The 72,089-nt window shown below is 43.5% G+C and overlaps 1 protein-coding gene across 3 annotated transcripts; it reads left to right on the forward strand.

The window, feature by feature from the left end:
- The first annotated feature begins 16,375 nt into the window (after nt 1–16,375).
- Nucleotides 16,376–59,730, forward strand: LOC147883069 (alkaline ceramidase-like). 3 transcript variants are annotated; one of them, XM_087399749.1, is made up of 3 exons: nt 16,376–16,761; nt 38,392–38,738; nt 58,924–59,730. In XM_087399749.1, the coding sequence occupies exons 2-3, from the start codon at nt 38,446–38,448 to the stop codon at nt 59,432–59,434; spliced, it is 804 nt and encodes a 267-aa protein (XP_087255875.1). In that variant the 5' UTR covers nt 16,376–16,761; nt 38,392–38,445; the 3' UTR covers nt 59,435–59,730. The 3 variants fall into 3 exon arrangements, with proteins under 3 accessions (XP_087255875.1, XP_087255877.1, XP_087255876.1); XM_087399751.1 differs by having other exon boundaries at nt 38,461–38,738; XM_087399750.1 differs by having other exon boundaries at nt 16,376–16,501.
- Nucleotides 59,731–72,089: the final 12,359 nt, after the last annotated feature.

Here is a 72,089-nt window from a genome sequence, read left to right on the forward strand (position 1 = left end):
GCAATGGCAGACCTCAACTCCTTCCCCCTCGACTGATTCCTACCTACCACATTCTCTCTACTCTTGTCGTGGTGGCTTCTCCTCTACTGCTACCTGAAGCATCACCACAAAGGCCCCAAATTGTGGCCACTCGTCTACTACATTCTGAAACAGGCTCGCAACTTTGACACTCTCCATAACTAGCTCCTCGACTGCCTTAGACGCATCTTCACCTTCTTCCCATGATGTGCATCAACAACACCTTTGCAACGGATCCAACCAACATGGAGCACATCCTCAAGATCAACTTCCACAATTATCCGAAGGTATTTAGTTGCAATCCTTTTCCTCTATTACGTGCATTTGAATTTGGAGTTGCTTCTATGCAGAGTTGCTATCGCTAAGCAACTTGCCTTTTGTTGTCTTGCTAATTTCAATAATCAAACAAATGAATGCCACTAATTGGTCATAGGAAATCAGGACCCTCTATGCCATTGCTTTCAAGTGATTTTGCCAATTGTCTCCCAGTCTTTCATCTATCACAAATGAATGCCCGGAATCGGTCATAGGAAATTGGGACCCTCGATGTCGTTGCTTTCAAGTGATCTTCCCAATTGTCTCCTAGCCTTTCATTTATCACAAAACATTTCTCCATATCCTAACCTCATGTGTTGTGCCTAATAAAAACTTCGATTCATCGAGCATCAACTCCTCCTATTTGCTTTTGTGGTTTCTATTGAAACTAAGACTTGATTAAGGTCTAAATAACACACACACACTTACCATGATGCGAAGAGACACACACCTCTTCGCATCTATCTCTTACAACTATGTAAACTATTCACCAATCAATTAATACAACAATCAATTCTACCTATGTGCACGACTCCCTGACTTCTATATGGTATCAGGACAACGATGGGCCCAAACCACCCACGCTTCCTACAAGAAAGGACTACATATCCTCCTTGGCAAAGGAGTGATCGCAGTTAACAAAGTTCTACATAAGACTGCCATTCAATGGCAAAAACAAAGTGCAGTTAACATAGACCTGTGTATGTCATCTAATGAAAGGCGACAAGAAGCAAGAGAAGGCCACCTACATCCCAAAAATGTAGAAGAACAAGGTGAATGATATTCAATCATTCATAAGGCCTACCCAAGATCAAAAAAGTAAACAAAAAGGAATCCACTAAAATGGTGTGAAGGAGGAGGAGATGAAGGAGAGAGAGAGAGAGAGAAGGGGGTTGTGGGAGAAAAGGTGGAGATCGTGTGTAAGAAGACTTGAGGAGATAAAGAAGGAAAGAGAGAGAGAGAGGTGAGAGAGAGAGAGAGAGAGAGAGAGAGAGAGAGAAAGTCAACCACTTTAAAGTCTACATTCAAGTCCAATGAAGAAGAGGCTAATAGGAAAAATGCACTTCCAAAAATTCAAGAAATGTGCATTCAAGTCCAATGAAGAAGAGGCCAATAGGAAAAATGCACTTCTAAAAATTCAAGAAATGCCTAATTTTTGCTTTGCCAAAATCTCATCGTTGCTAAGGCTACCCTGAGGGCAGACCAAAAAGGCGAAGACCCACTCCTGCCTAGTCAAGGAGAAGCAGATGACAATATGCAACCCCATGAAGGGATCAACAATAGAGGCGGACTCCCAGCCAATAGAGGAGCATAAATAAAAGGCTCCCACAACAAGAGAAGATGAATCAGACCAAAGTCTGAAACCCGACATACTCTTGCACAGACGAGGAGATGACCAAAGCAACAAACCAGGGCAAAATCATGAAGAAAAGACGAGAGAAAATCTTGAAACCCTGACCGCAGGAAAAGACCTGGCAAAAGGCATGCAAAAAGAAACAAATGGGCACCTCCGCCCCAAAGAGGAGAGAAATTATCAGGGCAATCCCGTGCCCACGCATGGAGACAAGGAATATGGGAACGATGGCACACTCCAGCCAGCAAAGGGACAAATGATCAACAACAACACTGCACCTCAGGTCAATCGATGGGTGAAGAAGAAGAATTCGCTTCTTCTTTGCATGACTATCTATACTCCCTTTCATCCTGGGGAGAACGTAGAATACGATGACCAAGCTCATGATGTTGCATTTGGAGAAGATTATGCAGATGAATTCGAGGCTGCCCAGAAACACGAATCTGCCAGCTATGATCCGGAACAAGGAAAAGATGTTCCATAGGTGATGATAGAGTGGAAGAAGAAGCCACATGCAGTGTTGAAGTAACTAGAAATGGAAACCTGCGACCATCGGAGGAATTTGCTGCATGCAAAGATGAAGATCCCATCAAACCAGATCGATCAATGGGTTGCGACAAGCACAATGGCAATGGATTTGATGAAAGAATCCACGCAAGATTTTCTTCAATTAGCACTGCAAACCCTAACCACAACCAAGAATACGAAGCAACGGCCAATTTTGAAGATGATCAAGATTTCCAAGATGAAGAAAAAGATCGAAACGAGTCAGATAAAGACCAAACTGACGCCCACGATGCAGATTCAAGCACTCAGTCTGATGATCCTCAAGATAACAATGATGAAAATTTTGAGGACAAGCAGGATGAAGCAGATCCAACGGACTACCAAGAACAGGATAGGGATGATAGCACTGAAGATCACGAGGATGACATTCAAGATGAAACTGATGACCAAGGCACAGTTGAAGACTAAGATAGCGATCATGATGACAATTCAGACCAAGCTAAAGATGATGATTCTGAGTGAACATGTAGAAGATCAAACTTTCCCCTCTCTCCAGTTCTCTCGCTCGAGGGGGAGAATTAATGCACAAGCTCCAGAACAGGAGATGAAGATTGAATATCAAGCAAGATGAAGAAAGATGAAAACCAAAGTCTTTATGATGCTAATCATTCAAGCTGTATTAGATCCTAGATAGAATAGTATGCATTGCATACTTTTACAAATTATAGCATTTAATTGGCGACTCACCTCCAACTGAAAATTGGTGATATATATATACACACACTCACTTTCTTACTCTATTACTCTTCAAGACCTTATCAGTCTCAAGGGGGAGTATTGAAACTAAGACCTGATTAAGGTCTGAATAACACACACGCACTTACCGTGATGCGAAGAGACACATACCTCTTCGTATCTATCTCTCACAACTATGTAAACCGTTCACCAATCGATCAATACAATGATCAATTCTACCTATGCACACGACTCCCTGATTTCTATGTTTCCATTTGCAGTTTCACCCCTTCTGCACCCTTCAAGGTTGCCACTAGAAACATTGGGTTGACTAACTATGTTTTGGCATTGTAGATGTGTGTTTCAGTCTTTTGACATGACCTTCTCTTAGGCAAGGTGAACGTACCCATAAGAGATTTGTGGATGTTCTAGGCACTGGCATCTTCAACATGGATGGTGATTAGAGGTGGCTTTAACAACAGAAAGTTACAATCCTCAAATTCCCATCCTCCAAGAAGCTGAGAGATTACAGCATTCATGCATTCAAGGTGGAGGCATTGAAAGTGGTTGAAGTGCTTTCAGTTACTACAAATAAAAATGAAGTGGTTGAAGATGAAAAATGAAGTCTTTGATCTTCACCTCTAAAATATTTTTTGATAGCAAAGATCTCATACAACTGAACTAACTAGTTTTCTTAGTCTAATTGATTACAGGATGTTTATGTGTCTAACTTTGGACTCGATTTGAAAATTTTGATTTGGAGTTCATCTTCGCAACCTGTCACCCTAGCTACCAGCAATGCCATTCACTGCTACATTTGATGAATCCCACAGCCTGATCATTAGACGATATGTCGGCATGCTCTAGAAAGTGAAGTGTGCTCTAAACCTAGGCATAGAAGTGAGGCTATGGAAGTGCGTGAAGGTCATGGACTCGTTCATGTACAACGTGATAGATACCCGAAGGGTTGAAATGAGAGCTTCGCAAGTTCTTGGACAAGAGGTATGTAACTAGCTTTTCTAGCTCAGGATGGCATATGATCGCTAAGATCTACATCGCAAAAATTGCTCTAGTTTGCTCAGAAGCAGGAGGCATTCTTCAATCAGAATTGGTTCTAGCAATCAAAGCTGCCTCATATTTTGAAGAGAAAGGTGCGGTCTGTGTTGGTGGCCATTCAAGGTTTATCTACATGCATTTATCCTCCTCACAAGGGCAACTTGTGTGTGTATTTGTAGAGACTCAATCTCCTCTCACAACTCATGGTTTTGGAGAACGATGATGGTCTTCCTTACATGGACAAGCAACTAAGAGATGTTGTCATCAACTTCATCATTGAAGGTAGGGACACCACTCCATTAACATTGTCCTGGTTGTTCTTAATGCTCTCCAAAAACCCTCGCACTATGGACAAAATCCTTGAGGTGGCAGCTCATGTTGTGAACCAATCTGATGATGTTGTTACCAAATTACCACCACTCGACTATTTGGAGAAAGGGTTCGGTATTCATGCTCACGGGAGACCTATGGGTCAGTAAGGTGTAGAAGGGTTCTTTTTACTGTAGTTCTATTGGTGTTGTGATTGATCCATTATGAATTTCATGTGAGTTCTTGCATGGATTGCAGCGTGGCTTTATTGTGTGTGTTTGGCTACATAGTAGGAGATGGAGGCGAGTCGTCACCTCCATTCTAGCATGCTCCAGAGGTGCTTTTGAGAGTCGACTCCCACAAAATTAGTGAGGGACATTAGCTCTTTGTGTGTGCAGAGAGTCGAGGTCACGAGCATGTGAGGTGGCTATCCTCTGGTGGGGTTGTCTTGAGCAAGTCGTTTGAGTAAGTTAGTTGTAGTTGTGTGGTATGAGCCTATGTGGCGAGCCTTTGTGGAAAGTGTATTATGGTAAGAAACCTATTATTTCACATTTAAAGAGCAACAAATCCCATAGGGATGAGCTTGGTTTTGGACAAAAGTTTGAACTTTTTTCAATGAGAGTTATTGAGTCATTTGATTTTATGGTTTCTCTTTAGTTCATGATCTTGTGATTTTAATTTTGAAATAAATTGTTTGATTAAGTTTATTGCATCCATCAATTAATTTGACGCACTAAGCCATCATTCCTTACAGTAGAGAAATGGCAACATCAAGGAGATTGATCAATTTTTGAACTACCAAGTGCTTAATCAAATGCATTACCTCCATGTGGCCATTACCAAGTTCCCTTTTGTACTCTTGCAAGTAAAAGAAATTTAAACATAATCTCTCCATTGAATGAGATCTTGCTTGAGTGTGATCTTTCTAACATGTTGGCACAATCTTTGTTTGAAGGACCTTGCATTATATGGTTGGAGAAATACATTCATGTTTAGGGCTTGTAGGTTGCATGGCATGTAGTTGTGGGGGACAGAGTGCTTTATAGACATGTCATGGAGAATGGAGAGGATTTGATGGTTAGTTTTCTTTCTTCCATTGTTTGCTTTTATCACAATAGGTAAGAAAAGTTTAACAGTATTCAAACTTTCATTGTTTGTGTGTGCAGATGCTTTCCTTCATGGTAGTATTTGCTAGACGTGTGGGCCGTCATCCACTTATGTTCTACCAAGAGAGCTAGATATTATTTGACAGACTTCACATCAAGCAAAGGAGTGACTCATGGAATCGCTATCTTCCAAATGCTGAGAAGATGGCAGGATCTTCATTGAGTAGGCATGCTAGATGATTAGTGGGGAGGTCCACTAGTTTTTTGGGTTGTATTTTGAGCTTGGTGGGTCCTACAAGTGGCCTTTGCATAGAGATGGGATGTGGAACAACACCACTTATGTGAGCATTCTAGGCTACTAGTCATTCTTGCTTTTCTTTTGATAGTGATAGTAGTATTGTGCATTCAGTGTGGAGCCCCTTATGCAAGCATTATGTGCAAAGAAGTTAGATTGGATGTAGGCTACTAGTACATAGGGAGATGAGTTTGAGTATGCCTTGATGCCTACTATCAATCCATATGATGAATCTTAGTGAGACACTAGTTACTTGGATATTTGTTATGCTTCATTTTTTGCTATTTTGAGAGCTTTAAAAAGTAAAATTTGATTTTAAGAGTGGCATATCCATACAGCCTATATGTGATATGATATATTGATTGTGATTAAGAGTGGAAAATCCATAGGGCTTGTATGTGATATGATATCTTGATTGTGCTTAAGAATTTGTAATGAGTTGTTTTGTGAGCAAGGAGATTATATTGGTATTTAAATAATCCATAACTTGAAGAAAGTTTCTACTTATTGTAATGTCAAGTTAACTTGCGCTCATATGTTGATGTCTATAGCTTCCTACAATGCTATGTGAAAAACATGTCAAAGCAAATGGAGGCACGTGGGAAGTATGATGTCAATGATGAATGCTCTAAGGTGTAGCACATGCCTCACCTTCCACTCTTGAGGAATGATATCATTTTGGCTTCTTCAAAAGAACTTCATAGCTTTGATTTCCAAAGGACATTGTACAAAGTTTTGATTTGGTGTGAATATTTAAAATAGTCCTATTGGATGATGTTTTTTGGCTCACATTATTCTCCTTTGTTGAGTATTATGGTTGCATATTTCATGTTATGGCGTAGAAGTTAGTCATGAAATTTTGAAATTTCTTATGTCACTAAAGTAATCGGTTAAGTCACTGAAGTTCATGATATGACAATGAAGTCAATATTGCAATTTACTAAGTCACTCGTGCTACTAATTCAATCAATGAAGTTAATGAATTGGAAGGAAGTACAATCAGTAGCAGCAATTTAAGAATAATGAAAAGACTTCAAGACTTACATTTATGTGCATGATCATACATAGCTTGGCTCACTTTTGGTGGCTCAACTTTCTCCTAGTATCACTTCTAGTGGCTTGCCTTTCTGACTACCTCCCGTGTTCTTGCACGTACTATGTTTTTTGTTATTTTTCTTTGCATGCCTAAAATGAAGAGGCATTGAAGAGTGTACTACATGCACTATATCATAGTTCCACCATGTATTTTATGCATACCCATGGAGTATACTTGTGAATATCATATATACTTTTAGTATGTTGAATAGTATATGCATTATGCTATATGCATACTTGTGATTACTATGTTTACTAATTCTAGAACCTTTAGTAATAAGTTTTGCTATACTTTAATAATTGTTCTTTGCATGTCTGAAATTTATTCCCACATGTTGGGTGAGCAGATGGACTTGTATCTCAAGTTTATGGGATAGAACCCTAATCTTATGCAAAGTAGCTTTAAGCATTATAAGCCCTCGCACATTATCAAACTTAAAGACATGAATATGCGTTGTTGCAAAACACACATAGACTTTGACCTAGCCCAGCAAGCCTTGAACTTGAGATCTAGTCATGTTGGAGCATTCCTCCATAGATGAATGCACAGCCTATAAGCCACCTAGATTCTCATCATCTGTTGCAAGGGAGGCCAAGTTTAGTAACCTAAGGTCTCTATGGGAGCCACTGGTCTGTCTAAAGGGAGACTTTGAGTGGTCCCGATTGAATGCATTTGTGGCACATGCACAAATTGTAGTCTAACTAATAGGTAATTTGATGTCTTTCCAAATGAAATGAGGGAAGACATCAAATTACCTATTAGTTAGACTACAATTTGTGCATGTGCCAACCCTATTTCTCTAAGGTGGAGGTTATCTGAACATGTGAGTGATAAAGGATTGGAGAAAAAGAGATGGCTACTATCGTATAAGAGCACTCAGCCAAGTGAGCTTATCGATCACTTGGTTCAATCCAACCCAAATTATGTGCTTCACAATTTCAGGGCCAAATCTAGCAAGATAAGTAGTTGAGGATGTTCATGGCTACTATCGTATAAGAGCACTCACCCAAAGGAGCTTATGGATCACTTGGTTTAATCCAACCCAAATTATGTGCTTCACAATTTCACGGCTAGATCTAGCAAGATAAGTAGTTGAGGATGTTCCTTGGCTAATTTTTCACAGATGCTATTATCTCTATCATAGATTTTGTAGAAAATTACTCATTTCAAGAAGAAGATGAGATACAAAGTGCTCACTGGTTCAACAAGCAGATAACAATTCTACTACATATCACATACAGTCATATGCTTGATTCTTCTATGACTGATGCCAATCTACTTGCTAACTCATCGGAGTCTAGGTAAAACAAGTAGATAACAATTCTAGTGCATATCACATACAGTCATTTGCTTGATTCTTCTATGACTGATGCCAATCTACTTGCTAACTCATAGGAGTCTAGGTTGATGCATCACACATATGAACACTATGTTTTTCTATTGGATTGGGAATGGATTAACAAATGATTCCCATGTATAAGAAAATATAAAAGAACATTGGGTGTGGCCAGACCACCGGTGCTTCCTCTAATTTAAATCAGCCCATGGATTCTACTTTGTCTCAAGATTTAAATCCTTGACTGGTCTAAACAAGATGTGGAATTTCTTTAGATCTAGCCATGGCAAGGGGGAACATGATGGATTTGGTGTTGTTATTAAGAAAGCTGTGTTTAGACACCAATTAATATGCCCTCAACAAAAGCTCAATGATGCCCATGATGCTATAACATAGCTTATGGACAACCCCTCCATAAGGCTACAATCAACATACAGTAAATGAAGTCTAAAAAATAGTGTAATGTGCAAAGTGGTCCATGACTTGAAAGTGAATTACAAACAGTTGCTCAAAATAAGAAAACTTTTTTGTTTCTTAGTGCATGAATTGATAAGAGAAATTGAGGGACTGTAAGCAACACTTAGTACTGTGAACAACTCTTCAACTCACAAACATAATAATGCATCATAGATGAAACCTATCCTATATATGTCATCAACCTCTTAGCTGCTTGCAACATCCCACACTCTCTAGACTCCACTATGCTGTAAAAAATATTCACAAACATGATATAGGCCATCCTTCAAGGTGATTTCTCACGAAGATGAGAATACATAATATTTGAGAAGAGGATGAGCGCTGCAACTAGGGAGCACTCCCACAAGTCCAATCTTTGCTGGCAGCAAGATAGGAGGAGCCTATCAATACAAAATAGTTACCTATTGTATTCTCTATTTTGGAGCCTCTTCTCTACGTATTTTGGCTCCAACCTCTTTTAGATAGTTGTAGATATTTGCAATAAAAAAGTATTTCTCAAATATGAGTTAGAAATCAAAGTCATTGTAAAAATATTGTGACTACTGCTGCTTTTTTTGGAAAGTGCAATTGCTTTTTTAGCTACATGCTCTTTACCCACACCCCCACTCGCCTATCTACCATTATTTCCACCATCAACAATCACATTTTACCTTTATACAAATAAACGTCCAATCCTAGCATGAAAATATGACCTAAGATGCACAATAGTATCAATTATGCCTAGTTCCTACCCCTTTCCTACCACTAGAGGTTCAAAATTGGGGTCCTCGACATCTGCCTATCATTTCTGCCGACCCCTTAGTTGTAGACATTCATGTCTAGTAGTCTTCAAAAAGCTAATATAGTGAGTTGGAGTAGTCCTTCTCCTCCTTCGTAGTAATATAGACCATGCCTCATCCTCTTTTCTATCCACTTGTCATGTAGTGATCATGTATTTCTTAAGTTGGTATCCATTAACTCTGTTTTTGTGTAGGGTGCCATCTAAGTTCTCCAACTGGTATGAGCCATTAGAGAATCATTTTTGCACTCAAAAAGGGCCTTTCACACTTTGTTTGAAACTTAGTTTTGAAACTGTTATCCAGATTACTATCATAATGGAGCACAAGGTCACTCTTACCAATTTGGTTGTCCTTAATCTTCTCATCAGCTCTCTGCTGGTTTTGCTCTTGGGTCTTTTGCTAGTGTTCCAATGCTTGCATCTGATCCAAATCTGTTGTTTGTAATTTTAGAAAGCGATTCTTGAAGTAACGCTGAGGCTCCTAATTTATCTTCATTAAGAATATCAATGCTTGCACCTAGACCTCAATAGTAGGTAGCAAAGGTTCAACTCCATAGATAAGGTGGAAAGGAGATAACTAGGTGCTTCCTTTCACTACAATCTTGTAAGAAAATAACACACAAGGAAGCTCTAAATCCCATGTTTTCTCATGAGTCCAAGTCATCTTGCTTGTTAGTTCACCATTGAAAGTTTCATTCATCCCCTTACATTGTGGATAGTAAGGACTGGCATACCTAGATTTGATTTTCAACTTTTCACATAAAAGATCTATCAAATCACTCTAAAATTTGGTTCCTTTTTTTGACAAGAGCTTTGGCCAATGCTACTCCAAACCAGCAAAAAAATTCCTCATACAGAAATTTGCATTCACTACTTTCACTACCTTAGCTTTTGCCCATCTGGAGAAGTAGTCAATGGATGTAATCATGTAGGATTTTTCACGAGCAATCATAGGCAACAATCCAATGGCATCTATCCCCCACCGTTCAAAAAGTTTATAACAAGTATGATATTCCTTGGTTCAAGATTTAACACCCTTTTTCCCATTCTCTGATATTGGAAACAAGATCTACACCAATGTTGTATATTCTCTTTAATAGAAGGCCACACATAACCCTCCAAAAATATTACTTGCAATGTTCTTTTGAAAGCAAAATGTCCTCCACATACCCCCTCATGATTGGTTCACAATATATGATATATCTCCTCTTTCCAAGGCACCCTTCTCAATACCAAATCTGGTCCTTTCCTAAAAAGAGTATCATCAACAATGAAAAAATTTAGCATTTTTTCACAAATTGATTCTTCGGTCCTTTCCTAAAAATATTATCATCAACAATGAAAAAATTTAGCATTTTTTCACAAATTGATTCTTCCCTTGTTTTATCATACGTGATGGTACCTTCCTGTCTTCAAAAATGCTTCCTTCTTGGCAAGATACTCCCTCCCACAATATAAAATTTCATCTGCCTTAGTTGCAAATAACATCCCCAAAATGGCTTGTTGAGCTACTTCATGTGCAGTATGGTTATGCTTTCTATCCATATGTTTGATGATCTAACATTCAAAGCATCCTAATAGCCTCTTCACCTCTTAAACCCAATCTTTGAGATGCATATGCTTTGTTCAGCATACTCCCAATACCTGCTTCACTATTAATAAAAGCATCCCTTTAATGAAAAGTCTTTGGATTCCAAGTTTGAGGCATACCTTGAGACTTTGACACAAAGCTGAATTGACACAAAACTAAATACTCTGCTTCATTGTTATTTTTGGCATCGAGTGGAAATCCCTACTTGTGTATCTCCTCTCCACAAGGATCATAAACTACCATCCCTCCAATGTCCTAGTTTAGACTCCTCTTCAAAGAACCAACAAACCAAAGCACATGAGAATTTGCAATCTCAATTACCTCCTCGCTTCCACTTGGTTGTTCCACCCTGTCACCAAGATTCATCCTTTCTTATATGTGAGAAGATCAGCTAAGGAAGCTCGAGTAAACTCCTCAATCAATTATCCACTTTATCTTCTTTTGGAAAGATTAGTACTATTGAGTGTAGCAAGCATAAAGTGCATAACTGGTCAATACAACTAATACCTAGATTCATTTACTTGCTGCAAGAGAATTGCCCCAATGGCATCTGGCCCTATGGAAGAATTAACATAGAATGTTTTGTCAAATTCAAGAGCTTTCACTCTCAAAATCTCTCCAAGTGTCTCTTTAACTTTTCCAAACACCTCCTCACACTCTTTATCCCATTGAAGAGGATCCTTCTTAACTTCTATTGAAGTGGATAAAGCAACAGTGACAATAGAGGCATAAACTTGGACATATATTTCACCTTTTGAATGTATGTATGGAGCTCCTTAGTGGAAGTAGTAGAGGATACAAAAATCAGCACTTTCACCTTATCGGGATCAGGCTCCATCCCATTCTCTGACACAACATGTCCAAGAAGTTGAATTCTAGACTAAGGAATAAAACATTTCTTTGGATTTAGTTGCCCACCCCTCGAGTCTAGCCTTTGAAATACCTGCTCTAGCTTTTCACAATGCTCCTTCGTTGAATTGAAAATGCAAATATCATCCGAGAAAACGTTAACAAGCTTATCAATAAAAGGAGCAAGTACCTCATCAAAGCTTAGCTGATAAGTGGATTGACAAATTTTGTCACACTAAATGGCATGACTTTAAGTAAAAACAACCCCAAGGTGCAATAGCTATCTAAAAATATCCTAATTTCCATCATATAGGTTGTATCATTGATGGCCTGCAACTTTATTCAAGGTTTCATCAAGGAAGAGTAATGGATACCAATGGATAGTGATTCCCCTTAGTTGTTGCATTGGATAGTGATTCCTCTTAGTTGTTGCATTTAATGGCTTATAATCCATGTATACTCGCCATCTACCATCCTTCTTTGTCCTTATTATCAATGGATTCCCCAAATTAGTATTCTCTACCTAATAAATGAAACCTGCCTTCAAAAGCTTCTCTAATTCTACCTTGAGCACTTGCATTTCTTCAGGTCATAGTCTCCTCAAATTTTGAAACACTAGTTTTGCACATTTCTTTAACTCTATGCTAAAAGTTTCCTTTGAAAATCTCCTTATTTTCTCATATCAAGTGATGAAAAGGTCAAGGACTTTTGCAAACTTCCTTTCTTGTGAAGTGAGGTTGGTACTTAGCATCATCGCCACTAATTCCTACTTTTCGTTTGTGAAACTCCTCAGTTGCATCAAATTTTCCATGGTTTCTATTATTTCCTCCTCTTCAACATCAAATATAGACATTAACTGTACTTCTCAAGGGTCTTCCTCACCAAGAATGAAAGACACTTAGCCTTCCTCCTCACTTGAGTTTTAGCTTGCCTTTTCACTCTTAGTTTCTATCTCTTCCTCTTCATCATCCCCTTCTCCATCTAGGTTCAACTCCACATGGCTGGTACTCAGCATCGACTCTACTAATTCTACTTTTGGTTTGTGAAACTCCTCGATTGCATCAGATTTTCCATGGTTTCTAGTCTTCCCTCCTCTTCAACATCAAATATAGCCATTAGCTGCACTTCTCGGGGGTCTTCCTTGCCAAGAATGAAAGACACTTAGCCTTCCTCCTTATTTTAATCTTTGCTCGCCTTTTCACTCTTAGTTTTGTTCTCTTCCTCTTCATCATTCCCTTCTTCATCCACATGAAAAACGTTTTCTTTCCTGTACAGGTATGGATAGTTATCACTCCCTTTTCCCAATTGTGATGAATAGCACATACCTTTCATAGCCAAATCCTCCCTAGAATTAGTGGATAAGTTCCTAGTCCTACTAGCATAACATGTAATTAATTTTGCAATGTACATTGAAAACTTCCACATCCAAATCCGTTATAATACCCCAACATTTAACTTTAGCATGATTGGCCAATCTGATTTTGTACCTGGACTAAGCTGAAATCTTTAATACTAGCTTGTTCATACATGACTGTGTGATTACACAAATATGAGCACCACCATCTATATATTCTTCTCCTAAACCCACAACTTGGTGCTAGGCCTCAATCATTGGTCTTATTGCAGGTAAGTCTTCAATGGACATCACTCCCCTAGGTAGCTCCGAAGCAACTTTCTTACTAGGATTGACTCCTTGTTTCCATTCCCTCTTCAAACTTTGGACACATACCCATCATCTGGCCAATGATAATATCTACTTTTAGCTAAGCCAAATCCTTCACCAAGCTATATTCTTCCCGCTCTTATCCCAAAGGTAAATCCATCACTTTGTATCATCTTCTAGGCCTTTTGAGCTTTTTCTTTACTTGTTGTTTTGGAGGCTCGGCTTTCCATCTGCTTGCCCTTCTTTGGACTAGGGCTTGTTTCTCCATTCCTTTGAGCTCTAGTTCTCTTTGCAAAACTAGTATTACTTTTGGAACTTCTACCAACCCAATTAGATTTACTACCTTACCTCTCCCTTTATCATTTTCATTCATGGGTATACCAGTAATACCACTAGTGCTAGGCTAAGAATGATCTTGAAACTCGACCCCAAAATCATTAGCCCTATAATTCATGTGTTGTGCTAAAGGAAACATGTCACCTCCCATATGAGGAGGATTGTCACAATAGGTGTTGTAGTGGCCCCACTCACCATAGTTAAAACACTGCACATTCATAGCATACATACCTTGACCTCTTCCTCCTTACCATGGCGGTTGCCCATTCTGGTTTTTTGGACCTCCAATACCTCTACCTCCATAAGACCCTCTTCCCCTACCTCAACCTATACCACCCAATGTTGATATTCAAGCTCATATGCTTTATTAATTCAACCATCTATTGGAGGTTCTCTTTCGAAGAGTCATCTAATCCTTTGGCGAGAGGAATTACTGATTTGTCTTAAAGTTTGGCAATTTGAGCAATTTCAATGCTAAATGATGGAATCTTTTGACTTTTCTAGAACACACTTGTCTCAATCTCTTCATCTTCAATTCCTTCTCTCGTGCATACCATACTGCCTCATCAAAGCAAAGAGGGTTCTTTAGTTCCTTGTTCAATCTAAGATTTAGCTTAAGGCCTGCAACAAATATCTCCTTTTTAATTCTTTTGGGTGGGAGCTCTGGATGTAAAGCTGCTCTCTAATGGTTCCACAATTCAAAGAAATGAATCAAGTATTTGTTGACATCTTGGTTCATCATTCTTTTTTATAATTACATAGCTCTTTTTAGATTCCATTGGGGTCTCTTTCCCAAGCATATTAATCTAAGAATGCATCTCTCATGACCCTATATGTAGGATCCCTTGGAGGGTCTTGGGCCTCTCGAAACATTACTACATGGTTCTGCATCCATGTCCTCGCTTTACCTTTCAACCAGTAAGTCAAGATTTGTAACAATACCTCTGGAGTATTTGTGTCCTTCATTAAAGCATCTCTTCCACAAACTTGGTAGCATTTTCATGGGGTAGTCCCATGAATCTAGAAAAGTCTTGTTCCATCTCAGACTTGTAGTTTTACCCTCACCTAGTTGTTCTCTTGTCACCACAATGCCAAGGATATCTCCTCACCGAGGGCTCCAAAACAGTTGTGATAAGAGAAATTGAGGGACAATAAGTGATCATGATAACATCTCTTAATTCACAAACATAATATCAAATTTGTTACAAATCAAAAGTTATCACAAAATTAGTGACTACTACGTTTTTTTGGGAAGGTGTGATTGCTTTTTTTAGCTGCATGCTCTTTGCCCACACCCCCACTGGCTATCTACCATTAGTTCCACCATCAACAATCATGTTTTACCTTCATGCAAACAAACTTATAGTTTTAGCATGCACATATGACCTAAGATGCATATAATAATATCAGTTCTGCCTAGTACCTACCATTAGCAGCTCAAAATCGGGATCTTCAAAATATTCCTATCAGTGTCACAAGGGATCATGACAATTGTGAGCATTGTAACTATGAAAAAAATGCGAGCTAATTCAGGTTTTTCCTCTACATGAAGATGGAGTGACAAACAATGCAGAGATAAATAATGACTCACCAACAGTTTGAGAGTGTTTCAATGACTATCTAGAAAAGTGGGATAACTTTATAGTTATGGCTAACTCTAGGAAGAACGAGGAACATGACCCATACTTTGTGTTGCAATGTACAAAACCCAAGCATAAGGTTGAGAAAGCATTTAAGGATCATTGGGAAATTACCTATGCGAAGTGGAATGTAGTAGTTGGAGCTTTGTTAGAGCAAAAACACATCCAACAGAGGCCACAATTACATTCTCATACATAAGAGCTTGCAAATATTTTTTCGCTCTCATCAAGTAAAAGCTATTAAATTTCAGTTTTGCAAGCTATGCCTAGATAAGAGAAGGGCAAGAATTTCTTCCAAATGGAATTTAGACATACATCAGCACATCATGGGGTGTCTTGGAGTACTGAACAACTAAGATAATAAAAAATGTATTTATAGACAACTTATACGACCACTATACATGTTTTAGTAAATCCAAAACAGCCATCACACTTGTTTAAGTAACTCCCAAACAACCACTTATCCTATAAAATGAAAAATGAATTTATAGTCAGCTTGTACATCCATTGCGCTTGTGTTAGTAAATCCCATACAACCGTGTGCTAGTTTTAGTAATCCCAAATAAGAAAAAGTATGTGCCACTTATCTTGTACTACCGCTAGGCTCGTGATCATAAATCCTAAACATATTAATTATATGCCATTCATCTTATAATAATCAAAAGATACCAGTGCGATGGTGGTAGGTAGTTAATCCTAGATGACTTATTGTGTGAAATTGTGTTAACCCTGTGGCAACAAGGGCTAGGACAAGGATGAGACATATTGGAGTGACCACTCCATCTCTTAGATATACACGTAAGTATCAATTAGCATTTCCACCTTGTTTCAACCCTTAAATTTTCTTTTCCATAGAGCCTTAATTGATAGAGCCTCAAGCAGAAGCCATTGCTTTTGTGCACACTTGTTTTGTTTTTGTGCACACATGCACTCGTGTTTTGTTGAACGACTCCTCTCTCTCTCTCTCTCTTTCTTTGGAGGTCCATATGCAGCAAATGGCCACGAGGAGCCCTTACTGCAGCTGACGATATATAGCACTAGTTCGCCTCTTCGTAGGCGTTGCACTAGTTGAGCTTTTGCTGCGTTGCTTTAGAACGTCGATTAGATCTCTCGGATGCGGATTGCCCACAGCATAGACCAGAAGCTTTAGATTGAATTGCACGCAGACAACGAGACACCAGTTCGATCCGGGCTTGCGCAATCGCGGGGCGGATTGGTCTGTTACTCCTCCTGTGCAGCCTACGAATATCATAATATTTGCCTTTCAGGCTACGAATCCGAAACAATCACGATGAGCACGGTATCACCATTTTTTTCCCCTGGTTCTCTCGATCGTCTTCTTCTCTCATCGTTCTCTCGTCTTGCTTCCGCTCTTCTGTTCTTTGTTTCCCAACTGTAGCTTTTAGATCCCAACAGGGAACATACGCATAATGCTTGTGACAATAAGCTCTACGTCGGTCTTTCTTTGCCCTCGTGGGACAAAAAGCGTGCATTTGATTCCATAAGGTTTACATGGTGGATTGCCTTCGGGTTCCTATTCGCCGATTTCCATGCCGCTGCGATTGAACTTTATCTGATTCACATCTTGCTTACTAGATTATTTTGAATCTGCAAGAGTACCCCGTCTCACAAATCCAAACAGCCAACTGGGTCTACCGAAGTGCTACATTAGAGTGCAAACGCTTTTCTTTTAACGAATGTTGGAAAATGGCTATGGTTTGCGCGTTTCTTGTGCTAATCTGTCAAGAGCATCCCAGCCTGCGGCCATCTGCCTAACCCTAGGGCAGCCACAAGGGGCCAGAGCAGCAGACAGCAGCAGAACTGAAAATTCTGCATATACTTCTTGAATGCCATGTGTCCAAATATTGGAAGATCGTGGAGACAACAAACGATGTGCAAGCCCACATTCTTGAGAAGGCATCCACAACCTAGTTTTCTTTACCCTTACTGAATTCAATGTGCACTGAAGCCAAGCATCTCTTTTGCTTGGCTGACAAGTTGGGCTGTGCAAGAAAGTATTCAAGTGTCCTTGCAAACAGTCTTGACTTTGATCTTGTTGCCATATAGGTAGTGTTACCGTTTTTGAACGCATGTAGCATTGCAAACATCTCTTGGTCATAAACGTGGTAAATGAGCTCTTTGTCATCGAACTTTTTGCTTTCAAAAGCTATCACACCATGCTCTTGCCTTTAAGCAGCTCCCAATCCTTTGCCTTTGGCATTTCCCTCCCTAATTAATTTCCCTCCACAATTAATTAAAAAAAAATTAAGGGATACCAACACAAGACATGAGTCAATGCAAATTTCAGATCTTTAAAATTGGCTTGCGCTTTTGTTGTCCACAAGAAAACATCTTTCTTTAGGAGATCCATGAGAGGGGTTAGTCTTTTGGCAAAGTGACGTATGAAACGCTTGTAGAAGGATGGCAAGGTCCTAAAATCCTCTCAATTTAGTGGGAATCAGGGGGATTGCGATTGCTACTCCCTTCAACATTTTACCTTTTAAGGGTCCAACTCGAATACCATTCTTGCTCCCCAATGTGCCCAAGGTATTCACCCTCTGCTGCCATAAAAGTACACTTGTTGGCCTGTAGCATAGAGCTGATGCAACCTCAAGATTTCCAGCACCAGTTCAATGTTGCTTTAGCTGTAAAGGAGGATGTCATAAAAAAAACTAGCACGTAAAACAATAGAAGTGGCTACAATATCTTGTTCATCAATGCCTGAAAGGTGGCTGGTGCATCACTGCATTGGTCGATCTGAATGGCGTTAGTTTGAACTCATACAGGTCTCTTTTTGTGCTGAATGTTGTCTTGTCGTCATCACCCTCTTTCACCTTGATCCATTGGTATCTTGACCTCAGACCTTCGTGAAGAACTGAGCACCCTTGAGTTAATCCAAGAAGTCATTAAATACACAAAAGTGAGCTGTGGATGTGAGTGAGAGAATCAGAGGGAGAGAATGTAGTGGACCTCCGAAGAGGAAATAGATACAACTGAATAATGAATGCCCAAAGGGCTGAATACAAATGTATGGAGGGGCTGAAACCCTCACTGCAAAACTGGAAGACTAGACTACCTAGAGGAGGCGAATCCTCACTAGATCCCTGAAGAGGATGAGGCTACCTTACTGGTTTGCTACGGGGAGGCGTGACTCTGCTGCTCTGAAGGCTTGAAGGCCTGAGGAGTGGATGAAGAATGAGGGCCAAAGGCTGCCCTTTTATAGGCTGATAGGTTAGCCTTGCCGACTTGGTCAATGCCGGTCGTTGACCAGGTTGGTAAAAAAAGCCAACGTTGACCAAAAAGTCAACGCGTTGTTTTTTGGCCAAAAAGTCAACTCTGCATTTTTTGACCTCCGATGACATGGCATTGACTGCCTGTTGACTGTGTGCTGATTGCTGATTGCGCAGGGCTGCCTGAATGGTTGTACGGACATCTACGTGGCCGTTGACTTGGTTGCCTGCGCTGGGACTAGCTAGCATGGCCACAGGCGTGTGGATGTTCGTGACATCCCCTTCTGCTGAAACTTCTAGTATGGATATTTGTTGTGGGTTAATATTCTAGGATGATGCTCCCTGTGGTTTTCCTCGGTGCATATAGGTGATAGGGACAGAGGAAGACTGGGTTTGAGAGAGGCATCCCGGTCTTGGTGTAACTCTGTTGCTTGCTGCAACACTGTATCCTACTGTAATACAGTGTCTTGTTGGCGCCAGCCTTGAACCCCTTGAATGACTGATATCAAAGGTCAAGGTGGAACACCCTTGCTCCAATAGATGAACTTGGACCCATGGCCTGGGATTTTGACATCCAAGCCTTGGTGCTGATAATTTGGTCGGACTTTGAAGTGGTGCCACCATCGTGCTCCCAAGATGACGTCCGCTACCTGAGTAGGTGCGAACCTGAGTGGCCGGCTGTGTACCCACCCTGAGATCTTCAGAGTGGCTGAAGCTACCTGCATGTTGCTCGCTATCTGCTGCCCTGGAAATGCACCATTCAAGGTCATTGGTTCCTTTGACGTAAGAGGAAACTGAGTCTTTTGAGGTGCTTTGGTGGAGATGATGTCATCAGAACTGCCTGAGTCCGCCAGGATAAGGACCTTTTGATCACCGACTTGTCCATAAAACTGGAACATATTGGGAAACTGGCGAGGCTCCCCCTTTTGTTGAGCTTCAAGCTCCTGGATGACTACTGAGGTTGTCCTCGTAGTCTGTAGTTCATCAAGCCTCAATGACTACTGAGGTTGTTGAAGCAATTGTTGAACCACTTGACGCGGCAGCTCCTGCTGTTAGAAGCTTGTGGTAATGCGGGCAATCTTTCTTATTATTGCCCGGCACATGACAATGGAAGCATCGGTTCTTCTTGGCATAGAGTGTTCGTGTCGTATCCAAGTACCTGCCATAGCCATTGCTATCCTTCGCCATCCAGCTCTTCTTTTGCTGCTCATATGCACACTTTTGACATACCACTGGATGTCTGTACGCAGCCCATGGAGAAATTTGCTCAGCTTCTGATTGTCCTCCAACTGCAACTGTATAAACACCTGAGTGAACTCATTGGCATAATGATTCACCGTTTCGGTGTCTCCTTGGCGTAGCTCGTAGAGCTGACTCTGGAGCCTGTCCAGGTACTACGGTGGCAGGAACCGTGATCGAAGATCTTTCACGAATTCCATCCAGCTGTAGAGAGGTGTTTCCTTGTTTGCATCATAGTGGTTCTTTTGTCACTTGAGCCACCAGGTGACCGCCTCGCCTGTGAGGTGCATGGAAGCTAGGATGCACCGCTCGTTGTCCTTCGTAGGCATCACTGAAAAATAACTTTTGAACTGATTGAGCCACGAAGTCAACACTAAAGGTTTTTGCTTACCATCGTACCGTGTGAAGTTGAGCTTCCCCGAAAAAGAAGGCTTGGCTAGTCAGAGTAGAGAAATGAGAAGTTGCCGATCCCGTTCTTCCTTCTCTTCTCAAGCAGTATGTTCTTGGAGCTCCTTGGCCTCTTGAGCCTCGTGGTCCCGGAGTTCCTTGGCTTCTCGAGCCTCTTGATCGCGTTCTTCTTTTGCTTCCTGAGCTTCCCGATCGTGTTCTTCTTTTGCCTCCGGAGCTAGCCTTTCACGCTCTCTGGCGGCCTGCTCACGATCTTCCCGCATCTCCTGAAGCTGGGTCATGTGGGTGAAGAGAGCCTCGGACTGTTGTTGCTGCATCTGCATCATAGCCTGCAACATGGCTGTCATGGTAGACATGGAAGTGTCTGCAGGGTTCTGCAGTGGTGGAGGCACTGAACCCCCCCCGTGTTGGACTGCTCACTGGTGCTCATGGTGTCCTTACCAGATCTTGTCTGGACCATAAACAGTGGGGCTGTCCTTGACTGAACTGATCCCCCTGACTTCTGGAAACGAACTGTCCCCTCACGCCGCAAGGTGTAAAGACCAGCGGGTGAAGACGGGAGCTGGTCCGATGCGTGATGAAGTAAGGGAGGGAGCGGCTAATGGAGTATGGTACTACCACTAGTCCGAGGTAACGACAAAATACTAATTTTTTTTTTGCAGAATAACCCTCTGTCTCAGGAATGAATCTGAAGCTCTGATACCAATGTAGCGGGAGATAGACTATCCTCACTCTCTCTCCTGTCAATACTAACTGCAGCTGCAAGATGATGAACTCAATACACAAAGTGAGCTGTGGATGCGAGTGAGAATCAGAGGGAGAGAATGTAGTGGACCTCCGAAGAGGAAATAGATACAACTGAATAATGAATGCCCAAAGGGCTGAATACAATTGTATGGAGGGGCTGAAACCCTCACTGCAAAACTGGAAGACTAGACTACCTAGAGGAGGTGAATCCTAATTAGATCCCTGAAGAGGTTGAGGCTACCCTGTTGGTCTGCTGCGGGGATGAAGAATGAGGGCCAAAGGCTGCCCTTTTGTAGGCTGATAGGTCAGCCTGGCCGACTTGGTCAACGCCGGCTGTTGACCAGGTCAGTCAAAAAAGCCAACGTCAGCCAAAAAGTCAACGCGTCATTTTTTGGCCAAAAAGTCAACTCTGTGTTTTTCGACCTGCAATGACATGGCGTTGACTCCTGTTGACTGTGTGCTGATTGCTGATTGCGCAGGGCTGCCTGAATGGTTGTACGGACGTCTACGTGGCCGTTGACTTGGTTGCCTGCGTTGGCACTAGCTAGCATGGCCACGGGCGTGTGGATGCTCTTGACATCCCCTTTTGCTGAAACTTCTGGTATGGATATTTGCTGTGGGTTAATATTCCAGGATGATGCTCCCTGTGGTTTTCCTCAGTGCATATAGGTGATAGGGACGGAGGAAGACTAGGTTTGAGAGAGGCATCCCGGTCTTGGTGTAACTCTGTTGCCTGCTGTAATACTGTATCCTGCTGTAACACTGTATTCTGCTGTAACACTGTATCCTGCTGTAATACAGTGTCTTGTTGGCGCCAGCCTTGAACCCCTTGAATGATTGATATCAAAGGTCAAAGTGGAACACCCTTGCTCCAATAGATGAACTTGGACCCATGGTGTTGACTGCCTGTTAACTGTGTGCTGATTGCTGATTGTGCAGGGCTGCCTGAATGGCTGTACGGACGTCTATGTGGCCGTTGACTTGGCTTCCTGCGCTGGCACTAGCTAGCATGGCCACGGGCGTGTGGATGCTAGTGACAATGCCGCTGTGTTGTATTTATGCATTACCTATTGTATTACTTTTTGCTTTCCATTGTTTTTGAAACCGGCCTCTAGATAACTAAAGGGCAGTAATCCAGAACTAATTTTTCATCCACATTAATTACAACCATAATGCACCAATTTCGGCTCACGCTCTATGTCTAGGTTTCTATTCACAGCCCGAATTTGCCAAGAAAGGAATTCGAACCACAAGAAAGAAACAAAGAGCTTCAAAAACAATCAAAAGAATCCAAAGGAAGGTCGGAGCTGCTGTACCCGTCCATGGAAGAGGGGCGACCTTTGACTTCGCTCCTATTCTTTGTCCAGGCCTCCAGCAAAAGTACAGATGACTGTCAGCGAATAGCAGCAAATGAATTCGAACCAGATTTCAAATGGCGTTGAACCAGCTCCCTGAAATTCAATTCCTGGCTGGAGCACCTTAAGAAGGCGGTAGATCAACACAGCAAGAGGGCAGCAGCGAAAATGGCAGCTTGGAAGGGGGAGGAGCAAAATTTGGGCATGTAAATGATCACATGGCAGGAGAGAAGAGCCGCTCAGCCAGAAGAGAGCCTCAAAATTTGCGATAGAGAGAAAAGGAATGCTTTTAAGCACATGCAAACGCCTGGACTGCCACGTGGCAAATTACCTTGTTAATGCCTCTAACCCACTTTTTTTGGTCACACTTATTCCTTGCCTTGGGCCTAGTAAATGTACCTAGAACTAGACCCCACTTTTACATTGATTCCTAGGGACTTTTAGGAGTTTTCACTTCCTCTAGGCAAGTCCCCTAAAGTCAAAGTAGTCACCGTTTGTTTGCATACAAAAATCACGTCCCCGTGATAGTTTGCCATGGCAGAGACTTTCCTCTCCAAATAGGCAAGTTTGAGCTTAACCTCTCTATCACTAAACATGGTTGTTAAGACACCTTTAGACACTCCCTCTCTTTTCTTGGGGGGGGGGGGGGGGGGGGGGGGGTGGAGTGTAACAAACATTGAGTCTGACTTAACCATGCTATCATTGATGGTGACTTTGGATCCAGCAGTGGCAGTGGCCTCGCAGATTCGGATTAGGATGAATCTTGAGATATTTGACTCTTGAGAATCGAAAGTTTCCTTTCAATTATATGTATCGAGATGCAGATTTCATTCATGTCACATGCGATTGACAGACTGTTGCCATGATATTTATGTGTATTGATCTATAATGATTGGTATATAATCTATATAGCCCTCTAGGCTCTTGTTAAGTTGTTTATCTGGAGTTTTTGAATATCAAGATTCAATTGTTAGTTTAAACCTTCAAAGTTGTGAGTCATGACTTGCAAGCTCTTGAGTTGTGACTCTTAACTTGCAAGTTCTCAGCCGTGAGTCTTAACTTTAACTTTTAAGTCTTGAGTACATTGTACAAGTGCATTGTTACTTCTTGCATTGTTTAAGCTTATTGTACTTCCAGAATCTAGCAGCTAGCTATGCTAGCAAGTTGTACACTTGTATACTTATGCATATAATAATTGAATATTTATTATTACAATGACGTGTCTTACGTGTCTTATCTTTAAGACACTTTAGACACTCTTGTGTCTGAAGCGTGTCTGATGTGCTGTGTCTTAGCATGTCTTATGACCATGCTCTCTTAGTTCTTGCTGTAACAGTAGATGTGCTCCTGTGGGTTTGAGACAGCTGTGAGCTTGCTTCATTGTCTCTGATAGGTCAAAGCATAAGCGGGGCAGAGGTGACGGCAGCATAGGATTGTTTTCTTTTTTGAGTCAGGGTGGCGAGAGAAGTGGCTGATACTTTTTTTTGTTCCGTATTGGCTTGAGTTGTAATGCAAGTACCCTTGGCTGTTTATGGGACGTCAACCCAAACTTAGGGGTGGAGAGAATTAGAGGGGGAACGTTAACAACATGAGCTGGAGTGGTTGGAATGAAACTGGAGAGCTCACACAGTGTGTGTGTGGGGTGTGGAATCACAAACTTCTTAACTTGATGTGCATCAGATAGATGTGCAGACTCATCAATAGACAATGAACCAGTCAGATATAGAAGAAACCACCAAAATAATATATTTCCGTCCAAAGCTATGGACACAATACAAAAGAGATAGATCCAAAGTCCCACCAATGGTGTGGTCCTCTGATCTTACCACAAGGTACTTCTCCTATCTGCCGTCTAAGCCTGCGTGTTCCACCTCGAGCGTATGTAGACTCTCTATCCAGATCTCAGCACCCTGCTACCCTGGTAGGCAGCCTAGGGTTCAGCCTTGTGAGCTAAGTCTGCAGCAGCACCTCCAGCACTCCTTTACCTCCTGGTTGTAGGCCAAAGGATGAGGGTAAGCTGCTCCTATCTGCTCCTCTGATGGCTGACCTGCTGGCTATGAAGAATGAGGCTGGATGCCTCCTTTTATAGGCCCAAAGGGCCCCTTGAAGTGGCCGACTGGCCTGCCCTAATATGGCCGACCAGTCTGCCATAAAACCGACCCGCAGGCCCCTATTTATTGGGCTGTGGGCACATCTCTAGGGCTGTGTGCTTCCTGCCTTTAAGTGGGGGCCCAGCCCCCCTTGCTTTGTGTGCCAGCCCCCTCCCACTCCCCTCTATGCACGGGGCTGTGGGCTGGCCTATGTGGCTGACCAGTTTCCTGGCCCTATATAAGGGCAGGGTGCTGCCCACTGCAGCCCTTCCCTTCCCTGCAACACTTGTGCTGCTGCCAGGCCCTCTTGCAGGCCCTTTAACCTTCTCATAGCCCTCCTCATCCCAGGCGCTTCTGGCCCGGGATTCTCTTTGTACATGCTGCTCCAGATCTGCCCTCTTGCAGGCCCGCTCCATCCCTGGGATGCCCCGCCGTCTGCACTGTAATTGGTGCCATCTGTTGCAGTCGTCTTCTTTTGTGAGGTGCTGCCCATGTGGCATTCCCCTCTCTCTCTTTTCTCTGGGCATCTTCTGCCCTAGGTCTCCCTCCCCCACGCTCTCCTCATATGGGGGCTTACAGATGGGGAGGTGACCTTTCCCAACCCCCCCCCCTCCACCCACACACTTGAAAAGAACTGTTCACCTCATTCATCCTATGTGTGAGGAAGGCCCGCCTCTTATGACATGTCAGGCACCATGATATCCGCTGTGTCTCAAGCCTCACAAGCTGTCCTACAGCCTACTCAGGTATGAGGTGAGATCTCATCTTGTGGCACTAGTCATCGTACCATGGGTTCGGGGCATCTTCCCAGTTAGAGGATGTGCTTGGATCGAGTCGTAGGGAAAGATCTAGTGGCGGCATATTGAACCACTGACACTAGTGTGTCTAAGATATGGGCGAGGTCTGCTCGGTAGCTCGCTGGACAAGTGGCTCATATATACCGCATCAAGAAAGAAAGAAAGTTTATTAAAGTCTTCGGAAGACCGGTGGGTCTATGAGACTGTGAAAATTTTGATACAACGAGCTGTGGTAGTGGAGCTACTAAACGAGCGTCCATACCAATGCAAAATGCAAAATGCAAAAAATGCAAAAATGCAGAATGGCAGTACTAAGCTCTCTTCGGTACCGAATCGTTAAATGAAACTCCTGCATGAGCTGTGCCCACCTAGCTTGGCGGCCCCTCAAGTCAGGTTGTTTACAAAAATATTTCAGAGTATCATGATCCACATCCACATAAAACTCTGAACCATACAAATAATGCCTCCATGTTTTCAAAGCATGGATAACAACATACAACTCCAATTCATGAGTTGGCCAATTCCTTTGAGAGGGAGAAAGCTTCTTGCTTTCAAAGGCTACCGGCCTTCCCTCTTGAAGGAGAACTGCTCCTACCACAATGCCACTTGCATCGGTTTCCAGGAACAACGGTTTCTGGGGATCAACTATTTTTAACACCGGTCCAGCGACCAGAGCTTGTTTTATGGTGTTAAAACTTTCTTGTTGATTCTGTCCCCATATAAAAGGTACTTTATCTGAGGTCAGATCAGTCAATGGTGATACTATTTCGGAATATCCTTTGATATGCCTTCTATAAAATTGGACAAACCCCAAGAATGATCGCAGCGCGGTCAGACTTTGAGGGATTGGTCAGACTTTGAGGGATTGGCCAAGTCAGTATCGCAGCCACTTTCTTCGGATCCATTTCTACCCCCTCTGGAGTAATTATGAATCCTAAATATTCAAGCCTAACCATACACAGTATAGTTTTCTTTTTATTTAGATAAAGACTGGCTCCCTGTATGTCACAGTATGCATATGCGCCGCTCCCTGGGTAGTCGCTCTGCTCTGCCGCTCTCGATGCGAAGTCCGTGTGAAGAGACCTGGAATTGCCCAAGAGAGATCCTCATCGAGTGGGGTAGGTGAATCCGTGTGTATCCTGGTGGGTCAATGAAACCCTCCGCTGTGATATGTAAGAAGTGATCTCTGTAGAAGCTAAGCTTCATTGGGAGTTCACTCGGTTCCAATCAGGTCCGAAAAGTGTGTAGCTGTAGTAGATCCTCACGGATAACCTGGTTGATCTCGTGTGATAAGAGGGGAGAGAACGGAGCATCCATGCTATACTGGAAGGGAGGTAGTCTATCCATGTGGAGCCCCAGTCGCTCAAACCATCTCTCTGTACATGCATACCAGCACCTTTGATCTCCTCCTGCTGCAAGTGCCATAGAAGAGGATAGAGCTATCCATGGTAGTTGCTATGCCCCGAGGTATAGTCCTCATATTCCCTAACTCGATACAGATATGTGATGACCTGAAATGCAGCATCTAGCTGTAAAGGGGGTGACCCAAACTCAGTCTGAATGATCTGGTGAGAAACGGATGACTTACCACGAATCATCCGTGATAGCATGAGAACCTGTAGCCACTCCACACGGGTCCACTCTGTATCCGACAAGTTTGGCCTCCAACAAGGGCTGCCGTACATCCCTGCTGGGCGAGCCAAGGAGTCAAAAAGCAACCCCTTGGTGCGTGGATCTTGAAAGTGTGAGCGGAAGCACTGCCTCTCTAGCCTGGCCAATGAGGCATACCCTCTACTCAAGCGTCCCTGCATCGCGGGTTTCATAGTGAAGCTCGGTCCGGAGAAGATAACCCCAAGATAAGTGTATGATGAGACTATCTCAACAGATGACCCCGCAAATGTGAACTGCTCCTGACGCATGATGGCTCGAGATGTATTGAAGAGCATGACCTTGGTTTTACCCAGGTTGACCTTCAAATCATGAGACTCACAAAAGGACTGTAGTGCATCTAGGTGTCTCTGAAGCCCCTTTGCTGAGGAAGACAAGAGAGCCATGTCATTTGCATAGAGCAAAATCTGGATCAGCGTGCCCGCAAGAGAGCAACCTACACCCCCCTGTGTCTGCATCACTGTCTCAAGCTCGTCAATGTAGAGGCCAAACAAGGTAGGCGACAAAGGACACCCTTTGACACCGATGGTACTCATGATCTCGTCTGTCCACCCGGATCGTGTTCGAACTCTGCCAGAAACTCTCTTGTAAAGTGCCATGACAATGTAGAGGCCAAACAAGGTAGGCGACAAAGGACACCCTTGTTTGACCCCGATGGTACTCATGATCTCGTCTGTCCACCCGGATCCTATCCCAACTCTGCCAGAAACTCTCTTGCAAATGTGAACTGCTCCTGACGCATGATGGCTCGAGATGTATTGAAGAGCATGACCTTGGTTTTACCCAGGTTGACCTTCAAATCATGAGACTCACAAAAGGACTGTAGTGCATCTAGGTGTCTCTGAAGCCCCTTTGCTGAGGAAGACAAGAGAGCCACGTCATCTGCATAGAGCAAAATCTGGATCAGCATGCCCGCAAGAGAGCAACCTCCACCCCCCTGTGTCTGCATCACTGTCTCAAGCTCGTCAATGTAGAGGCCAAACAAGGTAGGTGACAAAGGACACCCTTGTTTGACCCCGATGGTACTCATGATCTCGTCTGTCCACCCGGATCCTGTCCGAACTCTGCCAGAAACTCTCTTGTAAAGTGCCATGACAGCCCAAATGATCTTTTGGTCATAACCCAAGTCCTGTAGGCGTCGTATGAGGCGGGCTCTCGGGACCATGTCAAATGCCTTGTGAAAATCCACAAAGCAACAATAAACCCTCTGCTTCCGTGACCTCGCCTCCTCGATGATACATCTGAGCGTCAGAATGTGGTCCATGGTTCCATGATCACATCGGAATCCGGCCTGGTCCTGCTGCTCTGAGTCCTTGACACTCTGCAAGTCTGCTAACCTCGGAGTCAAGTACTGATGCATAAATCTTGGACATGACATGTCCAATCATAATGGTCCTGTAGTTCTCCGGGCTCATGGGATCCCCTGCCTTGTGGATGGGTGAGATAGTGTTAATGGTCCAAGTGTGTGGAAATCCCAAACAAACCTCTTCATTAAAAAGCTTTGCTAAGATCGGGGCTAGGAGGTTAATCCCATATGCAATGAACTCAGTGCATAGTCCCTCATGATCCTTCGCTCGGCCATTATGAAGTTTCATTACAGCATCCTTTACCCCTCCTCTAGTGAAGAGGGTGCAGGATGTGGGACGAGGCATATGTGAGAGGCTAGGGACTGGCTGATTTGGGATGTCATAAAGTGTGCGTGCATAATCAAACCAGATCTGGGTGTCAGTGAGTGGCGGAGGGGACCGTCCTTCTAGAACTCTCTGCCAGAAGTCCTTAGAGTTGTTACTAAACAAAATGTTCAGTAGCTCCTCCTCGTTTCGACGAATGAAGTCTAGTTTCTTCCTCCGTACCAGTCTACGGTATTCACGTAGCGTATCTGGTGCACTCGGAAGACTGTTTTTGGTTTCGAATCTGAGTTGACGGCGTAAGGCCTTACACTCATCATCGTACCAACTATTACAAGGTACGGTTCCAGGGGGTGGTGGGCGGGTGGAGCGGGTGGTGTGGGGAAAAGCGTGAATGGCAGCCTCGTGTAGTGAGCGGGTGATAAGGGCAGCACGATCCTCTAAAAGGGGTATGAAGTCAATATAAGCGAGAAGTATGTACAGACGGCCAGAGTAAGAAGATGAGTGATCCCTATCAAAGCGTATATCGTGGTAGGTGGAGTAAACACTGAGTGGGGTGGAAGGTGCTGTGCGAAGGGAGGTGGAGATGTGAAAGAAAAGGTATGTATGATCAGCCCCTGGGGGGAGAGGTGCTACAGTGAAGTCAGTAATGCGAGATGTGAAGACAGGGGATCCCATGATGTAATCAACAACACTGGAGCCCCCCCCCAATGTGGAAAGCATGTGAAACCACGTGAAGCATGGTCAAAGTGTATTTGGACACGGACATGGGCCGGCGGGTCTTGTTCAGTGGTTGGCGTGGTGGCATGTATGTTGAATACTAGATAGAAGTGATCAGCGCCAATTGTGTGTGTGGAGAGAGAAAGAAAGTCTATTAATGTCCACGGGAGACTAACAGGTCTATGGCAAAGTGACACACTGGCTACATTGACAAGTGCGTAATAGTTCCCTAATAGGAGTTTTTGTCGTATGCTGTGACCCCTTTGTGAGCCCTTGTCCAGGGAGTCAGGCACAAGCTACGTAAGTCCGTCTCTCAGCCTTAGGTCAAGTCAGAAGATCAGTCCTTGTTCACTAGTACTCACTGGAGAACCGTAGGGTAGTGTTTCCGTCTTAGGTTTAGGGATAGGTTTAGGTCCAGCCTAGGATAGGAGCCCTTCTGGGCCCCCTCAGGACTGGAACAAGTGAAGAGAATGGCAAGGAAAGGGCTGCCTTCATAGGCTACCCTGCACCCCTCCCTAGGCTGCCATTTATGGGGCCTAGGGCTGCCTTTAAGGGGCCAAGGGACCCGTCAACCAGCCCCAAAAGCCCTATAAATAAGGTGCCTCCAGGCTCTCTTTCCTCATTCAGCTCCCTCTTGCCTTCAGCCTCCTACAGCTCCTCTCCAGCCTCCCCTCTGAATAGCATGACACTCCTTAGTGGTGGCCCTCTGACCAGCCTCAGCCTTTGGCATCAGTTCAGCCCTCTGGGAAGGTGTTCACGCAGCGCATCAGACGGCGAGTCGGGACATCGAACGGAGTAAGGTTTGGGGTCTGTTTCAGCAGCTCTTTGCCGTTATCTTTTACAGTTTTACACAACTCATTCTCAGCTCTTTATTTCAGTCATCTCTCTGCTCTTTTATAGGATCTATTACTCCTAGCTTTCACTCTCTCACTCATGCAGTAACCTTGCATTCCGGTGGACAGCACAAGCCTCTCCCTTGCCTTGTAGAAGTGTCCTACATCGTCAGTTTGGACAGCATCAAGGTCTCGGTATTGGTCGGCGTTGCCTCTCAAGTCTTCGGGTCTGCTATACGTGTGCATAGTGAGCTTTTCAGAAGTGCCTTTCCGTGCTCTCTCGAAGAGTGTTCTTTGTATTTCTCAGTTCTCCAAGTATAAAGCAAATTCTCTCGTGGTTGGGGGAGGGGGCCCTCAGTGGGTAGAGGGACCCAATCGGTTGTCGACTCTACTCTTTGTACCCTCATCTCCTTTCTCTCTCTATGGTAAACAACACTAATTCCTCGCTAAAGGTTTAAAGAAGGTCTTGCTATGAATTGCACGATCAGATCACCGTTGCATGTTACACTATGGGACAGCACATAACCAACTAATACATCAGCTTAGGGAGGGCACACGGCAGCTCCCATACCATGGGGGCATGGTTGCTTTGACCTGTGCTAAAGTTTCACTAAAAGAGTCCTCATCCTTGTAACAATTTTTAGGAAGTCCTAAAAAAATCTTCTATGCGTTTTCACATCTGGCTTCATGCTCCTTAATCTCTTCTTGAATGTTAGTTTTACTTGCTTTTGTCTCAACTTCCACACTAACTTCCTTCTTGATTGTTTGTACTTCAATGTGAATGAAGTCTTTAACTGTGGAGACTAGTTGAGGAGTGGGTAGGGAAGGATTACATGCCTTCACAGCTTCATCTATGATTGCCTGCTTGCTAGGCCCTTTGAAAAACTGAAGGTTAGCTGTCACAGCTTTAAGTCGCGAAACTCTTGTTGTAAATAGAAAATCTGCTCATGTTGACCAATGATAGGCCTATTTAAACCTCCTTTATAATATGTATGTGCATATGAGGAAGGTGTCTTAGCTGCAACTGTGGAAAACTGTATTCAATTAGTTGGAGTCGTTGGTGTAGAGAGGGGGAGTGGGGATTTGGATTTCAAGGAGAGGCTAGGCCACTCCATACTGGCCATATCTATAGGACCCCAAGCTAACTAACCCCCGAACTGGGCCAGGCGTTTCAACCTAGTTCAGGGTTAGTACGCTGCTACTATTGTTGCTATGTCGAATTGCTAGGTGGATTGCTGAGAGGCTAGGTAGCGTGTTGAGAGACTAGGCGGGGGCTAAGAGTGCTGACCGGAGCTGTTTGTTGCTGAAATACAATATGTGATACGGGATACGGAGGCGGGGAAGACGAGGGTAGGGAGCGGGGAAGAGGAGGCGGGGAGGGCTGAGGGGGAGGACTGAGGGTGTGGAGGAGGGGGGAGGCGACGGGCTGAGGGTAGGCAGGCTGAGAGGGCGGGGGAGGGGGATGGGCTGAGGGAGAGAGAGAGAGAGAGAGAGAGAGAGAGAGAGAGAGAGATGTATTAACGTCCGCGGGAGGCTCACGGGCCTATGGGGGAGAGAGAGAGAGAGAGAGATGTATTAACGTCCGCGGGAGGCTCACGGGCCTATGGGACTAAGTACAGAAATGAAATGAAACTCATACAAGCCACAAAGGGCTGAAGCAAAGGGCGTGCTAGGGCTCTCAACGTCAAAGTGTACCGTTATTTTTTTTCCAAAGAAAGGAACCTTCTATCAATGCTTGAAAGATTTCATACAAGACAACAGCCCCGAAGGTGCTGAGTATGAAAAAAACCGGAAAAGGCTGAAAGAAAAACGGGCCTGTTCCAGAGAAGCCCAGCTCATTGCCTAGGGGGTCTCGGGAACTGGTGCTAACAGCCAAGTGGGGGGACTATACAGCCAGCGAATCCCTCGCGGAGTGAAGATGTAGAAAACACCTGTAGGCCAAGCCTTGCAGAAACAAGCACGCCTCTCAATAGTCGCCCTGGAGCCTGGAGTCCCAGGCTCCCAGGTGGACCGTAGAGTGTAAATGATATTCTGCCAGATGGCAACCAAGGTAGCCGAGGGTGGAACCGGGTGCTCTCCCATCACAAGATTGCAGCGAGCCACCCAAATGTTCCAAGCCGTGATGCTGGCTACCACCTCCCAAACACTGTCTTCCCTAGGGGAAGGAGGAGCTAGGGCGTCAGAGGGGGCTGCCTCGTGGAGTGCAATCCTCTGAATGCTTTGACCCTGTAGCTGGTAGGCTGGGGAAATCTCATCAATCTGGAACACGTGTCCTCCCTCTGTCAACCAAGCCACCATCCCCCAGGTGTAGTCTCTGTGAAGACTCTGCATGCGTGTCATGATCCTGAGGGCTTTCATCCAGATCCTCGCTACGCTACAACAGCTCCATAGGCAGTGTGGGATAGTCTTCAGGACACCATTTGAGGAGCAATGGCATTGCCCCTCCACTTGCATCTGCTCCAACCACGGGCCAATGGGCAAGCCTCCGTGGGCTGCCAGCCAGAAGAAGTAAGAAATCTTTCTCGGCCGCAAGCTGGACAACTGCATCCAAAACCTGGAGCGAACATCCCGGGGCACTCTGTGTGGTGTAGGAAAAGAAAGGCACCTCATCTATTGTCTCAGCTAGGCCGCCCCTGGAGGGCCAGAACCACTCCCCCTGGTCCCACTGGACCTCCCTTAGGGGTCTACCCTCCCTGCTCTGAGATACTGGGAGGATCGATGTGCTACTCCTTCCCCAAGCGTCCTACCACTTTGATCATCTACCAGTGTATCCCATCAAGACTCCCATCCATCTCAGGGTCACTCCCAGTGAGGGGCTGGAGTAGGCCTCCAGGTCCTACACGGAAGAAGCCGGGGTGCGTGCTGCCGTGCTACATCAAAATCCTCAAGGGAACATTAGTACGGGAAAACTGCCCCAGCCATCTGCTGTCTCTCCAAATGTGAAGTTTTTTCCACTAGGACTCAGGAATGGCTAAGTCAATCTCGCCCATCCGTTGCCGTGCCCCTCTCAGATGCGCTAGGGCGTCAAGCCTCGCCTCTGCCTCCATAGGTAGTTTGCTCCAGCGACCAAAAGACCCTGTTGGATCACTGTCCCACTGTGCCCAACCAATGTGAGTCTGCTGTCCAAGCATACGTCCCTGATCTTTGACCTCTGGGTGCCACATAAGGGGCTGATGCTCGAACTCCTCTCTACATCTAGGCGAGACCCCCTGCTAGTCTCTGCCAAACCCTATGAAGACTCCTCATCAGGGGGGAGCCCTTCTCCGTAAGGGGGGCCTCTGAGAAGATCCATCTATGTGAAGGATGCCATTGTCTCCCAGTGCGTGGGGTGTTCCTCATAAGCCCTCTCTATAAGAGGAGCTTCCAAGGCTCGGCACCTCGGGTGAGGCCACGAACCACCAGCTTGCCCAGAAGGGCCTTGCTCTGCATCTCTGGATCGATGATACCCAAGCCTCTCAGTGCTTGCGGCATGATCACCCTCTGCCAAGCTACTCGTGCCCTAGTGTTCCTCGTGCCATTTGAACCTACCCAGAGTAAGTTCTGTACCAACCATCGGAGCTACTCAATGCATCCTCTGTGAAAGCACCAATAGGAGGCAATATACCAGGCAGTGGCAAGAAGGACCTGGTTTGCCACTAAGGCGCGACCTACGAGGGAGAGTTTGGCCGAGCTCCAATAGAGAAGCTTGTGCTGAACACTCTCAAGGACCGGGGCAATCTGCTGCTCTGCTGTAATGTCAATACCCGCCTGGCATCCGAGGTATCTCGCTGTCTGGCCCCATGGTATCCATCTGAAACCAAAGTCACTCCCCCACTCACGGATCTTGTGTGTCTCCTCAAAGCGCGTGAAGAAGCCTATGGATCTCGTCTAGTTGATCTGTGCCCCCGAGGCCTCACAATAGATAGCCAAGGCGTCTCTGACTCTCTCTAGACTCGTTGTAGTGCCCTCAACATACAAGGCCGTGTCATCTGCAAACTCCGAGTCAAGGAGCTTCTCCTCCTTCCTGATTGGGAGCCTCAACCCTGTGAGACCCGCCACCTATGATCTCAAATAGTAGCCCAAAGCCTCTGCTACAAATAGGAAGAGGAAGGGAGCTAGTGGGCAGCCCTGGCGAACCGAGCGAGAGAGAGGAAAGGCCTCGCCTGTGTGTCCTCCGATAATCATTTGACTAGAGCTCCCTGCGTATAGCGCTGAAACTCCTCTGACCCATCTATCTGAGAAACCCAATCTCCTCATAGTGCCCTCCAGGAAAGACCACTCCACCCTGTCATAGGCCTTCTCAAAGTCCAAGAGAAGGATGGCCAGTGGCTGTGACTCCTCCCTGGACCAATCCATTGCCTTCCAGAACGTGAAGATGTTGTCCAGGATGTTGCGCTCTTGGACAAACCCAGTCTGTGTGTCATGGATGATGTTGGTAAGACGAGGCTGTATCCGCAAACTCAAGACCTTGGCGAGGATCTTGTATGCAGTATGCAGTATCAAGCAGAGTGATCGGCCTCCACTATCGAATATCTGACCTATCTCCCCCTTTTGGGATCAAACAGATCCACCCCTTGCACAAGGACTGAGGGAGAAGGCCTGTGTCGAAAATCTCCTAGCAAGCTAAACGGAAGGGGGTAGAGATAATCTCCCAGAAGTTTCGGAAGAAGGCCGGAGTCAAGCCATCCTCCCCCGGGCACTTCTGGGTCGGGAGAGCCTTGAGGGCTTCCCAGAGCTCCTCATCTGTGAAAGGCTGCTCAAGTCTGCTGCATAAGTCCGGAGAGACTACTGTCGGAACATGATTTCAAACTAGCTCTCGGGCCACAAGACCAGCTGGGGTCATCCTCTCTGTTTGAAAGAGCTGGCTATAAAATTTGGTGGTCATGTCAAGAATCTCCTGCAGGTCAATGTGCATGATGCCCTATGCCCTGCGAGTCCCGAAGACGCTATAGCTGTGTGCTGGTCGATCGAAAGTGTACCCTTATATACTTTACTATCTTGTTTTTAGCCCTCTCAGCTCCTCCTTTTGCTCCTAGGGCTACTACCCCTTGGCCCTAACTAGGTGGCCAGTCAGTTTCCAGACGGAGCCCTCCTTAAGTTTATGCCAGTTTTGCGAGGGTTGGGGCCTATATAACCAGCCCCTTCCCTCCATTTATGTGTCACATATTCCGCAGCCAATTCAGCCTCAACAGCAGTCCTCAGCCCATCGTTAGCAGCCCTATAGGTCTCCAAGCCTCTCCTTATTCCATCCTTTCGTGGGCACAGCTCCCTACAGCTGGCTACAGTCCAGAGCAGCAAGTGTAGCCTCAGCCCTTCAAATCCAGCCCTTTAATGGGACCAAAATGCAGTAGCCCAGCCCGTTCATTGACGGAGCAACAGTTGCATGGCAGCTGGTTCTAGGACAGCGAAACGTATCAATATAGATAGTAGTTACCATAACTCTCTGTGCATAGTGATGTGGTGTATATTATGCATGTCTACAGGCTCTTCCCCCTGCTCCCCAATCAGTAGCATTCATGGTTCCGCACCCAATAGTTAGTACATGCATAGTTAGTGTTTGCCTGTTACAGTATCAAGTTTGAACTCTTGGACAGGGGTGAGGTCATGCATGCTATGCTTGTCCCCTTTTCCTCCGAAGGCACAGTTGGTTTTCGACGTATTTGCGTGCTTTGACTGATTGAACTGATTATTCTCGTTGTCTTTAAAAGCAGTCTATGGTCAAGTAGTCCCGCTTAGAACGACTTTGAAAATGCAGCAGTTTGCATCAAACGTTAAGATAATGCATCTGAACATCTGAGAGAGAGAGAGAGGACAGCTTATGATTGCTTATTTCTTAGAGCTGTGCTCACGAAGTACACTTATTTTTCATCTCATCTTGCTCCCTCTCTCTCTCTCTCTCTCTCTCTCTCTCTCTCTCTTTCTTTCAGACTTCACCCACCCTCCACCCTGCCTCAATTTTCCCTCCCCCCTTTATCAATAAGCTATGCATCAAGGTGCAACCTATGTGCCCCATTCTATTAGCGGAGTCCGGTATGCTCTCTTTGGAAAACATAATTTTGGGAACATAATAGGCACACATCCCGGTGGTTGTGCTGGCCAAGTTTCAGTTTGTAGGATTGAATGCGTTTTAAACTTATGAGATATGGCTTGTGCAAGAGAGAAATGTGATGAGATGCTCTATTAATGCCCACAGGAAACTGATAGGATCTGTAAGCTACTCTTTAAATCTCTGTCAAGGCTCATATTCACCTTTTCCCATATATTTTTTATTTTATCTTATGGATTCACGTTAATACTTCCCAGAGAGAGAGAAAGAAAGAAAGATATATTAACGTCCGCAGGAGGCCTCACGGGCCTATGGGACAAGGTATGGAATCAAGTAACTCATACAGACCATTGTGGGCCGGGGCAAAGGGCTCACTAAGGCCCTTGCTGAGTATTAAAATGCTATACTAGTACAAAATAGGAAAAAAGTAGCAAAATAGCATGAGGGTGGCATGAAAATATCAAGTGCTCAGAGCTAGAGTCCCAAGTGCATGAGCCAATGGGTTTCACATATCATGTATCCAAGCTCCATGGTGGCTCTCTGATGAGATGCGAAGAGCTCACGTATCTGCATCTATTGGGCTGTCTCTCGTGGTGGTGGAGGGCGTGGTCTCCTCGATCTCTGGATCTGATGGGCTATGTCAAGTGTGACGTCTCGCCTCGGTCGATCTCCCTCTCTTTGCTCTCTGGGTATGCCTGCAGCTCTCCCTGCCTCGATCCTCAGCTAATGGGACGATACCCGCATCTGTCCGATTGCAATCCTCAGCGCGTGTGAGACTCCTCTGTCCTCGAGATACTGAGGTCCGATGATGAGCCCATCCTCCGATACTCTTAGAAAATGATCATAGTAGAGCTGGGTCTTGGTGGGGAACTCCTAGTCCCCCTCCCAAGTGTGAGATGTGTGGAGCTAGAGGAGATTCAACCATATGATGCGGTTAATCTCATCCTGTGGGATCAACTCGGGTTGTGCATCCATGCTATACTGAAACAAGGGAAGCCAATCCATTTGAATGCCGTGACTGGCAAACCATGCGGTGATGCGTGCATACCATGTTGTACCTACCCCACTCTGTGCTAGTCGTATGAGAGAGAGAGAAAGAAAGAAAGAAAGAAAGTTTATTAAAGTCTTTGGGAGACGGTGAAGGTCTATGAGACTAAAGATAACTGATACAATGAGCATAACGGTGGCGGTCTCAAAACGGGCCAGCCAACCGTTTCTACAAAAAAGAGGTTATGAAGGACGGTGTGTCTAGTCCTGATACAAAAAATATGTGTCTACCTCCAGATGATACAAAAAAGAAGGGGGGGGCACCAAAAATGGGGCAGAGGGGGGAGATACAGTATATATGTGCACACACACATAGAGAGAGGGAGAGAGAGAGAGAGAGAGAGAGAGAGAGAGAGAGGACCAAAGGGCCTATGAGACTAGAAAGAAACTGATACAATGAGCTGAGCGTGGAGCCACTAAATGGGCATCAACACCCAATCGAATACAAATGAAAACCAAAAAGTCCTTAACATGAGAAAGAAAGAAAGAAAGATATATTAACGTCCACAGGAGACCTCGCGGGTCTATGGGACAAAAAAACACACATAAAAAACATCAACATCAGTTGGAGACTGAGAGCCTTTGGGGGAGTATATCAGCTCAGCCCTAGTTTATTTAGGTGCATAACTAGCTACTAATTTTATCTAAATTAAAAAAAACGGCTTGAGCAACATCAGTTTAAGACTGAGTCTTTGGGTTTAGATTTGAAATCACGGATCAAGGCTTGTCCATCCCTATATACTGCCCATTTTCCATCTTTGCGTGCATCCTTCACTTTAGTAGTTCAACATTCCTTTGTTTGAGCTGATTCGGGGTAAGCTCCTCAAATATCCATACCTGTGTGCCTTTCAATTTGTTTGTTTGTCGGAGAATCTTGACTCTACCTGCCCTCTGTGTGAACTCAACTCGTACTTGTGTTCCCTTCTGAGAGATCCAACTGATGTCAGTTTCATCCCATTCTATCTGTGGTATCTCCTTCTTGAGACCCGTGTCTTCTCTTCTACTGTATATCCCTTCATAAAATCATCTGCAGGACAGCCCATACAATCCTCTGGCAGCCACACAGAGAGAGAGAGAGAGAGAGAGAGAGAGAGAGAGAGAGAGAATTTCGTTTTTTGAAGATCTGCTGTATGCTTTTTGCAGACTATTATCAAGGATACAGCATTTGAAAGATGTCTAGTGTGAGCTGAAGTATTCATGACTCTGCCTCAGGCATCGTTTCAAAGTGGAACAATGGCACATCCAGTTCATGCCAATGGCTACTGGGGACCTATCATGTCCAGCAGCACGTGTGAAAGAAGTTATGCTCTATCTCCCTATGTAGCAGAATTCTACAACACTGTTTCAAATGCACCTGGCATAATTCTGGGTCTTATAGGCCTTATCAACTCGATAAGGCAAAGGTTTGAGAAGCGATTCAGTATGTTACATCTCGCAGCTATGGTGTTGGGTTTGGGGAGCATGCTTTTTCATGGCACACTGCAGCATTTGTAAGTCCTTTCCTCAAAACTTTCCACTTAAAATGTTAAGATTTCTGTAGTACATACCCGTTAAAATATATCTGTCTCGATGCTGTGGATGTTAATTTGTATATGAGTGATGTTTCTCTGTAAGTTCGAGCATTTGAGATCGCTATTTGTGACCATGGCATTTTGTATAGAGAAATGAACGTCTTTTACAGGTCACAGGAATCGTGTCACTAGCTGCTCTCTTTGGTGTATTTCTCCTTGCATCTCAGCCTTCCCTCAATCTGCACATTTGGGCTTTTTATTGAATGCAGGTTTATTGATTGTAATAGCATCCTACAGAGCTCGATTTGGAATATAACAGTGCAACACTTGGCTTGTAGGAGGGGTTTTCAGAATCATGAAATGTTTTGCTTATCCATTCTATTGTGTAAAGGGGCTGCTGCACAGCCCTATAAAAGGGCTGCAGCCTCGTCCTCCTGGCCTACCCCTTCCTACCCTACCATGGGCCGACCAATCGGCCTACCTCAGCCTATAAAAGGCTGATGGGGCCTGGCAAAACAGCCCCAAAGGGTGGCCACAATGGCCCCCCCTTCTGGCCTTCATAGTGCGCAGCAAGGGTTGCTCCAGGGGCTGCCTACTCAGCACATAAGCAGGTCCATCAGGGCCCCGAGCTGCAAGGGATATGTGCCGTACTGACTAGCATAGATCTTCTCCTCCCTCAGCATCCTGGTGAAGCCTCCAAGTAGGCTGATCTGCCCTGCCACATGCCTGGATCCACTACCAAAACCTGGCCCTCACCCTAGCCTCTGACTGGGCAGGCACATCCACTCTCTCTCTACAGTGACATCAGGAGATGTTGACCTCCAACACCCTGTTGGAAAGGTCACCTCCCCATCTGTAAGCCCCCATATGAGGAGAGTGGGGGGGAGGGAGACCTAGGGCAGAAGATGCCCAGAGGAGTGAAAGAGAGGGGGCTGCCACATGGGCAGCACCTCACAGCCAAGAGTGAAGAGATGGCTGCCACATGGACAGCAGCAAGGCTGTCATGTGGGCAGCACTGCTCAAGAGCATCCTGGAGAGCCTGGAGCGAGGTCTTTGGGCTGCGAGTATCTGCAGCAGACGTGCAGGCGGACAGCACAACTGTACGGGCCAGTACGGAGGGCTGGAAGCAAGGTACGGAGCAGATGCAGATGACCAGAAGGCTGGAGCAAAGGCACGGTACAGGCGGGTCAGGAGAGCAGGGTGAACAGGCGCTGACATGGCTGGGGCCTGGTGGAGCAGCAAATGGGGCTGCCAGTGGGCAGAGGTATGCCTTAAATAGGCTGGGCCCTTGCCTAGATTGGAGGGCCAAAAGCCCTAGAGGTGTGGGCCAAAGGGCCCTAGTTTTGGAGCCCTTAAAGGGCTGGTTTTGGGGCAGACTGGTCGGCCCAAACAGACCAGCCAGTCGGCCCATTTAGGGCTGGCTGGTCGGTTACTTCAAGGGGCCCTTGGGGCCTATAAAAGCAGAGGCCACAGGCCTCATTTCATATCCAGCATAGCCAGCAGTTCCAGGGCAGAAAGGAGCAGCAGGAAGCCTACTCTTTGGGCCTATCTACAGGAGGTGAGAGAGTGCAACAGGTGCTGCAGACTTAGCTCTAGGGAGAGGCTGGACCTTGGCTGTCTTCTAGGGCAGCAAGGTGCTGAGATCATCATACCTTCTGGAGCAGCCATTCACAAGCAGGTTGGAGCAGTGGAACAAGGACCTGTGTGCTGCAGACAAAGCTTGGCAGGGGCTGCCCACCTAGGCTGATTCACAGGTAGTAAGGTGGAGAAGAACACACTGGACGGAAAGTCTACAGATGCTCGAGGTGGAGCACGCGGATTCGAGTCTAGAGATAGCCGGCAGATAGGAGAAGGACCTTGTGGTTAGATCAGAGGACCACACCATTGGTGGGACTCTGGATCTATTGTGTCCATAGTTTTGGACGGAAATATATAAGTTTTGGTGTCTTCTATATCTGGCTGGTTCATTGTCTATTGATGAGTCTGCACATCTATGTGATGCACATTAAGTAAAGAAGACTTTGATTCCACACCCCGCACCACACTGTGTGAGCTCCTGGGCATTACTATAAGTCTTCCGCTGTGTGTACCCTCTGTTGGGTCTTTTCTAACACACCCCCTCTCAGCTCCTGGATGGAACATGGGCGCTAGGGAGTTGGGTGTACCCCTGTTCTAACTGGAGGAATCTGTGATGCTCCATCGCTGAAGACCGGCATAGTTACTGTCGAAGACCACCTCTGCATGATCACCGGAAACCTTGTACTGTTGCTTCCAGGCCACATGTGCTAGATACACTCCTCTGGTTTGGTACTGGTACAAGTCATTTGGTACAACAATCTAACTGATATTGACATGGTGCAAGGTCTGCTTTCGTGCATGGGCACATGTATCTCAGAGCCATACAACTGTCTCTGAAGCCCCCTCTCAGGCCCAAACTGGTACACTGTCTCCAGATCGATGAATCTTGGTGCCCCAATGACAATGGGCATATAATAGCTCACAAGGATCAATCAATTGTGCCGCGGTTCCTGCACTAGCAATCTTTTGACACATCTGGATCTCTAGCAGCTCGTCAAACAATAACTGCAACAATGCACTTGTCTAGCAAGTACCGTTGCCACAAACAAGCAAGCAATCCTCCGTTTGGATCTAGGCGTGAATTAAACATCATAGCGGCGGTAGCACCATCCTGCTGCTTATTGGTCCCCTCACTGTTCCTTTGAGGACACTGCCGCTAGTAGTGACCTTTTTGGCCACATTGGTTACATGTGTGTGATGCCTTGAGTGCTTCTCGTTTCTCAGCCGTCAACTCTTTTCGTCCTTTTTGCTCAACTGTCAAAGCCTCAAGCTGACTTTTATAGGCACGATCTGCAAATCTCTCTCCAAAGTCAGGGCTGCCAGAAAGAATGGTAAATGGGCAGTGTATCGTGGAGGAATAGCAATCATTAAGGAGTTTAAATCAAAATCAAAAGACTCTCAGTCTTAAAATAATGTAAGGTTGGCTATATGTTTTTTCTAGGACATAATCTAGGTACTCTAAATAAGTGGAGTTGCTTTATGCACTCTAGGGAGCTGCCATGTGCCCTCCCTAAATTGATGTATTGGATGGCTTTTCTGTTGTCCCATAGACCTTTGGTCTCTTGTGGACGCTAATAGACTTTCTTTCTTTCTTTCTTTCTCCTGGTCAAGCACCATCGGGACTGGTTGGTTATCAAGGACGAATAGAATGCACCATACTGAGAGGATAGCTGGGATAGTAGTGTTATGGCTGTGTCCTGGAAGATATCTACTTCCTTGCGTGGAGGGAGGATCTCATGCTGAAGTTTCTGTAACTTGTTGATGTGCTCCCGCATCGATGTGGACTTCTTGGGATCCAACAATCTCATCTGGACTTCTAGGGAAACCCTCTTTGTGGGAGAGGTTCGACTGTACAGGAACATCGAGGTCTCCCAAATTCTCTCAGCCACTGTCATATGTTTCACATGATTAGTCACTTAAGGAGTACAGTTAAGAAATACAAACGACCTTACCCTTGCATTGACACGGTCCCACAGCTCAGCCAAGGTCTCAGTCTCCTGCTCTGCAGGATCCCTTGATTGGCCACAAGGGGATCGGGCTTGTCAACTCCCACCAATACGAAGTCTGCTAAATCATACGACTGTAGCACAGATTCCATCATGACCCGCCAAACACCATAACTGAGGCCATCCAATTGACAATCAATCGGGAAGGTGGGCAACACTAAAATTTTTGCCTTGATCTCCACCATCTCGGGCTATCAGAATGAAGAGGAAATCAAATCGAAGAGAGAGTGGATGGGAAAGAAGGTAGATTACGGTATTGACGGAAGAAAGGAGAGGAGAGGGCTCAAGAAGATGATGAAGAGGATGAGAGCCTAAGTACCTTCACACCTTCGTTGTGCTAACCCTCGAGAACAACTCCTTTCGAATCTGAAAACATCCTTCAAAATCACACCTTTGTTGACACCCGTACTGTCCACGCCTCTACACACTCCTCCTCACAAACACCTCCGAACAGCAGCCCTAAACCCTCCTCTCAATTTGCTGGCTCAACACTTCCTCCGCTCCTCGGGTCTCTAGCCAACTGTGGCTCTGATACCATGTGAGAAGTGCAGTGGATCTGAATGAAAATGAAGAGAGAGAGAGAGAGAGAGAGAGAGAGAGAGAGAACCTCACACACAAAAACTGGAAAGGAGAGAAAGAGATGAGAGAACTGTAAGTGATCTTAGGAAAAACTCTGTTCGGTGGGGAAAACCCTGCTCTATACATAGACAACTGTGCTCCACAATGAGATACCAAACAATGAGGGAAGGGGGCCCATATATAGCTCGACTCCCCCTCCCTAGTTGGCTGTAGCCATCCCCCATCCTACTCTACCCTCACAATGGGCAGGCACACCCCACAACTATCACAGGGGCGTGAAATTCTAAGTACTTTAATGTACTTCAAGACCGTGACAACTTTGGTTTTAAAAGTCCAAGCGTGGGCTTAATAATGTGTAATTAAACGCAGCATGGTGCCTAGCACATAAGCGTAATTAATCCTTAGGCCCAAAGGCATTCCAAGGAATTAAAAGAGTGGTTGTTGGAAAATGATGACGTGGCATTTTTAATGGGCCCCCTAGAGGGCCATGTACCTTCACTGGTCCCCCTAGAGTTCTAGGTGGCTCTAGTGCCTTCTACATGCTCCTTTGCCATTCCTGGACCTTCCTGGGCCTTCTAAACTTCGCATGTGTGGTTTTCTCTCTCATCTTCTCCCTTTGTTGAGATTTTGGACTGGTTTTTCAACTGAATTTCGTTTTTCTTTATAACTCTTCACCCATTTGGATTCCTCAACTTCCGTTTGGCTCGATGGCTTCCCCTTTGCCTCCCCTTCGCAGTGATATGCTTTTCCCTTCATGCGTTTGGTAGAACGGGCAGAGCTGAGCACTTCTTTTGCTGGTCGAATTTGCAAAAGTGGCTTTTTTTGGACCTTTTTGCTTCTACAGCCTCCTAGGCCTCTCCTTTTGCAAAGCTACAGCTTTCTGTTGAATTTCGAGTGGTCCCACGTGTTGGTTGACTGGTTTTTCTCAGTTTTGGAGGACTTTTCGGCAATGAAACTTCTTCAAAACCTTCTCAATGCATTCCTCTCTGAAGCACGCTTCTTTTGAGCCTAAGAACTCCCACTTCTTCGCGACAGAAGTGCTTCTTTTCGTATTTTTCAGTGGAATTCTTGCTGGTCGGCTCCTGTAAATGCTCTTTCTTCATGCCTTTGTACTCCTCTTTGGCTGAGAATGCAATTAGGCATTGGCTACTATGTCTTCTTGGCGATTGAGGACTTGGTTCGAGTTTTCAGGGCTTGGTGAGTTGTGATTTTGCTGCTGCAATTTCTTTTTGCCATAAGCTATTGGTTGGCCTCGTGTGCCGCCTCTTTCTTGGTTCACAGGTGCCCAGGCAGTGCTACATGAGTCATTCTTTGGTTGGGTACTTTGCTGATTTTATTTTGGAGCTTTAAAAAGCTTTGTGAATGCCATCTGGAAACCACTCAAAGAGAGTGCAGCTGGGGTGCAGTGTGATTGCATCTGGACAACCAATGGAATTGCACTCGAAAAAGAGAATGCCTTTGGATTGAGCCTATGGGTTAAGTGCACTTATGTGATGGTGTTCTATGCTTGAAAGCCTTGCGAAGGCTCAATGAATTAGGGCTGCGTGCTCAGTTGCAGGGAAGGTCTCCCAGATGCAACTTGTAATCATTTCACTGTGAAATATAAAGAAATTCCGAAAGGGGCGCCACGGTGTTTGGGGCCAATCGGGTGCACTTGTCATGTTTGTTGAGCAGGGGCATTCTAGCCTCCATCCCTTTTTTAGTGGTTTTGTTTGTGAACAAATGGGTAAATGCCATGCAATGGTTAATGGTTGTGATATATGCTTTGTGAGCTGTAACTAAGTGCTGAAGTAATTAAAGGTTTAGTTCCACTGCCCTCTGAGTGATTAGAGGCCGGTTTCATTGTTTCCATTGACGGGATACCACACACTCTTCCTCAAGAGGTGGGCCTCGGTAGTTTGGTGGAAGGATATCTTTGCTGCACTTTTTGACAGCTGAATAATTACAACCATAAACATGGTGAGTACCCATGAGCAAGAGAGCTCCACAACTCCTCAAAGGAGAAGGCAGGAAAGCCTTAATGATCCAGCTAGTGTACAGCTGCAGGGAGCACAACAAATGCCTTTTGAGCAGGCCACACATGAAGCTACAACTCAGCTGATGATACTAGTTCTAGCTGTGAGTTAGATGATGCTACTATGTTGAATGCACAGCTTGCAAGTGTAGTGATTGCTTTGACTCGGCTGACTCAAAACTTGGCTCAGATTGTGCAAAGAAATGCCAAGAAGAAGAAGAAATCAAGAAAGCACAAGCACGGAAGGAGTGAGTACACACATGCATCAGCTTCTCATGGCGGACAGCACACTCATGCATCAGTTTCCCATGAGGGACAACCATCAAAAATGACTTAGAAAGTGACTTCCAAGAGAGAGGAATCCCCCAAAAGAGCACTTGAGAAAGAGGTACAAAAAGTACAGCCAGTGCAACAGCACGAGCAGCCAGCACAAGGCCTTGGTTTGGGTACTTCTACTACTCAAAATAATAATGTGCAGTCCATAAATGTGGCTCAGCCACCTCAGCCATATTTGAGGCAGCAACCTGAATATTTTGATGCAGATTCTATCTTTGATGCTATGTTGATTTCACCGCCAACTGGGCATAGAAAGCAAGCCATGTATGACAATGTGGGAATGCAGCCAAGCATGCAAGCCATAGCACATGCTCCCATGCCTAATGTTCAGCCAAGCATGGCTCTCCCTAGTGAAGGGAATGCTGCCAAAATACAGCCATCTTTGGGACAGCCAACATCAAATGTATATAAAGAATTTAAGGATGGTGGCTCTCATGTCAAGTTTGAGACATATAATGAAGTACAGGATAGGCCCTCACATTCCTTCAACAGTTTGATGCTGCATTTCTTGGGGGTTTGTTTACAGAAGCATCCAAGATGAGGAAGGTTGCCACATTTTTAAAAGGCAATGCACTTAAGTGGTACACCAACCTTATGCTTCATGGAGATGCACCTGCTACTTGGCTGGAATTTAAGCAATTGTTCTCTTCTACTTGGCTTACTCCAACTTTTGAAGTTGAAGTACTTTCACACTAGCATGACTTGTCATACAAACTTTGCAAGAATCTTGATGATTACACCTAGAGGTTTTGGGATGTTTTGCTGCCATTGAGCTCTTACACGCATGCTCCAGAGGTTTTGGGATGTTTTGCTGCCATTGAGCTCTTACACGCATGCTTCTTTGAAAGAGCAAATAGAGAGGTACTGTTGTGGATTGCCTAGTGAGCTACGTGATTATTGCATCAAAACCACAGGCGTGGACAGCCTAATAAACAGCCCCGTACCAAGTTATCTGATGAAGAGAAAAAGTCACTCATGGAGCAAAACAAGTGTTTTATATGCAAAGGAGAGGGACACCGCTCTTATGATTGCCCATCCAAGAAAAGAGACAGGTCAGATGATGGTAAGAATGATGATAAATAGGCTGATCGGAAGGGCAAAAGGCCTAAACCTTCCGCATGACTTCTTCCAGATGTGATTGGGAGTTTGCCACATGCACATGATGAAGAGGAAACGAAAAAGACTGAGATGTGCAGAGCATGGGGAAAAATCAGAAATCAGAATTGTTTGTTTTTCTTTGATTCTGGGGCAAAGGCGAATTTCATAACTCCTGATATGGTAAGAAGGCTTGGCATCAAGCCTGAGGAAATGGGGCCATTCGGCATGTGTGATATGGCCAACCCTGAACTCAACACACCTGTCACTCCTATTATTGGCAAGTTGAGGATGCATATCCAGGGATATCAGGATGCAGAGGACTTCTACATTATGCCTTTGCCAGAGTATGATGCTTTGCTTGGGATGCCTTGGATGTACAGGGTGGGGGCTGATGTGCAAATGAGAAACAAGAAGATTTCTTTAACTCATAGAGACAAAAATCATATACTTGATGTAAAGTTGAAAGAGGACTCCATCCCTGTAGTTTCAGCTTCTTGTATTTTCAATGTAATAAAGCGTCATATTTCAGCGTACTTGATTTTTGTCAAAGAGGATAGCCAACTAGTTCAGGAAGGCTCTACTCTTTTTGCTTTAGATAGAGAAAGGGTTGCTTTTATTTCAGATTTTCAGGATTGTTTCTCAGATGCACTTCCTCAAGAATTACCTCCCAAGAGATCCGAAGATCATCAAATTGATATAATTCCAAGAAGCTCACCGCATAATATACCTCCCCATCGTGTCAATAAGGCACAACAGGAAGAGATAATGTCACAAGTGAAGGAACTCTTGGAAAAGGGATTAATACAGCCAAGTAATTCTCCTTATTGTTCCCCCGTGTTGCTTGTGCAAAAGAAGGATGGTAGTTGGAGAACATGTATTGATTATAGGGCTTTGAATAAAGTCACAATTAAGAGCCGTTTTCCAATTCCACGCATTGATGATATATTGGGTCGGTTGGAAGGTTCCTCAATGGACTGTATTGACCTTAAAAGTGGATACCATCAGATAAGGATACGGCTTGAAGATGTCTACAAGATTGCCTTCCGCACTTCATTTGGCTTATATGAGTTCCTTGTGATGCCTTTTGGTTTGACTAATGCACCTGCCACTTTCAATAGAATGATAGACATAATTTTTAGAGCACACAGAAAGTTTGTGGGCACTTTCTTCGATGACATCATTGTGTTCTCTAAAAATGAGCAAGAGCACAGGAAACATCTCACTATTGTGTTTCAAGAGTTGAAAAGACATAAGCTGTTAATAAACACCAAGAAAAGTGAGTTCTTTATGCATGAGATTCATTTTCTCGGTCATATAGTGTCAAAGGATGGAGTCAAGATGGATCTTGCAAAAGTTGAGGCCATAAGGAGTTGGCCAATTTTGAAAAATCTGCATGAGGTCAGAAGCTTCCTTGTGTTGTGTTCATACTATCGGAGGTTCATAAATTACTTTGCAGAAATTGCTTCTCCCTTGCATGCTTTATAGAAGAAAGCTGTACCGTTTCGGTGGGGACCAAAGGAAAATGCAGATTTTGAAGAGCTGAAGCAAAAGTTGTGTTTTGAACCTGTTATTATCTTGCCAGATCTTGCAAAACCCTTTGCTGTAACTTGTGATGCATGTGGGAATAGCATAGGAGGCACTTTGATGCAAGATGGCAGAGTGGTTGCATATGAGAGTAGAGTTCTCAAAGATGCTGAATTGTACTTACAGACATACGAGAAGGAAATGTTAGCAGTGATACATGCTTTGACCACATGGAAACATTACCTTCTTGGAGCTGATTTTCATGTGCAGACAGATCATTAGTCACTTAGATATTTTCTCACACAGAGAAAATTATATGAAAAGCACATGAGATGGGCTAACTTCCTCTCAATGTCTCATTTTCAAATTGTACATGTGCCGGGTAACAAAAATGTCGTGGTGGCTAATGCACTTTCCAGGAAACCACAGCCTGAAGCAGTCTCCAAGAAACCCAGTGTTTCAGCAGTGAGCATTGCTTACAACAATGTGTTAGATGTGATGAAAGATCAGTATGTTAATGATGCTGATTTTTCAACTATTTATGATTAGCTTTCTGATGGTCAAAGGCATGATCACTATATGTTGAAAGAGGGTTTCATTTTGATGCATGGATGACTCTGTGTCACTGATCAGATGCGATAGAAAGTCATAATGGAAAGTCATGCTCCTCCATATGCAGGACATAGGGGAATTACAGCAACAATTACAGCAGTGGAGCAATGCTTTTATTGGCCATCTTTGAGAAAAGATGTGGAAGAATATGTGAGAACATGCATGGTTTGTCAGAAAGAAAAGTTTCACAGGCAGAAGGCACCTGGATTGTTACACCCTTTGCCAATTCCGGATAGACCATGGCAAAGCATAGCTATGGATTTTGTGTTTGATCTTCCACATACTCCTACTAGACATCCACAATAATTTGCAGGTCTAGCAAACAAGCCCACTTTGTGCCTGTAAGAAAGAAAATTACAGCAGATCAAATGGCCAAATTGTTTCTGCAGCATGTCTTTAAGTATCATGGGATGCATGAATCCATAATTAGTGATAGAGATCCGAGGATGACCAGGCTCTTTTGGAGAGGGCTGTTTGAAAATATGGGCACTACGCTGAATTTTTCGTCATCTTTTCACCCTCAGTCTGATGGACAATCGGAGCAAGAAAACTCTACCATCTTGGATATGTTTAAATGCTATGTCTCAGACCACAAAAGCAAATGGGAGCATTATTTGCCTTTGCTAGAATATGCTTACAATAATACGGTGCACACATCCATAGGTAAAGCACCTTTTGAAATAGTGGAAGGTGCCAAGAAGATATCTCCCATTTTGCATACAAAAGAGAAAATCTTCGAAGCTGATCGTTTTGTGGAAAGCCTTGAAGAGGCTTACAAGAAGATCAAATATGCCTTGCAAAGTAGTAGTAGAAAAGAGCAGCAGATAAGCACCGCAGGGAATTTGTATTCACAGAAGGTGATTGGGTTTTGCTGCGTTTTCAGAAGGCGAGGCTACAAATTAAGAAAGGCAAGGAAAGGTTGTACACAAAGCTGAACATGCGTTACTATGGTCCTTTCTAGGTTTCTGAAAAGATAAACGAGGTAGCTTACAGGTTGAAGTTGCCTCCGCATTGAAAGATACATAATGCCTTTCATGTGAGCTTGTTAAAGCAATATCATGGAGATGCTCGCGAGGATTTACTTCATGAGGTATAACCTGAAGTGGAAGAACAGGATAAACTTCTAGTCCCAGAGCAGATTCTGGCGCACAGAGATAGAAAGCCCAAGGGTAAAGTTATCTGTCGCTACTTGGTAAAATTTCAAAATTACCCATCACTCGATGCGAAATGGATGGAGGAAGGTGAACTGGCAGATTCGCATGGGATATTGCAGCTTTACCTTGATGCTTTCTAGTTAGAGCCGACTGCGGTTCGGGCTCCTACAGGTAGTTCATCAGAGCGAGCGTCTGAAGCATTACCTGGTGTTTGAGAGGGGGGGTAGCACCTCCACTCCCTCAGTACAGACGGGCTCACCGTGATTTCATGAGGTCGCTTGATGACACTGTATGTTTCATACGAGATACTGAGCTGATAGTATTTCTGTTGTGAGACTTCATGATATTGATGCATCTTGACTATTGATTGCCGAGGATCACATAGATTATATGGATATCCGGATGCATGCCTCTCCTAGCCATATTTTCATTGTCTCTGTATACTATAGCTGCGGCTTTCTTGTATACTCTTTCATGGTATATTTCATGCTCGCTCTTGTGTTTTGGGACAGAATTAGCTGAAGTCAGGGCTGCCAGAAAGGATGGAATTGGGCAGTTTACCGTGAAGGGGTAGCACTAATCAGAGAGTTTAAATCAAAACCAAAAGACTCTCAGTCTTAAACTGATGTATGGCTGTTTACTCTTCTAGAATATCATGTAGGTACTCTAAATAATTGCGGTTGCTTTTTGCACTCCTTGGGAGCTGCCATGCGCCCTCCCTAAAGCAGATGTATTAGAGGGTTTCTTGCTGTCCCAGACCTTTTGGTCTCCAGTGGATGTTAATAGACTTTCTTTTCTTTCTTTTTCTTTTCTCTCTCTCTCTCTCTCTTTCTTTCTTTCTCTCTCTCTCTCTCTTCTCGCACAATACTAGGGCCCAAGTCAACAGTCGGTCGGGTTGGAACCTCTTGAAGGTCTTTATTGATTGAGAAAATATGAGTACAAGATTCAGCGCCCGCACACTGAGGTTTAAATTCTACAAAGGAGATCTAGTCTCCATAGTTGGCAACATGCCAAGTGTCGTAATCCTAGACTAGATATTAGTTACATGCCTCGAAGGGCAACTCTGGAGCCTTCGTAGAGCTCGATGTTTTTACAGTTTCTTTTACCGGTTTCTTGCCAAGAAGCTCCATGACACTTAGGTTTTCAACCCCTCTTGGTACTTGCAACAATTAATTAAATGCACATAGCCATGGCACCCATTAATCGTTAGCGCTTCCCATGCAAAAATAAACTCCAGACTAAACCTAGTCTCCATGGGCATCCCCACTAAGCAAACATGTGCACATAAACAATTAATTCTTTGGTTGATTGAGGTCAACCCTCTTGACTGCAATTAAAAGGACTTTGACCAAAGTTTAATTATATCAAATCTCTCCGTTCGGAATCGGAATAACTTGGTTGACAAAAGTCAACCCTCCTTGGCCGACGCCAAGTCTTGTTGACCAAAGTCAGCACTCTTCGAGCGTAGTCAGATGTGTTGTTCTTTGGTAAACCACAGTTAACCCTCTTGACCTAAGCTTAGTCTCCCTAACCAAGGTTAGGCTTACTTAACTGGAGTTAAGTATCTTTTACCAAAGTCAATAATTTGACCAATTAGAAAGCTCCTTGACCATAATCAAATAAACAAAGAACTCTTTAATTATGATCAAATAAATGGTAAACTGCAACTTTGACTTGGAGTATTTACAACTTGATGACAACAGTTTTTGCATTTACAAGTGCTCTGTTGCTTGCCCAAAGGCTTCAATGTGTCCACAAATGCCCATTCAGCTTCTTTCTTTCATTCCATATGTGCAATTCTAGGCACAATGACAAAAGAATACGTCGCTTTGTGAGATGAGAGACATTTCAATTGAGTTGCTTACAGCTCAACAATGAATCTAGAAAAACCCCAAGTTGAGACTAAGCCTTGGGCTGGGCTAGGGGTTTTGGCCTAACTTGGGTTTAGGGCAAACTTACTTGCTGTTGGCTACTAACTAATTAATGGACGCGTAGTTTATGTAGGTGGAGAGAGAGGGTTACGGAGGTGGAGAGAGGGCCTATGTAGGCGGAGGAGGGTTACGGAGGAGGAGGCTCTGTGACGTCTCTTGGTCATAGCTCTGGAAGACTGATGGGTCTATGAGACTGTGAAAATCTTGGTATAAACAAGCTGTGAGGGTGGAGCTAGCAAACGAGCACCCACACCAATATAGAATGCAAAAAATACAAAATGATAGTACTAAGTACAACATAGCCATGTCAGTGGTCAACTACATATCAATATCATCATCCTCCTCCTCCTCCTCCTCCTCATCATCATCATCATCATCGTCATGACATCAGGGTGGATGAGGCAATGGAGGCATGAAATCGGCGATAGAGTGCTCTCAATTGCTTACGGGTGCGGCCTTGTGATGTCTCCTAGTCATTGCTCTGTGCCTAACAAGGGCTACAGTAACCCCTGTCGGCCGGGCTCCGACTCTGAACAGAGAGGGGATATCCCCAAGTGTAATCTGCACGCCAACCCTTTGTTTGAGTTGTTGAGTCACTGGCTCTGGTCCACGATCATGTCGAGGCCTCGTATCGTGGGGGTGCATGTGATCTAGCTAGAAGAACTCTGTGATAGAGCTCTGAGAGGGATCTGCCAAGGAAGAAGTCTGTTCTTGTCTCCGTGATCGAAGTAGCCTCTCGCGGTGCCTGATTGCCTCATGAATGAAAGCTGCCAAGCATCTCTGGTCCGGATAGGAGAGGAATCGGGACAACACCCTAGACCTATCTCTGAAGAGGGAGTAGAAACGCCCTCGAATCTCATAGTAAATAGGGCACGTGAATATGAAATGCTCCTCTGTCTCAACCTCCTATATGTCACATAATGTGCATATGTGCCTCTCCCTGGGTATGCCCTTTGCTGTACCGCTCTTGATACGAAGTCTATGTGAAGAGACCCGAAACTGCCCAATAGAGATCCTCAGTGAGTGGGGTAAGTGGATCTGCGTGTATCCTGGTGGGTCAATGAAACCCTCCTATGTGATATGCAAGCAGTGATCCCTGTAGAAGCTGAGCTTCACTGGAAGCTCGCTCAGTCCTAGCCAGGTCCGGATTGTGTGTAGCTGTAAGAGATCCTCACGGATGACCTGGTTGACATCGTGTGACAAGAGAGGGAGAGAGGGAGGGAGGGAATCTGAAATTTAGAAACTCAGAAAATACGACACTCTAGAGCGAAAGAGGGAAGGAAACTTCAGTAGAGAGGGAGAGAGGAACACAGGAGAGAGAAGGGGGGTCCGTCCTTAAAGAGCTATCAGGCTGAGCGCTTAGAAGCCTCTGAATGAATCGAATCTGTAGACTGCAGCCCTGAAAGTATAGTAGCTTGAGGACTCCAAGCTCTGCTGTACGGTGTTGTACAATTGTACCGAATGATAGCCTTGAAGATGTGGACGGGAGATGTAGGTCGAGACTCCCAAGGTGGCGTGCTGCCCTGAAGTCTGTATGAAAATGCGCATGAAAACTTTTCTTATGGTCTAGGGATCCCTCCCCCTTCCCCCTTCCCCCCCCCCCCCCCCCCCCCCCCAAAAAAAAAAAAAAAAAAAAGGCATGTACGTTTGGCCGTATCATATGCGTAGGGAAACTGTACCATCAGCCAAACCGTATGCGTACGGATCCAACTATGTTTTTTGCTCATGCTAGGCCAGGGTACCATACACTATTCCGTTCTGTCAGGTGTATCATTTGTATTCATTTTTTATGACAAAATTTATATACGTAGGAGGGGATTGTAATAGTAGTGAATTCTAGGTTAGCAGACAACTAGGTAATAGGCTTTGCTAGCCAATCAAGAGCCTACTAACTATAGCTACCTCAGGATTTTTGTTGTACACTTAGTAATGTTTTCAGGATTAATTATGGGCTTGCCACATGGTAACCCTATTGTATTATCCCATAAGCAATGGTGTGCTGGCCCGCTTTTCTAAAACTATATAAAGGGGCTTCAGTTGGACTACACATTCATTCAACATTAATGCAATCATATTCACTCTATGATTGTTGGCTTCAAGCATCAGCCCATAGGTTGTACATGCCGAGAAGGACAACACTGAGCTTTTTCTTGCCAACCACATGGCAGCTACTGAACAAGCTTTGTTATTCTTAAACCCTAACCCTAATATTCGTTATGTAGTCTCTAACCCCAAGCTTTGTTATTCGATTCATTCCTAAACCCTAACTCTAAGTTTTATTATCTACACCCTAACCCTAAGCTACGTTATTCCTAAGCTCTGTTATTTTCGAAATTCTAACCCTAAGCTTTGTTATCTAAACCCTAACCCTAAGCTTCATGATTCTTAATCCTAACCCTAAGCTTTGTTATCTAAACCCTAACCCTAAGCTCCATAGAAGTTTTCAAGGTATGGTGCGAATGCGAAAGGGAGGATAATTATAACATTTATTGAAATCCTATCAAAGAAGTATGGCTGGCAGCTTTAGACTTCCCTCCTTGACTTGGTTTTGGCTTAGTTTCTTGTCCCTGCAGCGCACCCTTCTTTTTCGGACATTCGAGTTGGTGTGACCCCATTCCTCGCAGATAAAGCAACATCCCTCTTTCTTGAGCCGTTAAAGTGCCTAGAAAAAGATCTTGATTGCCCTTTGTCAAATTCAGCTTCTTCTTGGAAGGTTGTTCTGAGAGTTGCCCTCCCTAGTGCCAGAACACGGTTGGAAGAACTTGCATTTGCTTTTCCCTCCTGTATCCGAAGTGACTGTCTACTTTGCAAAGGTCACGCATATCCTATGGCCTCCTGCAAAGTGGAACTCTTGTTGTTCTTGACCTAAGACTTAGCTTTGTTATCTAAACCCTAACCCTAAGCTCCATAGAAGTTTTCAAGGTATGCTGCGAATGCGAAAGGGAGGATAATTATAACATTTATTGAAATCCTATCAAAGAAGTATGGCTGGCAGCTTTAGACTTCCCTCCTTGACTTGGTGCTTCTTCTTGGAAGGTTGTTCTGAGAGTTGCCCTCCCTAGTGCCAGAACACGGTTGGAAGAACTTGCATTTGCTTTTCCCTCCTGTCTCCGAAGTGACTGTCTACTTTGCAAAGGTCATAGTATCATCATAGATGCACGCATATCCTATGGCCTCCTGCAAAGTGGAACTCTTGTTGTTCTTGACCTAAGACTTAGCTTTGTTATCTAAACCCTAACCCTAAGCTCCATAGAAGTTTTCAAGGTATGGTGCGAATGCGAAAGGGAGGATAATTATAACATTTATTGAAATCCTATCAAAGAAGTATGGCTGGCAGCTTTAGACTTCCCTCCTTGACTTGATTTTGGCTTAGTTTCTTGTCCCTGTGGCGAACCCTTCTTTTTCGGACATTCGAGTTGGTGTGACCCCATTCCTCGCAGATAAAGCAACATCCCTCTTTCTTGAGCCGTTAAAGTGCCTAGAAAAAGATGTTGATTGCCCTTTGTCAAATTCAGCTTCTTCTTGGAAGGTTGTTCTGAGAGTTGCCCTCCCTAGAGCGAGAACACGGCTGGAAGAACTTGCATTTGCTTTTCCCTCCTGTATCCGAAGTGACTGTCTACTTTGCAAAGGTCGTAGTATCATCATAGATGCACGCATATCCTATGGCCTCCTGCAAAGTGGAACTCTTGTTGTTCTTGACCTAAGACTTATAAGAATCAGGTAATCCATCAACAAAGAATTCCAACAAAGTGATGGGATCCATCTTTGCCACACGTGTTTGCAAGTCTCTGAATTTCTGTAAAAAGTGAGATTTTGCTTGGGCTTTAAACTTGCCCACAATGTCGTAGTCTTCCTCCTCCTTCGGGAATTCTTTCTTGAAGCTTTTTCAAATTCAGTCTTGGTGGTAGGTTGTGGCTGTAATTTCTTCCACCAAAGGAGTGCTTTACGTGACAAATATCCTACTGCAAGATGAATTATCTGGTCATCAGCATGGGGGTGAAATTGGAAGTGTATCTACCACTTATGTAGCCAAGTATCCACCGCCTCCTTGGTTCTAGCCTTCTATTTCGTGGAATATGGATACAAAGTGATGTTGGGTCCCAACACCGAAGCCATAGTGCCACATGAGTAAGAGCGTGGATTGTGTTTGTCTTCAAGATTGTAGTGTCTTGATTTGTTGAACTAGCTGGGTATGATTCAAAGCGACCACATCAAATCTCGCATGCAAAGTGGTCAAGAAGTCCTTGAAAGCGTCTTCTTGGCTATGATACCAATTGACATGACCCCGGAGCTCTTGAAATCTTGGACCCACAAAACAATGACAAAGAAACAACCATAGAATCAACATAGAAGGTGTGCATGCTAGCTCACCACCAAACCGTGACATCTGCCAGGAGAAGATTCGAGAAACTGGGACGTCCCCTCCGAGCCACAAGCTGAGCTTTTGATACATCTCCCAAACAGTTCCCATCCAGCCTGGCATCCCACACCACCAGGTGGTGCCCGAGGGCCTTGGAACTTCTATTGGGCCTTGGGCTACCCTAGGAAATAGGCGCGTATCCGCAACATGATCTAGGATGGAGACCGACAAGGAAGAACTGAACTTGCTCTAATGTGCGTACTGCAAACTGAACGCCTAGTCTCTTTATACAAGCTTGAGTCCGGTACACCAAAAATAACAAAAAACCTATATTCAAAACCCTAATCTATTTGTGTCCTTGCCTAGCCTTAAGCCTAACCAGGCTCCCTGGGCTAGTCTTATGCGCCTAGAGCACTCGTCAGATATGGTCCATACACTTGACAGATTGCCACGTGTACACCTTATATGGACACGTGTCTGCCATGTGTCATAATGTGAGTCGATCTTATCTACCACGTGGCATGTCTTCTCCATTCGCATGTGCAAGGAGCTGGATGAAATTGTGAAACGTCGCGTCACTATGTGTCTTCGTTTCACATGGCTGTGTTGTACTGCTGGTCGATGTAGTAGCTGTTTTGCTATTAGTCGTTGGTCATTTGCTTGCGGTTCATCCCTTTTTGTTCGTGTAGTGTGTAGCGGTTGTGTCTGCTCCATGTTTGCATCTATGTCAATCATCTGCTGCTTGCTTGGTGCTTGTGCTTGTGGTCGGCATCTGTGTGCATTGTGTTTGACTCATTGCTTGAGTGAGGAAGCCCATGATTGCTGTTGGTTGCTGAGTCTTCGTTGCTTTAGGTGGGCTGCGTAGGTCATTTTGCTGCTTGTATGTTTGTTGTGTTGCTGATGTTGTAGTTGTGTTATTGTTGCTGGTCTTTGTTGATTCAAGTCAAAGCAGGTCGCTTCTTGCACTGGCCTAGTTTTGCTTGCCGTGGCCCTTTGCTTTGGTTTAATTCAATGCTACCATCGGTTGCTTGAAGTAGTAACGTAGTTGTTTTAGGTCAAGACTCGATAGGTAGCTGATTCTTTGTTGAATGCTTTGTAGACGTTGCTGTTGGAAACTAAAGAATAGGCATAGGACCCCAAACTCTATCTCACATGCAGCAAGAGGAAAGAGAAACACTCAAAGATCTCTTCCACAAGGAAACATGAAAAAACTAACACAAATAATTCACACTCACAATCTCTCTTTCACAAACTCTCACTAAGCACACTCAAGAAAGCTTCAAAAGACACATGATAGCACCATTATAGGAAAATTCCATCATTGGAAGGTCTCTCTTCGAGCTCCAAATGCGAAGCTTTCTTAACCGAAATGAAGAGTGAAACCCTCTACAAGAAGGAGATAGACAAGCCTCAACAGGCAACAGGCATGAACTAGCTCTAATACCATGTGAAAACAAGAGAAAGTTTGACCTATGGTGTGCTTAAACTAATCTAAGGTGGATGGATCCTAAGTGGATGCATGATGAAGAGCTAGACTAAGTAAGCACAGACTCAAGTTCAATTAGGTTACAAGATTGAAACTTGTACTCATAGAGCGACTTTAGAGCTTGCATATGTTATGACCCCTTTTACCTACTGAACTAGCTCTAATACCATGTGAAAACATGAGAAACTTTGACCTATGGTGTGCTTAATCTAATCTAAGGTGGATGGATCCTAAGTGCATGCATGATGAAGAGCTAGACTAAATAAGCATAGACTCAAGTTCAATTAGGTTACAAGATTGAGACTTGTACTCATAGAGAAACTTTAGAGCTTGCATATGTTATGCCTCCTTTTGAGTACAACCTTGCATTGCTAGTTTCCTGTCTCACATATCTCAACAAGAATCATGGGCACTATAGATCCAATGGTATGGCATGTTGACTGTAAATGGCATAAACAATACTGTATTGAAGACGATACGAAATAGACAATGTTGAGGATTGTAAAGTCATACTGGATGACAAGATGGCACGGAAGGTGATATGGTCACACTGTAGGTGACATGGTGAGACTGAAGGTGATAAAGCTATATTGAAGATAGCATACATGGTGATCAGCCATGATAGGAGGTAACCTCTGAACTATGAATAAGCATGTGCACAGGATTGGTAGAAAATAACCGGCTGGGTTGTGACGTCATATCACAAGAACTCACACAAAGGAGCTCACACGTGTGGTCAGTAAACATAATAATAAATGAAATAGATGGAAATAAGATACCATTACAGTTCCAGCATGCCCTAGGTATAGTATTGATGGTCGAATAGGCTGCATACCCTATTTGGTGAGATGGCTTTCTATCTTTAACAAAGATTTTTCAATCACGATAGACTGCCCAGTTCCTTTGTGTTGAGAGAGAGAGAGAGAGAGAGAGATTGTATTTTAGCGACAATGTTTGTGAGTACACTATAATTGTTCTAATTGTCGACAATGTGTATGAGTACATATAATTGTTCTAACTGTCTACAGCTGAGTTTGGAATGGCTGTATCTACTATGTGAAAGTTTGACTAGATGGATTTCTTCGTTGCATGTTGCTAGATGATGGCAAGTTGGATGTGCTAGCTTAGTTTGTAAATGTTTCCATAAAGCACCAATTCTGGGTCTGCAATCTTGTGGCGATTTTCTGCCATGCACAGCCTTACAGCAGGTGATCTCTTGCTTTTGTTTCGACTTCGATATCCTGGGTAGCATAGGACTTCTGGAATCAAGTATACACCAGTTCCTATTGTTTATATGCAATTGATGGTTTGTAGCCTTTGGGTTGACCAGTATAAGGTGGAAAAGTGCACTTGTTTTTGGTGTTTGGCATTTGCCTGTATTCATCTGGTAGTAAACGGCCACTATTTCATGTTGAAGAATTGAAGTACTCTTTCATTGTAGGAGATGAAGGGCTTCCAACTGAGTGGCATTATTATGTTTTTGCAGCCATCAACAGAGTGAGGAAACCCCAGTGGTTTGGTTTATGCTCCTGTATATTTATGTTCTCTACTCTCCTGACTGGCACTACCGAAGTACCATGCCCACTTTCCTCTTCATTTATGGTTCAATTTTTGCTATCCTCCATTCACAGTTTCGGTTTGTTGTAAGCTACCGCATTCATAACTTGTTTTTGGGCTTGCTTTCTTTGCCTCGAATGTACAAATACTACATATACAGTACAGACCGGCATGCCAAGCGGCTCGTCCATATGTATGCTTTCACCATGGTTTTGGGATGTGCATCGTGGGTTCTAGATTGGACTTTTTGTGGGAGGATCTCAGCATGGGTTGTCAACCCTCAAGGACACGCATGGTGGCATTTCTTCACTGGGTTCGCTTTTTTCTTTGCGAACACATTCTTGCAGTTTTGTCGAGCTGAACAGCTCAATTGGAGTCCAGAACTCCATCATTTTTGTGGTTTGCCGTATGTGAAGGTTTTCAAGCCCAAGATAGAGTAAAAGATAGCTCATTTACAATCATTGGCCTCAGGTCTTAGTTGGGTTGTGGTGGATCTGAGGGGATACAGTAATTGCCTCGGCTTTTTACATCAGTTTTACATGAAGACTCATAAATATATTGAGTGCGCCATTTCTGATTTGGTTACGTGTGGTAACTTTTGGACTCAGCTTTGGATTTTGTTGATGTTATTCTAGTTTTGGTAATGATTTCGATCTCGTCCATTGCTGGAATCATCAGCGAAACACCCCAACAGCATTGTCCTTTTTGGGGTTTGCCTTATGTGAAGAAATTTAATCCCAAGATGAGTAAAAGATGCCTTGTTTACAATCATAGGCCTCAGTTTTGACTTAGTTTATGTGATTTAAATTTTTGGTAATGATTCAATTTCCAAGGAAGTTGCTGTTGGGGTGCCCATGGATGGCTCTAGCAATGGGGAAAATAGCTGGCATGGCTTTCTGGGAATGTGTTAAAACTATCTGAAGCAATGGATCAAAAGAGCCAGAATGAATGCTGTAAGAGAGAACCAGTGCCAAAAAAACCTCTGTTCTGAAGTCAAATGTATCTGGTTTGCTAAAACCTTAAAGCTTGTCTATAACCTTTATCAGCAAAAACAAAGAGGGTGAAATGAATCTGCGGCACAAAGGTACTTGCATATGAATGTTTATTAAGAGTCCTTGTTTAACCTAATGTTTTTTGTTTTTCTGTTCCTATGTTTTTCTGGTTCTGGTCCTGGATCTTGCTCTTGTTTGTATTTCGGTGGTGGTTCTTTTGAAGCTGCTTTCGCTGTGCACAGAGCTTTGAAGTGGAAGAGGGAAGACGTGTCAGTTTTGTGATTTTTGTGACCATAGTTGCAAGTATGGAAAACGTTTTTCTCAAAAAAACATTATAAATCGTTTTTATCAGGGTGGTGCTGAAACAAACGTGTGCCGAAATAACCCCTCATTTAATAACTTTAGGGCTACACTTTATAAACATAAATTAGAAATCACAATACCAAGTGACTGGTCAGAAATTCACAGCAAGTAACTTCAGATGCACCCTTCTTTAGATTATGATTTTTTGGAGCAAAAAAGTGCATTGATAAAAACACGTTTTTAAAAACATTTGAGTGTATTTTCTTCATGTAGCGAATGCAAATATTTCATTGCAACTAAATTTTAATTGTTTTTTTTTGGTGGTACTCAATTTAAGGTCTAATGATGTCTATGATTCTTTGACATAGTTCCATGGGAATGGTAAAGAAGCTACCCTCCTTACAATTCAAATGAAGGAGGCTACTGCACCAAAGGTACAAATGCAAACATGATGGTTTTTGAATAGCAGCCACTTGTGAATTATCCTGGTCTAGAAGATTATGATGCTTTCTAAGATTGTAGAAGATCTTAACTGAACTCTGGTTCCCCAAAGTGGGGAATTAATTACTGCTTTGGAATTGCCATTACAAGCATTGACCTGTGATGATGTCAAGGAAGGAGGTGCCGGGATGTTGCACTTACGTTTTCAGCAATAAATAGTTCTTCTAGAGTTGGAAGAAATGTGTGAAGAGTATTTGTAGTGAGTGGGTTGGAATGGGTTAGTTGGAAAAAATGTGTGGAGAGTATCTGTAGTGGGTGGGTTGGAACTGGTGATGATTGCTGTGAAGTGAGTTTGTCACGAATATATATGTTGGCATAGTGCTTCCCCTCCCAATCAATCTGCCTGTTTCAGCCACTGAAAACGGGAGAGGAATATACCATGCCTGTTTCAGCTTTAAAAAATGGGATGGGATTCTGCTCGTTAGTTCTAGGTCTTGCAAAATAAATAGTTTTTGTATTGTTTGTAATATCCTTTCTAGTAATCCTTGGCAAGCTAAGCTCAGCATCCATACAAAATCAGTGTTTGTGTAGATGATTTTCCTCGTCTCCCAATTCTAGCTCCGTAGTCCGAGCTTTTGGTTCACTTGAGACATCTATGTGAATATTCCAAACAATGACAAGTATATTTAGTTGTTCCTTTCACATCAATCTGTACCAATTTGTCAAGGGTTGAGTGTATCTTCAAAGTTTGGACACTAGGAAATCAGTATTAGAACTAGAATCTACCAATCGAAAGTGGCAAGTAGCCGAATCTAGCTGTTGTACATTTTTCGTGGAAAAGGGGGATATAGATTCCAACAATGAAAGCTTGAGATCCACTAGAGTAGGGGAAAGAGGAAGATCTTACCTGGTTGCAATGACATATTTGAACTAAGAGAACTTGAACGCTGACAGAACATATTATATAATTTTATGGACCATGACAAGAGATGGATCTCTGAAGTTTGACGGTTGTCCTACCAATCCACATATGCACGCATGTGTGTGATGAGTGTCTTAACACTATGTTGTAGGATGATGATCAAGATTTAATGCAATTGTCTCAAAGGCTTGGGGAGGTCAGCCATGTTGATGAGAATCTACTGGTGCATCAGCAAGGCCAATTCTTCCAGATTGGGATTCCTCGAGGTTGAGAACTACTATTGCATCCTTGACCATCTATCTTGTAGATTGGAGATCTCAATGGGGAAAGCATGTTGTCCCTTGGTCAACTGATCCACGCCAAAGTCTCGTTGGCTATCTCGCATCTTGGCCAACATCTCAAAGGATTGTTACCAAACCCTCTAAGCCCCTAATCAACTCCACAAACAGTGAGCCATTGTCTCAAAGGCCTTGGCATCATAGTAGTGACAGGACGTGTCTACCCTCATTTGCTCTAGCCATGGTCTTAGGATAATCCTACATGAGCTACTGGAAACCTTCCTCGGGTGGATGTTCGTCGAGAGGTGGACTGGAACTTGCTAAGGACATCATGTGACCAGGGTTGCTCTCGTGAGGGAGTCAATATCGATGCACTTAGCTAAAGTAGCGTACCAGTCCTAGATTCTATTGCACTGCACAAGAGTTTGACCTTCCATAACCACAAGCACTGCCTAGAGTGACCCCATGCAGAGGTGGGATAGAAAGCCTCAACTGCCAACTATGGTCCTTTGCCAATCTACAGGGTCTTGAGACTCGATCGTTGGTGCCTATGCATCTTGTCATATGGATGTCCCACTGTGCCCACCCAATGTGTGCACTACCCAACGTACAATGCTCTTGGTCTTAAACGTTCGAGTGCCACCTTAGGGGGTGGTGTTAGGAACACATCTCTACCCTGGGGGTTGGCTTGGATGGAGTTGCTTGAGCAATGTTGCCACACCCTTATCAAAAGCTCTACATCAATGGCGAACTCTTCCTTGTGAGATTGCTACTATTGCCTGCTCGTGTAGGACGTGTTTTATAGGAGTCCCTGATGTAATGAGTCTTCCAAGGTTTTACAATAGGCTTCCCTAGGGTTAGAATCACTCTCTTCCAGGTGACCATGGCTCGAATATTTTGTGTGCCATTTGAGCTTTCCCACAACAAATTGCACACATGGTGCCTCAGCTCCTCGTCGATGCACCACGTGTGTGAGCACCAATGTGAGGCCATGAACTAGACGTCGCCAAAAGGACCTAGTTCACCACCAATGCTCTCTCTTCCAAAGAGAGCTTGGTTGAGCCCCAATCGAGAAACTTGCATCGAACTTTGTAGCATTGGCGAACTCTGCTACTCTATTGAAATATCTAGTCCTAGTTGGCAAACCTGATCCCTTTGCAACTTTGCCATCGATACTCACGGTTACAATGTCTCCTTTTTGCATTCCCATCATTTCTGAAATGAAGACAATATACAATTTGAGAACAAAGCAACATAAAGAAAACGTGTAAAGAGAAATTCAACAATATTGCATATTCAAACATTTTAAAAGTTCCAAAAAGAAAATGAGGAATATATATGGGGCCCTTTGTACTCCAACATTAGGGATGATTCAATCTCATCAACCCAATCTTAGTCTCATCATGCTATGTATGTATTCTATGAATTCTTAGTAGATTATTTATCTCTACCTCATTCATTCTTGACAAACATAGAGAGGAGAAAGGAGAATATGCAAACAAGTGGAATAAATAGCTTAGAGATGGATGCATGCATTAGGGTATCCACCCATTGAAGTTGTGTTTCTAGGAGGTTTGAACTTTGGCCTACATATTGGGGCAAAACATTCAATGGAGTTTGTAGAGGGGTCTCAACATAATAGAGAGTTAGATTAATCAAATTGTAGAATATCAAAACTATGCTCCCATGAAGTCACCCATCATGCTATGTATCTGTTTCGTGAATCATTCACCTTCAATAGACAAGGATTTATGCATTGAGATTTCTACATATTGGATTGATATTCCTAGGAGGTATAGGATATAAAATCCAATCGAATATTTAGATAATAGGAAATGACAAATACATTAGGAATAAAAAAGAGTGCATAAGATTAAGGTAAAAGAAACTATAAAACTTTAAAGGTATGCTCCTAGGAGGTCACCCATCCTACTTTTGAGTCTTAGCATCCAATTTATTTATGCTTCTTTTGCTCTGGATGAACGGAGTATGTCAACATAGTACAAAATTAGAGACAAGACTAGTAGAAGTAAAAATACCTAAGGAATTAAGAAGAGGGAACAACTTTGAGGTAAGATAAATTAAAAAATCAAACTTGTGCTCTCAGGAAACCCCATCGCAGTTTTGTCCTAGACTACAGACACCTAACATTTTTGAAGAACAATGGGGTGTTCTTTCCTTCTATATGTCTTTCACACATTCCTTCGTGCTTTTCTAAGAACTTTTCCCTCTCTCTAAACCACTGTTCAAGAAAAGCCATCTAGTTTCTTGTTGAATGGCAATCAAACCAAAAAATTTGAAATTTTGATTGGAAAGGGACTAGCAATATAACTAAGAAGCTAAAATTCTAATCGGTTGGTTTCCTATTTACTATAATCCAATGAGCCAATTTGAAAATTTAACCAACTAGATGCTAAGGTGATGAATCCTACTTTGAATCCCAACTTTTAGCCTCGCTTGCTTGCTTTCTATTGACATACACATCTCCCCTCATGATTGATGCATGGACAATGGACGCTTGTGACGAATCGGCCTCTCACTCGATGGACCTCTCTCTCTCTCTCTCTATACATCCATACATATATACATACATGCATGCATGCATGCATACATCCATACATATCTATCTATCTATCTATCTATATATATGTGTGTGTGTGTGCGTGCGCGTGCGCGTACACACACATACACACACACACACACACACACACACACATAAATACACACACACACACGCACAAATATAAATACACACGTGCGCACACACACACACACACATAAATACACACACACACACACACAAATATAAATAGACACATACAATTTGTCGCAGTGCCTCCCTTGACGGGCCTCTCTCCTCTCTCGGTGAGCCTCTTTCTTTCTCTCGATCAAACCATACCTTTCCTCTATAGTCTCGCCTCCCTCCATCATGGGCCTCATTTCTTTTTCACTCCAATAGCTTCAGTTTCTATTTGTTTGGCCTCTCTAATAGCTACATCCCTTCTTTATTTTACCTCTCCAATGATTTTGTTTCTCGTTTGTTTGACCTCTGGAAGGGATTCATTTCCTATTCGTTTTGCCTCTCCATCAACCCTCTTCTTGCTTCTACTTAGATTCGATAAATCTCAACAAATAGACGAAAGAAATATGTAGTTGGCTCATTAAGCACTTAGTCCATTGATTGCATCCCTTTCCTTCCAAGTATGTTGCCATATTCTTTTTTTGTATTTCTTTTTTATTTTGTAAAACACTTTTCATATAATTCTGATACAACTTTGCAATAGATAAAGCGCAAATCTAGATCTAAAAGATAAGTTTAAGGAGAGGGGAAATTTGATGTAAAACCTATTTACTAAAAAGGTGATTATAAGAGGAGAGAGAATGCCAATCAAAAAGTATCCTTTCGCGGCAAATTTAGGGGGGCGACTTCAATTGGAAACTAAGGGCTTTTGGGGGGGAATTAAATTGAAATCTGAGTTTCTTTGGGGGAAATTTTGAATTTAAGGCAATGTTCTTTGGAAGGGAAATGCTAAACTCCTTTGTGTTCTTGGAATCGCATATAAAGAGTCACTTTGGTTCCCAACTTGTACCTTGATGTTAAAAACTATCTATCTCCACGTATAAGATATCCTTCCCTACCAAGTTTTGTAAATTTGCATGGTTCTTGATGGCCGGTGTGGTTGATTCTTGGAGTCACATTTGACAAGTCAATTGTTTGGGCTTCCAATTTATACCCTAATGTTAGACTATCTTTACGTATAAGCTGTCCTCCCCATGGGCCAAGTTTTACAAAGCGCGCATGGGTATTGGTGGTTGAAGCTTTGGTTGGTGTTTTGGGTGTGCGTTTTGGACTCTTGGAATTGCATGTGATGAGTTGTTTTGGCTCCCAATTTGTATCTTGACGTTAAAAAAGCTATCTATATCCATGTTTATATAAGCCATTCTTCCCACCAAGTTTTGTCAAACTTGTGTGGGCCTTGGTTCACATTATTGGGTGTGTGTGTGTGTGCGATTCTTGGAATCACATCTAATGAGTTATTTCAGCTCTCAATTTGTACGCTGACATTTAAACTAGCTCTCTCTCTCTCTCTCTCTCTCTCTCTCTCATGGATACACCCACCCTGACTGACTACACACTCCAATAAATGTGCTTATTTTTTATATAGCCTCTATGCTACATCATCACTAGCAAAGAACCATAGTTCTAGTAGAAAGATTGTGCTAGTTCCAATTAGGATGTGTCTGTTTAGAATATTGTTTCATAGCTCTTATTGACTAGATATGAACCAATCCTTTTTTTTTTTGTGTGCAGGTAAAAAGTCAAAATTGTATAAACAACAAAGGATATGTACAAGGAAGTAAAGTCCGATTGCCTCTGCTAAGGGGGCAAATACAACAAAGGTAACCCCAAACTTGACTTACAGTCCTAAAGACCACTTTTTTTTCGAACACCTATAGGTTGGAGGGTGTTGTTAGGTCTGAACCAATCCTTGGAAACCCACCTTGATCTTCATTGAGGCCCACACCGACGAAACCATCAACCTCAAGATTCACCATGGTTAGACCATGGTTCATACCCGAGAGGGTAATCAAGTGTTGGCTTTAAGCATGGTTAGACCATGGTTTAGACCCAAGAGGGTAATCAAATCAAGTGTTGGCTTTGCAGTCAACACTTTTGGTGCACCCCCTTGGTAAGTTCAAACCTACCAAGTTCCACCCGATCCTATTAAGACGTAAAAAGGCATCGGGTGCCTATTAATGCTAAAATTGAAACAAATTGCCTGGTGATGGGGACAAAACGTCAAGAGAGGGTGACAGATTTGGAAGCTTCCCCTTGCCTCTATACATAAGAATCTAGAAGGGATAGTCATTTTATTGTAGAGTCTTGCGTAAAGTTGCATGAAGAACGAACAAGGGAAGAAATGAGAGTCGACATCTTGTCAGAAGTGGAAAGTGGAGGATTGGCTTGGCCTGTTCTACCTACCTTAGACTCCACACTATTCTACAAACTAGAAAATAAGAGACAGTAGTGATGTTGCACCCCTTCCAAAAAGCATAGGGGTTCCCTTGCTCATCACTGCAGCTCTCGACTAAAGTCACCTCACAACAATGGACAATCTGAAAATTTAACCAGCATGCATGGACATTATCATCTTGGGAAGGCATCGTCAGATAATCGACTGATCTCCAATTTAGACTAGCTCTCGAACCAAATTTCTTTGTGAAATTGGGTCTGGAGTCAAACAAACGTCCTGGGTCATTTCTTGCTAGTACTGCTGCATACATGAAATTTCAGAATTCTCCACTTCACTGATGGATAGCTTGTACACCTCGCTATTCTCCTGCTCAGCGAGTGTTCCAATTGAGCGTAAGTAATCACTAGTTGGGTGTCGCCCGCTGTCAACTTTTGGATGTCTCTAAGGTGAACCTGGGGTACACTGTCAGCCTATTGGCATTGTTCACCATGTAAGATCACGTTTGCTACCGAGCAGCAGAGGTCTACCATTTGTCTTTCAAAATTAATGCACAACTATGGCTTTGTTGCTTGCTATCCCATCGGTCCTAGCTCAGCAGTTAGCAGTCACCCCATCACTATGTCATTAGCCATCTCATGGGTGAGCACTGCCATTGGATGAAAGTTCCTTCTAGATTGCCTACTGGACCCATTGTTGTTTGCATGTCAGCCAACTATTCCTTGAAAGTTCTTACTCGGTCATGTAACTCACTGATGTATTTCATCCTGTCCTGGCAACACTACAGAAGTACTAGATTTCCTCTTTTTCCAAATTCATATGGAGAAACACGTGTGTATAGAAAGAGAAGCCATTTCAGGAGTAGAAGTCGAAAGCTAAAGATGCAGCAAGATGACCAGGAGTGAAATCACCACAAATATGATTGCCCATGCACTCGACAGAGGATCTTACTACACATCAAAGATCCGTAGGCAAAATCCTCAACAAGAATAGTGGGCACTCATGCGCTGAAGATGCAACTATTGGTAGTAAAGGCAAAGAGAGAAACTCCTCCTAGATGCCAATGACCTAAAATGCTGCCTTTTACCGCACCGTAACTCCTTAGTCACCTAGTCTAGTGCAACGGAGCTCCCACTAGCTCCAACTATAGCTTCACCAACAACATGTAGAGGGAGTTGCAGCTCCTCTTATGAGCTAGGTTTTTATGAGCGATTCAAGATTAGCAATACACTCATGGAGTGTTTAGTAGAGAAACTACCTTGAAGTTCATTCTCTCTTTTCATTTTTTATTCTTGACTTGATTAGCAGAACTCAATTTGTTGCTATTTCTAGAGTGTTTAGTAGAATGAATTTTAGAGATTGTCTATTCTATTACGTACCCACAATTAGAAAGCATGAAAAAGCAAGGCAAAAACAATGAACCAATAATTAAATACCTCGCTTCCATCTAACCATAGCCTGTTCTACCTCCTCTCCATAGAGTTTTCTTATCACTTTTTGTGGCTCTCATTAATGAGAATCAATGATTATTTCACTAAAAAGTGAAAAATCCACTAAGACTAAATATATAAAATTATGACTACTTTTATGCTTTTAAAAATTGAATTTAGAATCTGAGACTCTAAATGATATAATTTATAACTTATAACCTTGTAGATGTGCTCAAGTGGTCTTTTTCACTCAATTTGAGTGGCTAAATGACTATATTTGGACATTGGAAGTGAAAAATATCACAATTTGAAAAATGTTGTCCAAGATAGTTTCGCCAGCGAAACTACCTTGGAAAGCTTCCTACAAATGGCTTTAATTGGAAAAACCCCCCATGAACTTAGCTATTGATATAATTTATAACTTATAACCTTGTAGATGTGCTCAAGTGGTCTTTTTCGCTCAATTTGAGTGGCTAAATGACTATATTTGGACATTGGAAGTGAAAGTTATCACAATTTGAAAAATGTTGTCCAAGATAGTTTCGGCAGCGAAACTACCTTGGAAAGCTTCCTACAAATGGCTTTAATTGGAAAAACCCCCCATGAACTTAGCTATTGACATCTTCAATTTTGTCTGCAAAGAAACTGGCACATCTTTTTGTCCTTCTAGCCTTCTCAATGAATCCACCATACTTGCCTATTTTCTCTACTCTGAAAAGATCACAAATTTTGTAAACCAGTTGAGATATTGTATGTGCTACAAATGCTTGTAAGTCACCTCCTATTCCTAGCTAGTGCATGAAGTGATACATGAAAGGTATGAAAACACTCAAAAGGATTGGAAGTAGCCTACTCCTACAGTTGGCATCACTATTGAGGTTGATGATATAGTTGATCCTATCAAGGAATATGCTAAAGAATGTGGGGAGTATATTTTTCCCAAGCCATATGCCAGTTGCTGCAGATGTGGAAAATTGGCTCATGCACACTTTGGGTGGTTGTTTTGTTCAAAAGGACATTATGGAGCTTGGGGGTTTTGAAGTGATCATGATAGAAGAAATTCACAAACAAATGTTTCTAGAGGACTCTCCTGTCTTTTATCAGAAGCAATGAATGGTGCATGTATTGCCTTAGTCTCCCACCCAAGACTATCCCTCTTTAATTCATCTCACTGCACAATATGGATTGAGGTTATGGATTTCCCACAGTGCTTGGCAAAACTATTACCAGATATTGTAACTTCATTGGGAAAAGTCATTTGCCCACCCAGGAAAAATGGGAACTCAAATAGTGTTACAGTTTTTGGGACACGGTTGTCCCTACACCAAAATCATACTTTATTATTGTGAACAAGGTGGCAATGGGTATTGCATTCTACAAGCTTAAATGAGTTGTACATTCTTGTTTTGAATGTAGGAAATTTGGTCGCATGGCTTTTGCAATGTCCCCTGGTGTTGTATAAGATTTCCCTTGAAGCTATCCTTGCTCTTGTACAAGCAAGGATGTTCCTAAGACTTTAGGGGTTAAAAAATTAAATCTAATAAGCCTACACTATTTGTCTAGGATAGAGAGGCTAAGGTTACTCTTGCTGCCAATGGTAATTCCCAAATGCCCTCTGAAGCTCAAGGAAAATCTCTGGAAATATCATCAAACAATTGCTGGCAATCACCAAGGATAACTATCTCATGTCAAAGGCCACTTCCACCTCATGCCTGGATGGGTGCCTCCTCCAATGGGAACACTTTTGCTAAAAATTCAGGTTTGGGTATTACATGGGTTGCAATGACTGTGAGCTGTACTCTATTTTTGGAAGATGAAGTCACCCTTTTATTGCCTGGATTTCAAGATCATGCTTAAGATCTTGAGGTGGACATGCAGTAGGACAGCACTTTTTGAGGTGTTTTGGTCTATACATACTTATAGATGTGTAAATATGCTACCAAAACTATAGTATTTGACATATAATGTATAGGGACTATGTAATTTGTGCAAATGAAATATTATATGGTCATATGCTAATATATTGTAGCCTCATATAGTGGCTTTGTAGGAGCATAACCATGTAGGCCAGATAGGACATTTCTCGAGATATGACATTTTCTATGCTAGTGTAAAGTTTCATTTTTGGATTAGTGCTTCTTGTGAAACATGACCTTCATCTAGCTATGGCATTTAATGACCAGGCAAGTCATTGGATTATTATGCAATGCCTTGTGTAAGGAGAAACACAGCTAGGAGATAGCACATCGGCCATAAATCGATGCTTGCCTCTGAGAGAATGCAATAAACACGACGACTATCTCAATTTGGTCTTGTTGACATCTGGAAAGAGCCTCGGGCTTTTCTTCTTGGATTTACCTTTTAGCATAATGCACAATTTTCTTATTGAGATCATTTAGATCATTGGTATCTATTTAATGCATAGCAATATGGTGCCCTCACCTGTAACATCTGGCCTGGTCATGCTTTCCCACATTCAAATTATGCAGCTTTGTGGTTGTTGCAGTTATGATTTTATGAATTATAGTAGGACAAGTTGTTGGATAGGAGACTGCTTTTGTAAACAATAGTTATTTGCAGCATCAATCATATAAATATGTGGTTAGGGCTATAATTGCACCAATTTGAACACATTGTCACATTGATGCTGATTAGGCATGGACAACTTTTATCATCCATATATAGCATGTCATTCATTAGTATGACAAGAATTTTATGAGCTCTCTTAGAGACGATGCCATTAAAACCAAGAGTACCTATCAAGAGTTGAGAAAATCCATCACATTTTAAAATTAACTCATAAGGAGGCTACTTGCCTATGTTAGAGTTATGCATTGTATTCAATGCAATAACTAGAGGAAGGTTCAAAAATGGGAAACCAGGGCCAGACAAGGGGCTTTCACTGTCAAAGGATGCTCCTAGAAGAAGTTTTTAAAAACTTGCATGATAAGAGGCAATCTGCTAATATTTGCTTGTTTAAAAATTCAAATGGTGCTTGGACCAGTTTTAGAGCTCAACTTGTTGAGGCTTATGTTTCTCACTTTGCTTAACTTTTTTTGGGTAGGTTGATTCTTCATCATAGGATGTGATGTTAGCTTGGCATAGACTCCTTCAAGCTATGCAACTTGGTTTACTCTTCATTGAGAGAGACTCAAAAGATGCCATTCAGCCATGTGGGAAGGAAAAGTCCAAGTCTTATAGTATTGGGATGCCATTTCACTTGCATTGTTATATTAGATCAATCATGTGTGGGACACTCAACACATGCCCAACAAGTTGGGAAAAAGGCTTGGTGAACTTATTCCCCAAAAAAAACTTATGTGAGTCCTTTATAGATTGCAGGCTGATCACACTTATGTTGGTCATCTATAAGCTGGTTGCTAAGATGATAGTGGCTCAAATCATTATATTCTACATGATGGGTTTCATCCTACTTAATATGGTTTTATTCCTCGTAGACATATTATTGAAAATATTTCCAATGCCTATGTGGGGATAGAATATGCAAAGTATGTTGAGCAAGAGGTTCTCCTATTTTACAAGTGCACATTGCTAAAGCCTTTGACATAGTATAATGGGAGTTGATCTCACAGACTTTGGGGGGAAAATGCAGCATTTTATTTATTGGGTAAATCGTGGCAATCAAGTTGCTACCATTTTAGTAGGCAATATTATAGATCAATGGACCCTTTTTTGTTTGGTATGACAAGGATGTCCTCTTAGAGCATTTTTATGTGCCATAGCTACTCATCCCAT

Source organism: Dipteris shenzhenensis, chromosome 28 (assembly GCF_047967505.1).
Source record: "Dipteris shenzhenensis isolate YYH24624 ecotype China chromosome 28, Dip_SZ_1.0, whole genome shotgun sequence".
NCBI lineage: Eukaryota > Viridiplantae > Streptophyta > Polypodiopsida > Gleicheniales > Dipteridaceae > Dipteris > Dipteris shenzhenensis.

What these genes read in the sequence shown, in the direction of transcription:
- LOC147883069 (XM_087399749.1), top strand. Translation starts at nt 38,446, where the DNA reads ATGACTCTGCCTCAGGCATCGTTTCAAAGTGGAACAATGGCACATCCA. An exon ending in CATGGCACACTGCAGCATTT is followed by an intron (nt 38,739 to 58,923) that starts GTAAGTCCTTTC and finishes ATGTTTTTGCAG; the next exon opens with CCATCAACAGAGTGAGGAAA.